Here is a 70,122-nt window from a genome sequence, read left to right as displayed (position 1 = left end):
ATTGATATGTTTAGTCTATTGAATTATAGCAGAGCCAGAGTTTGAGTCTAGGGCAGATCAGCCTAGCTAGGGCAGAACCGCCGAGTCTTTGTTAGAACCGCGTAGACTCTAGACTTACGGTGTATCGATGAGCTTAGATGTAGATCGACGTCTATTGTAGACATTCGATACAGCATACCAAAGTCTAAATTAGATCAGGATCCCTAGGTTAGAAATAAGTTGAGATAAGAGAATAAGTCATTGACTTAAATACAGATTCGTATTGATTCATGTAGTCACATTGGATACATGTTTTAATGATTGTTTATGCTTTTATATATGTTTTATATGATTGCATTGATACATTGTTTATACTGGGATATTAATATCTCACCGCAGTTATCCGGCTGTTGTCTTGTCTGTATGTGTGCATGGCAACAGGTGGGACAGGTTCAGGGTCACAGAGGTGAAGAAAGATCGAGTTAGAGTGGAGACTACGGACTTGGACTAGAGTTAGGGTTTAAACACTTGTTATATAGTTGTTAAACCTTAGTTGAGACTGATTGTATATAGTGCAAGATTTGTACTTTTAATACTGACGTGTATGTTAAGATGTATGCCATTACGTTTCGCATTTTAAAAAAAAATTTAGACCCTGTTTATTATAATTAATTAAATTAGTCCCAATGACGATTAATAAGATGATTAGCGTCCAGGGTCCCCACAATAAAGAATAGACTGTTTATGAAACTGTTATGAATTTCAGAGTTGATTTAGTTGAGATTCTATATCAGAATTGTGTTATTATTCAGATTATGAGTTGTACTGATACTGATTATGAATTCTGGTATTATATCTGTGATGTTGAGATAGACGGGGTTATCGTGACTGTATTGTTATGCCGTCGAAACATCAGTAGATTGATATTGATCAGATTCAGTATTGATTGAGATTGATCAGATTCAGTAATGATTTCGATTGTATCGTGATATCATTGATATGAATTAGATTGTACCTTGTTCAGATATGGATCAGATTATATACCGATTTGAGTATTGATCAGAACGGGTCTTGAACTGAGTTATATACTGATATGGTATTTATATGATTGTCATTATCAGATTGGATATGGACAGAGCTAACTTCAATACTTCGTCTTCATCATATCGTGAAGAGAAAGGTATAAATAAATGTTGATTCGGGATTGCACAACTCGAGTTAGGTTCGACTTGAGTTTCCCAAAATCACATACTTTACTTTATTGCATTGATCTTTGCAGATTATCAGATTGATATGTTTAGTCTATTGAATTATAGCAGAGCCAGAGTTTGAGTCTAGGGCAGATAAGCCTAGCTAGGGCAGAACCGCTGAGTCTTTGTCAGAACCGCGTAGATTCTAGACTTTCGGTGTATCGATGAGCTTAGATGTAGATCGCCGTCTATTGTAGACATTCAATACAGCATACCAAAGTCTAAATTAAACCGGGATCCCTAGATTAGATGAGAGATGAGTCGAGTCTTAGATATCGAGACTAGAACTTGATTTACAGATTTGTATTGATTTATGTTTCGTAGATTACGATTCAGATATTATTTACAGATTGGTATTGATACATGTTGTTTGATTATACTACATGTGATAAGATATAATTCATGCTTTTATGTTAATTCGGTTAACTGCATGTATACATTATTTATACTGGGATTTATTCTCACCGGAGTATCCGGCTGTTGTCTTGTTTGTATGTGTGCATGACAACAGGTGGGACAAGATCGGGGTCAAGAAGATGATGAGAGAAGACGAGTTTAGAGTGGAGACTCCGGACTTATTGTAGACTTGGTTTAATACTTGAAATTAGTAGTTGAACCATAGACTAGTTTGAATGATTATTGTACATTATTGTACTTTTATACTGAGATGTATACTAGTTAAATTCCATTACGTTGACTTGCAATAAACTCCAGTGTAACTCTGGCTCTGTCTGGAACCACCGGAGCTGGAAGAACTACTGCCAGATTTCTTAAATTGCTTTCCTCTGGCTTTCAAAAATTCCTTCTTCCCTCCACTGCTGCTGCCACCCTCAAATCTGGGAGGTGGTTGCTGTGGTCTCGGTGCTGCAGGCACAAATGAAGCCCCTTTCTGTCTCATCGGACCGGCTTCTGTTCCCTTAGCTCTGTTCAGGGCGTCAGTAAAGTTATTCGGTCGCCCTGTGTTCACCAATGTGAAAATATTGGGGTTCAAGCCATTGATGAACTGGTCAGCAGTAGCTTCCTCGCTGTCAGCCACATGTGGAGCAAATTTCAACAAGGTGGAGAACTTTGACACGTACTCTTCTATGTTCATCTGTCTCTGCTTGAGATTGGCAAACTCCGCCCCCTTGTCCTTTCGATACGACACTGGAAAGAATCGTTGGTAAAATTCAGTTCTAAAAACATTCCAGGTAATAGTCGTACCTCTATGCTCCATGGCTCTCTTTCTAGTAATCCACCAGTCCCTTAGCAACATCATTTAACCGGTGTCCAATTAATCAAACTCGCCTCTCATCTGTATACTCCAATGAGTCAAAAAGCATTTCAATATCATCAAGCCAACTCTTGCACTCCAGAGCGTTCTCTGTTCCTTTCATAGTTGGCGGGTGAAATGACTGAAATCGTTTCAGTAACGTTTCCATTGGAGTCGGTGTTACATCCAACGGAGGATTTGATGTACTTCCCTGTTCTGGTACTCGTCTCGGAGGCATATCTGGTTATCAACAGAATTAGTAACTCAAATACAACAACCAACTTCAGTCCTCCTCTGATCATCTTACTGCTGATCTAGAATCGGTGCTGATCCAATCTCAATAAAACATATTACTATATCAAATCAGATAAAGAAGTAACATGTATTAAAGCAGTAAGACATTCTAGCATTCAAAAGCAGGAAAGAAATCCTCAATCTACCCCGCTCACTAGCCTCTTCTATCTCAATCTAAAGGATCTATCGCTCTAATACCACCTGTTGTGGGGACCCGGACGCTAATCATCTTATTAATCGTCATTGGGACTGATTTAATTAATTATAATAAACAGGGTCTAAATTTTTTTTTAAATGCGGAACGTAATGGCATACATCTTAACATACACGTCAGTATTAAAAGTACAAATCTTGCACTATATACAATCAGTCTCAAATAAGGTTTAACAACTATATAACAAGTGTTTAAACCCTAACTCTAGTCCAAGTCCGTAGTCTCCACTCTAACTCGATCTTTCTTCACCTCTGTGACCCTGAACCTGTCCCACCTGTTGCCATGCACACATACAGACAAGACAACAGCCGGATAACTCCGGTGAGATATAAATATCCCAGTATAAACAATGTATCAATGCAATCATATAAAACATATATAAAAGCATAAACAATCATTAAAACATGTATCCAATCTGACTACATGAATCAATACGAATCTGTATTTAAGTCAATGACTTATTATCTTATCTCAACTTATTTCTAACCTAGGGATCCCGATCTAATTTAGAATTTGGTATGCTGTATCGAATGTCTACAATAGTCGTCGATCTACATCTAAGCTCATCGATACACCGTAAGTCTAGAGTCTACGCGGTTCTGACAAAGACTCGGCTGTTCTGCCCTAGCTAGGCTGATCTGCCCTAGACTCAATAAGATGATTAGCGTCCGTTTCTGAAGGATTATAACGTTTGTATACATATATATATATATATATATATACACACACACGTTCATGCAATAAGCCAAGTGGCAATCTTACGTTTTGCATGCCACGCGCATATGCGCGCCCAAAATCCGCGCATATGCGCCGGAAGCACTGTCCGGCTCCTGGACTACTCGCGCATATGCGCGCACTGACATCGCCCATATGCGCGAGACCTACTGTCTCCGCATATATCCTGCACATCGCCTCACGCATATGCGCGACTCATCTCCGCGCATATGCGCGAGACTCTCTGGAGTTACTCATATGCGAATTTAACTAGTATACATCTCAGTATAAAAGTACAATAATGTACAATAATCATTCAAACTAGTCTAAGGTTCAACTACTAATTTCAATTATTAAACCAAGTCTACAATAATTCCGGAGTCTCCACTCTAAACTCGTCTTCTCTCATCATCTTCTTGACCCCGATCTTGTCCCACCTGTTGTCATGCACACATACAAACAAGACAACAGCCGGATACTCCGGTGAGAATAAATCCCAGTATAAATAATGTATACATGCAGTTAACCGAATTAACATAAAAGCATGAATTATATCTTATCACATGTAGTATAATCAAACAACATGTATCAATACCAATCTGTAAATAATATCTGAATCGTAATCTACGAAACATAAATCAATACAAATCTGTAAATCAAGTTCTAGTCTCGATATCTAAGACTCGACTCATCTCTCATTCTAATCTAGGGATCCCGGTTTAATTTAGACTTTGGTATGCTGTATCGAATGTCTACAATAGACGTCGATCTACATCTAAGCTCATCTATACACCGAAAGTCTAGAGTCTACGCGGTTCTGACAAAGACTCAGCGGTTCTGCCCTAGCTAGGCTTATCTGCCCTAGACTCAAACTCTGGCTCTGCTATAATTCAATAGACTAAACATATCAATCTGATAATCTGCAAAGATCAATGCAATAAAGTAAAGTATGTGATTTTGGGAAACTCAAGTCGAACCTAACTCGAGTTGTGCAATCCCGAATCAACATTTATTTATACCTTTCTCTTCACGATCTGATGAAGACGAAGTATTGAAGTTAGCTCTGTCCATATCCAATCTGATAATGACAATCATATAAATACCATATCAGTATATAACTCAGTTCAAGACCCATTCTGATCAATACTCAAATCGGTATATAATCTGATCCATATCTGAACAAGGTACAATCTAATTCATATCAATGATATCACGATACAATCGAAATCATTACTGAATCTGATCAATCTCAATCAATACTGAATCTGATCAATATCAATCTACTGATGTTTCGACGGCATAACAATACAGTCACGATAACCCCGTCTATCTCAACATCACATATATAATACCAGAATTCATAACCAGTATCAGTAGTACTAATAATCTGAATAATAACACAATTCTGATATAGAATCTCAACTAAATCAACTCTGAAATTCATAACAATTTCATAAACAGTCTATTCTTTAATCTGACTTCGATTCTATGATGTCTAACATGTCAAGAACATCATATATGAATTCCATTTAATTCTGACAACATCATAATTTCAAAACATGTCAAAACGTAGGAAAAATTACTTCAAGTTATAGCCTGCGTCGATAGGAACACAGTACTGAAGTCGAATTTAAAATCTAACGGACGGATTTTACACAATCGCGATTCTAAGCTTCCAGGAAAATTTTGATAGCGTTTCTCTCGATTTCCCGTTTCTGAAGGATTATAACGTTTGTATACATATATATATATATATATATATATATATATATATATATATATATACACACGTTCATGCAATAAGCCAAGTGGCAATCTTACGTTTTGCATGCCACGCGCATATGCGCGCCGATGCTATTGTCCTCGCACATCAATTTTCACACGCGATCTCATTTCGTGTCTCGGTTAGCCCTTTCATAATTATCTCGATTAAAAATCAATAATCGTAATTTAACACGGTATAAAATCTCGGGCATTACATTTCTCCCCCCCCCTAAGATACGATTTCGTCCTCGAAATCACAGGCATTCAATTATATCAGTAGGGAGTATATACAAAAACGGTCTAAAAAGTTTACATTATCGAAACAACTCAGGGAATTCTTGTCTCATATCTGATTCAGTTTCCCAGGTTGCTTCTTCAGTGCCATGACGAGTCCATTGAACTTTCACCAGTGGAATGGTCTTCGTTCTGAGCTGTTTTTCCTTACGATCAATAATCCGAATTGGTTTTTCAACATAGCTCAACGTCTCATCCAGTTCGGCCTCGTCTGGCTGAATAGCATGTGAAACATCAGGAAGGTATTTCCTTAATAACGATACATGAAAGACATCATGTATCCCGGATAATGAAGGCGGTAACGCGAGTCGATAGGCACGATCTCCTATCTTCTCGAGAATCTCATAAGGCCCAATATATCGTGGAGACAGTTTCCCTTTCTTGCCAAATCTGACAACTCCTCTGAAAGGTGAAATCTTTAAAAATACTCGGTCTCCTGCCTCAAATACCAACGGTCTACGTCGAAAATTGGCATATTTGGCCTATCTGTCTTGTGTTGCCTTCATTTTCTTTTGAATTAGCTTCACTTTTTCTGTCATATCTCTGATCATGTCAGGTCCAATCTCAGGCACTTCAGAGATATCATCCCAATAGAGAGGGGATCGACACTTCTTTCCGTACAACGCTTCGAATGGTGCCATCTCAATACTCGTCTGATAGCTGTTGTTGTACGAAAACTCACAAAGTGGCAATGCATCTTGCCAATTAGTGCTAAAATCAAGCACCACTGCTCTCAGCATATCTTCCAGTGTCTGGATAGTCCGCTCTGACTGTCCGTCGGTCTGTGGATGATATGCGGTACTCAGATGTAATTTCGTACTGAGAGCCTGCTGCAAACTCTGCCAAAAGTGCGAAGTAAATCAAGGATCACGATCTGATACAATTGACTTCGGCACTCCGTGCAATCTGACCACTTCTCTGACATAAATCTCTGCCATCTGGTCAAATCTGTACGTCATCTTGTACGGAATAAAACATGTGGATTTGGTCAATCTGTCAATCACGACCCAAATCGCATCACAACCTCGGGAGGAACGCGGTAGCTGCGTCACAAAATCCATGGAAATGTGATCACATTAACATTCAGGAATGGACAAACTATGTAATAAACCTCCTGGTTTCTTTCTTTCTGCTTTCACCTGCTGGCAATTCAGACATTTGGACACAAATTCGGCAATGTCAGTCTTCATTTGTTTCCACCAGAACTGTCTTTTCAAATCATTATACATCTTTCTGCCACCAGGATGAATACTGAATCGACTGTTGTGCGCTCCTGACAATATCTGTCGTCTCAAATCTGAAACATTTGGCACAACCTAACGATTATTTATATACAAGACGTTATCACGTACCTGATATTCCGATCGATGTCCTGTTCTGATCATCGATACTGATTTCTGTACATTCTGATCAACTTTCTGAGCTGCCTTAATTCTTAAGATCAGCTCGGGTTCCACTTGCACCGTATAAAGTTTCAACGGTCTATAATCGGTTTCAAATGCTAATCCAGACAAACAGCAGTCTTCTATCAAATTTGAAACACCGATCGTCGATAAGGATAAAGAACATATCTTTCGACTTAGTGCATCAGCTGCTGCATTAGACTTTCCTGGATAGTATTTGATTTCACAATCAAAGTCTTTAAGCAAATCAAGCCATCTTCGTTGCCTCATATTCAATTCAGATTGTGAAAATAGATATTTCAAACTCTTATGATCAGAATATATCTCAAATTTCTCACCATAAAGATAGTGTCGCCATATCTTTAATGCAAAGACAATGGCTGCCAATTCAAGATCATGAATTGGATAACGGGTCTCATGTGGTTTAAGCTGTCTTGAGGCATAAGCAATAACATGCCCTCGCTGCATCAGAACACATCCCAACCCTCTGTGAGAAGCGTCGCAATAAACCACAAAACCACCAGTACCGGATGGGATAGTCAACACCGGAGCACTGGTTAATCTCTTTTTCAACTCCAGAAAACTGGTCTCGCATTCTTCAGACCAAACAAATGGAGCATTCTTCTGAGTCAGCTGAGTAATTGGTTTAGCAATACTTGAGAAATCTTTAATGAAACTACGGTAATATCCCGCTAAACCCATAAAACTGCGAATTTCGGGCACTGACGTCGGTCTTGGCCAAGAAATCACGGCTTCAACCTTGCTGGGATCCACTGATATCCCATCTCCGGATATAATATGCCCCAGAAATACTACCTGTCTCAACCAAAACTCGCATTTCGACAGTTTGGCATATAATTTCTCAGTCCTTAAAATTCACAATACAGTTCTTAAATGCTCAGAATGCTCGCTCATATTCTTTGAATAAATCAAAATATCATCAATGAATATAATCACAAATACATCGAGATATTTCTGGAATACACGATTCATCAATCCCATAAACACCGCTGGAGCATTCGTCAAACCAAATGGCATGACAATAAACTCATAATGTCCATACCTGAATCTGAATGCTGTTTTTGAGATATCAGAATCTCTGACTCTCAGCTGATGATATCCAGATCTCAAATCGATCTTGGAATATACTGAAGAACCCTGCAACTGGTCAAACAAATCATCAATACGAGGCAAAGGATATTTATTCTTTATCGTTGCCTTGTTCAGTTGCCGATAGTCGATGCAGAGTCTCATCGAACCGTCTTTCTTTCTTACAAACAATACTGGAGCACCCCAAGGAGAAACACTCGGTCTGATGTATCCCTTGGCCAGTAAATCTTCCAGCTGATCTTTTAATTCTTTCAATTCAATTGGTGCCATTTTGTACGGGGCTCTAGAAATTGGCATTGTACCTGGCATCAATTCAATGCTGAAGTCTATCTCTCTAACTGGAGGTAATCCCGGGATCTCATCTGGAAAGACGTCAGCAAACTCACGTACCACTGGCAAATCAGCCAAGGATGGACTCGACTTCAATAAATCTACTGAATATACAAGAATCCCTCTGCTCCTTTCGGTAACAATCGAGTCATAGATAATACGGATATTAAAGGAATTCTCGATCTAGAACCCTTACCGTAAAATTTCCACTCTTTAGTCGTATCGGGTCTGAATCTCACTATTTTGTGGAAACAATCAACTGTAGCTCTGTACTTGGTCAGCATATCAATACCGATAATACAATCAAAATCAGACAACCCCAGTACAATACACTCTAACTCAATCTCATGCCCGTCATACTGTAGTATACAATGTTTTACAGAATTTACGGATATCAAACCTGTCCCTAAAGGAGAAGAGACCGACACTACAGTAGCTAAAGACTCTACAGGAAATGCATGACTTAATGCAAATCGTTCAGAAATGAAAGTATGTGAAGCACCAGTATCAATCAATACATAAGCAGGGTAACCACATAAAGAACAGTTACCTGCCACAACGTCATCTGGTGCTTCCTGGGCCTGCTCCTCGGTCAAAGCGAATACTCTGGCATGCTGTCTAGGAGGCTGGCTAACAGTCTGGCTACCTCCTGGCTTCTGCTGTGACTGAGCTGGCGCTGGCTGGAATGTATGAACGGCAGCTGATCGTCTCTCAGTCTGTGCTGCTGATCCCGATGACTTGGCTCCCTGAGATCTTTGGGACCCTATCTGTGGACACACTTTAGCAAAGTATCCCGGATGTTTACAGATGTTGCAACTACCAGTCACTCCCTGACATTGCTCAGTTGCATGTCTTCCTCCGCAAGTCTTGCAATAAACTCCAGTGTAACTCTGGCTCTGTCTGGAACCATCGGAGCTGGAAGAACTACTGCCAGATTTCTTAAATTGCTTTCCTCTGGCTTTCAAAAATTCCTTCTTCCCTCCACTGCTGCTGCCACCCTCAAATCTGGGAGGTGGTTGCTGTTGTCTCGGTGCTGGAGGCACAAATGAAGCCACTTTCTGTCTCATCAGATCGGCTTCTGCTCCCTTAGCTCTGTTCAGGGCGTCATTAAAGTTATTCGGATCGTCATGTGTTCACCAATGTGAAAATATTGGGGTTCAAGCCATTGATGAACTGGTCAGCAGTAGCTTCCTTGCTGTCAGCCACATGTGGAGCAAATTTCAACAAGGTGGAGAACTTTGACACGTACTCTTCTATGTTCATCTGTCCCTGCTTGAGATTGGCAAACTCCGCCCCCTTGTCCTTTCGATACGACACTGGAAAGAATCGTTGGTAAAATTCAGTTCTAAAAACATTCCAGGTAATAGTCGTACCTCTATGCTCCATGGCTCTCTTTCTAGTAATCCACCAGTCCTTAGCAACATCGTGTAACTAGTGTCCAATTAATCGAACTCGCCTCTCATCTGTATACTCCAATGAGTCAAAAAGCATTTCAATATCATCAAGCCAACTCTCGCACTCCACAGCATTCTCTGTTCCTTTCAAAGTTGGCGGGTGAAATGACTGAAATCGTTTCAGTAACGTTTCCATTGGAGTCGGTGTTACATCCATCGGAGGATTTGATGTACTTTCCTGTTCTGGTACTCGTCTCGGAGGCATATCTGGTTATCAACAGAATTAGTAACTCAAATACAACAACCAACTTCAGTCCTCCTCTGATCATCTTACTGCTGATCTAGAATCGGTGCTGATCCAATCTCAATAAAACATATTACTATATCAAATCAGATAAAGAAGTAACATGTATTAAAGCAGTAAGACATTCTAGCATTCAAAAGCAGGAAAGAAATCCTCAATCTACCCCGCTCACTAGCCTCTTCTATCTCAATCTAAAGGATCTATCGCTCTGATACCACCTGTTGTGGGGACCCGGACGCTAATCATCTTATTAATCGTCATTGGGACTAATTTAATTAATTATAATAAACAGGATCTAAATTTTTTTTTAAAGTACGGAACGTAATGGCATACATCTTAACATACACGTCAGTATTAAAAGTACAAATCTTGCACTATATACAATCAGTCTCAACTAAGGTTTAACAACTATATAACAAGTGTTTAAACCCTAACTCTAGTCCAAGTCCGTAGTCTCCACTCTAACTCGATCTTTCTTCACCTCTGTGACCCTGAACATGTCCTACCTGTTGCCATGCACACATACAGACAAGACAACAGCCGGATAACTCCGGTGAGATATAAATATCCCAGTATAAACAATGTATCAATGCAATCATATAAAACATATTTAAAAGCATAAACAATCATTAAAACATGTATCTAATCTGACTACATGAATCAATACGAATCTGTATTTAAGTCAATGACTTATTATCTTATCTCAACTTATTTCTAACCTAGGGATCCCGATCTAATTTAGACTTTGGTATGCTGTATCGAATGTCTACAATAGACGTCGATCTACATCTAAGCTTATCGATACACCGTAAGTCTAGAGTCCCCGCGGTTCTGACAAAGACTCGGCGGTTCTGCCCTAGCTAGGCTGATCTGCCCTAGACTCAAACTCTGGCTCTGCTATAATTCAATAGACTAAACATATCAATCTGATAATCTGCAAATATCAATGCAATAAAATAAAGTATGTGATTTTAGGAAACTCAAGTCAAACCTAACTCGAGTTGTGCAATCCCGAATCCACATTTATTTATACCTTTCTTGTTGTCGCTCTGATACAATCGAAGTCTCGACTCAAAGCCTGTCAATGTTCAATCTGGCAATGACAATATCAATATACTATATCAATATTCTATTCAAATCAAAACATCCCCGTCTTATCAAAATCTGACGGTACAACAGTACAATCTTGCGATACTGATAATACTATATCAGTCTATACCAATTCCAATCATTTACAATCAACCACCGTACAAATCTGACATCAATTCTAGTCAATCTCATTCTGAAAATCATAACACTTCCATATTCTGTCCGTTTCTTAATCTGACTTCGATTCTACACTGTCTAACATGTCAAGAACAACATATATGACATGTATTTAATTCCAACAACATCATAATTTCAAAACATGTCAAAACGTAGTAAAACTTGCGTCCTGTAGTAGCCTGCGTTGATAGGAACACAGTACCGAAGTCGGATTTAAAATCTAACGGACGGATTGATCGCAAATCGAATTCTAAAATTCAAAAGCTATTTTCCCTCGAAGCTTTCGTTTCCTTTCTTTCTTCTGAAGCTTTAAGGATTACTATATATATATATATATATATATATATACACACACACGTAACATGCACAAGGACGAGTGGCTCAATGTTTGTAGCACACGTCTCGCGCATAATGCGCGACCCCAATCGGCGCATATGCGCGAGACACTCGGTCTCCGCGTGTATCATGCACATCGCCTCGCGCATATGCGTGACTCATCTCCACGCATATGCGCGAGACTCTCTGGAGTTCCTCGCATAGGCTTCGCGCATATGCGCGACATCTTCCGCGCATATGCGCGAGGTCTTCTGCCTGTTTGGCGCATGTGCGCCGATGCTACTGTCCTCGCACATCAATTTTCACACGCGATCTCATTACGTCTCTCGGTTAGCCCTTTCATAATTATCTCGATTAAAAATCAATAATCGTAATTTAACACGGTATAAATTCTCGAGCATTACGGTTTTACTTAAAAATTTTGAATCGTACATCAAGTTTCTATTTCAATTTTCTAGCAATTGAACATTTTGTCATCAAAAGTGTTGAAGTGACAATAAAAACGTCCACGTCATGCTAACACCACATGGAAAAAGATAAAAAAATAAATAAATGAAAAAACAAACAAAAAGACTACATACTAAGAATGAAATTTGACAATATAGATGACCAAAGATATATATATATATATATATATATATATAATTTAAAATTTCCATTTAAATAATGTATATTCTATATAAAAATATTGTTTGTGTTTTAATTTTTATGTATTTCATATATTGTATTCCTAACATGTGTAAAAAATAATTAATTATTAAGGATAAAAATTAGCATGCTCTTCACCAACCTGCAACCGACCCTTCAATAATTAATTGGTTCAAGGAATAATGCCATTATTTCTCATGTTTATAGCATTAATTATTTATTTGCTAATTATATAGTTTTGACCGAAATATGGAGGTTTGGAATGTGGCTAATTATTAGATTCTCACATTAAATCTCCATAAATATGTCATCAATTATTGATTATTCAACCATTCTAATTTTGACCTAAACTTGCTACTTAATCTTGGTTCGAAACAATCTTACCCTAGTTTGTAGGAAAATTATTGGATTTGCTGAAAAATTTGTTTGAGTAAATAAAAACTACTGGTTCAGATTAATTAATGTTGGAAAAAGAATAAGATTAATGCAATAAATTGATTTAAATCAAGGACCTGATTTGCACCGGAGCAACGGTCTCGCATGAGGTTGAATTTACCCTATCGGATCAGAACTGGTACTCAGTTCAACTTATATTCAGTCTCGAACAATAACTTTTTTGTGTTTTACTTGATTTAAAATTGTGGGCACTGGACAAGGAAAGTTAGACAATTAATCAAGCAGTAGATATCACAAATAGTGAAAGATCGGTGGTGCATATCATGGTTTGTAGTTCATTTTCGATGCCAAAATCTTAATTAAGTTTAGAAGAAGTTATCGTATATCGGGTTCGATAACCAATGATCTGTCTCACAAATAAAAATTCCTGAGATCGTCACATATTATTTTGATGTCAGATATATTATTTATTATTATAAATATGAGTAGTATTGATCTGTCTCACATATAAATATGTTTGATATCGTCTTACAACAGACCTATTGTATGTCAAATTTGGGGTTTGATTGTCATATATGTATATAAAAACTGAGTTTTTGCTTAAAATAGTAAGTTACTGTCAAAATGACAATTCTAAAAAAACGAAAGAAATATCATGAATTTCGAAATAAGTGTAATGCAATAAATGATTGAAAATATTTAATTTTATGTAATTTTTATTGATATTTTTTTATAAACACTTCACTATTTTAAAAAAAAAAATTAATGTGAATTGAATATATTTGAAAACATAAACTTCAATTATTGTTTGCATTGATTATATCAATTCGTTCAAATTTGAATTTTATTCATTTTTATATTAATTCAAATATAATTTATGAATTATATATTTTTTTATTTTCTTTATTAAATTGAAACTGAATTCTATTGAAAATATAAACTAATTTTAATTTTTGCAATTATGATATCAATTTATTTAATTTGGGATATGTTTTTATGTTACTATGATATATTTAGCTGTTATTATATATTGTATAAATAATTCAGTCTGATTTCTACGTCACGTTCAGACAATTAATTTTCAATTAAAATAAAAAAATGCGATATTCAATATCACATGTGAGGTAAATTATTCAAAAATATATTTGGCACTTAAACTCTGATTAATTCGTTGATACTATCTACCCATACATGAAATAAATACGTAATTAAATGTAAATTTTTTCAATTTATTTTTAAAAATTCAAATTTAAATTTGATGTTTCTTGAAAATATAAACTACATTTAAGTATTTGCATTGATTATATCATTATATTTAATTTCAATTATGTTTTTAAGTTTTGTGTTACTTTTATATATTTTATATTTAATAATCTCTATCATACTAAATAAAATATAAAAAATTTTATATAATATTGTGTTTTACAACTTTTTAAAAACTTTTTAAAATTGTGTCGGTAAATTATTATTATTATTATTATTATTATGTATCTTAATAAAACTTTAAAATAGTATTTTAATATAAATATTTTTAGCATGTCCAAAAAATAATTACATTTTTAATCAACATTTATTCATCTAATAAATGTCAAAAAAAATTTTGAAAAAAAATTATTTATTGTTTAAAATTTTGATAAACAAAATAATATATGATTTCTTTAAATATTTTTTCTATCTTTTTATTAATAGTAGTTTTATTTAACCACAAAATATTGTTATCATCATTTGAGTGTTATATCAAATACATAAATATTTTGATATAATAATATTTAAAATTTAAATATATTCATTATATTAATAAATAATTTTAAATAATTATTCAAACACTAATACTTATTCATTTTAATTATATAAAATAGGAAAAAAAACTTGTGTAAGACGGTCTCACGGGTCGTATTTTGTGAGACAGATATTTTATTTGGGTCATCTATAAAAAATATTACTTTTTATGCTAAGAGTATTACTTTTTATTATGAATATCAATAGGGTTGACTCGTCTCACAGATAAATATTCATGAGACCGTCACACAAGAGACCAACTCTATAAAATAATACTAAATACTGATATTTATAGAAGTCAAAGAGTAATAAAGTGACAACTGTGTCCTATAGATACTCGTTAATTTGTTGGTTTCGAAAGTAGCTCAATCTATAACAAGAATATGCCAAAATCTAATTAATTTGTTATTTTGATGGGAAATCAGTCACAAAAAATTTGACAAAAATTGACACAATTCTTCAATACCAAGTAACTATAAGCTTCCACCACACCGACAACTATATATTATATCAGATTTTCAATTTTGTTATATGAATTTTAACTCAATTCCTAAAAAATATTTTTTTTTATGTCAAAATTATCATTTCCACTTTTTATATGAATCAAATAAGGAGTCTTACTCATTACATATGTCCTAATTTACTAGGAATGTTTTAAAAAAAAATAGTAGGCATCTTGTGAGACGGTCTCACGAATCTTTATCTGTGAGACGGGTCAATCCTACCGATATTCACATTAAAAAGTAATATCAAATAAGAGATCTGTCTCACAAAATACGACCCGTGAGACTTTCTCACACAAGTTTTTGCCAAACAAAATAGCTAATAATTAATCACATAAAAATTGTAACATAATACCTAAAAATTTCCCGGGATCAAAATAACATAATTTGAAAAAATTGTAAATCATCACAGATATTACAAATTATCGAATTAAATGAAATTTTAATCATGATAAATATAAAAAAAATAGTTTGTTTTATACTTGTCACGATTCTTATCTTTATGAGTTCGTCCCTGTCCTATGGATAAGATTATCTTGCTCACAATTTGGCTTGGACCATAAATTAATTACTCAAATTACTAAGATATATGGAGACTACTACGTATATGTATTTATTATTATTATTATTATTATTATTATTATTATTATTATTATTATTATTTTAAAAATAAAAATATAATTTGGTAATTGGTGTGAGTAACAACTAACGTACCATCACCTCACGAATAAAACAAAAACAAAACAAAATTTTCACTCATCATGCTCATTTTTCATGACCCCCCAAATTAAATAACAAATGGCAAAGTAGAATTATTTCTTGAAATTTGACAAATTTAAGCACATTATCATTTTATTACCATAAATTCATAAAAAATGATGAATTTTTAGTACTACTTATCTCATATATCAACCATGTGTAGTCGGAAACAACCTTTCCACTACGAAAAATTTGGGGGTCAGAACTGAGAAATCATGCGGACCGGTATGATCGCCAACAACAATAGTTGCTAATTGCTATCGTTGAGATTTTCTTAAATAGACTTCACACAATTACTATAATCAATTTTAGTCTTCAGTTAAATTAATTTACCAAAATAGTCTTTTTATCATATCAAATTAAATAGATATCCCCTATCATTTAAACTCTATCCACCATCAATTTTTTTATCTCAAACTCTTTCTTTGATTTTCGCAAATTCTCGAATAATCTTATGAATTACATGTATTTGGACATAGAGTGGTGATAATTTGAGATAATTCTTTTGTCGAGTATCATTTTTATGCATTTTATTTTTTGAAAGCTTGTTGTGCATACTCATAAACTGTTAGCATGGAATAAAGTAGAAACTTAATTGAGACCATCAGATTTTTTGTTTATATTTGTGTAAACTCACATTGATGTAATTATTACGTTTCATAGCCATAGTGATTGATTATTTTTTTAATATTATTTTAGATGAGCAACAATCGTAATTAAAATATTATAACCTTGGTTGTTTCGTATGAACTAATTCAAACTAACAATTCATAATTTTATTAAAATATATTTATTGATATAAGTAAGTAGTATTAAAAAAATTAATATATTATAAATTAAATAAAATAGAACAAATGTTAAATCAACTCTTAAAGAGAAATAATAGATAATTAAACAAATGAATCACGAAAATGGAACATGTGTGTTCATAGAAAAGTGTATTTTAGGATTTTTTTAATTAAATAAGACATAATGCAAAATGTGTAATAAAGAAGGTCATTTTTGAAATTATGACTTTGAAATAGACTAGAATAATCAATTTCCCATAGGTATTTTGTGAGATAATATCACGGGTTTATATCCGTGAGACGGGTTTGTCTAATCCATATTTTTTTTTGAGAAATATTATTTTTAGCATAAAAAATAATACATTTTCTTGATCTGGGCTGTATCGAAGATTTGTCTCATAAAATTGACTCGTGAAACGGTCTCACAAGAGTTTTTTGTGTATAATAAAAGGTGGGCGGATAAAACTACATTTTGCCTTTAATGTTTTATTTGGATTAAAGAATTTGACTTGAATAAATATTTAAATGATAGATTTCGAATGACGTTAATGTTGAGTGATTGAAATATATCATAATCACATATGAAAATGCTTAATTTTATATGAAGTGAATCTTGAATTAACTCGAGTTTTTTTTTAATCAAAACGAGTCAAAGAATTTAAAATCGTGATTTTGAATAATATTATCACAAATCTACCAAATGCCCTCAAAACCCAGAAACATATCATTCCTAAAAAATGAAAAAAAAAAAAGAAATAAAAAAATTAAATAGTGTACAAAAATTTGTTGCATGCACTCCATGTGTACAAGTAGTGATTTGTGGATGAAAATGACTAATTTTGAATTAATATTAGTTTGGTGTGTCGACAGGCCCAAGTACCATGGGAAGCCCATAGTACATACCAATTATTAGAGGTGATTTATGCGGCCCATTTGTTGGGCCCAACAGTGCCAGGTGTCTCTGTGGAATATTTAAATCGAATGAGGTCAATTCCAAACTCCAATTCAAGGGGGACCTTCCTAAAATTGTCCATGCACCAATTCCATGGTTGCTTCGATGGATTCAAAATTCACATATTTAAAAAATATTTAATTGTAAACTTCAAATCCACATATTCCATATTTATATAATGTTTCAGGTTTATTACGATGAATTTCGGACTCACCCAATAATGAATGCATCTGAAATTCATTCTCATTGTTAACAATAAAAATATAATCGAAATTCATAGATTTCAAAACAATTCGTCTAAATGCAACCTCATATTAAAGATCACGATAGGATAGGTTTACGTGGTTAATTTCGAGTTTCTTCGCATATTTCTTAAATTAATCTTGAAATGTTCATAGTGTTATTGCATCTTTCAATCAAATATTATCTAAAAATCTAACAAAAAAAAACAAACAAACAAACAAAATAGCGACAATTGCACATCCCTTGATGAAGTTTGAGGGCCTGAGGCTGAAGAAGGTTGGACCAAAGATGTAATAAAGTTAAGAGCAGTGGGGACTTTGAAATTTGGTCCAATTTGGCTATAAATTACGATGATAAATGGTCCAATGAAAATAATGACGATTCATGTGAATTGGTCCATGATTTTAGAATAAAATTATATGATATGGTCTCATTTTTATTAATTGGATGCCAAAGTCAAGATTTGCCAAAAGGGAATTTTCCAGTATATTTGAGAAAATAAATTTATGAAACAAGTTGGGAAACATAGAAGATTTATCGCAAAGCCATTTCTAAAGCTCAACTCATTCTTTTACAAAAAAAAATTCAAGCCCCGTGTATTTATTTTTATTCATTTTTCGACAAGTTTATATTTTCACATAATCATGATACAGATATCAATTCACGCCTTTGCTTGGTACTATAGGAGACACCATTTGAAGATTATTTTTTTTTTGAGATTTTAATGTCAAATGAGCTTTGAAAATACGAGAAAAACTAATGTCTATAAAAACATTTCAGACAAAATGTTTTTAGTGGGTTATAAATGAAAAATATTTAAATAAAATATTTGAACAAAAATTTTGTATTTAAATAAAGAACTTATTAATAGTTTTTTTTTTAAAAAAAAGTATTCTCCATATACATTTTTTTATTTTTTAAAGAATAATTGGCTTTTTTGTAAAAATAAAACATTTATCAAAACTCATATTTATTCTTAAAACAACTTTTAATTTTTTTAATATAAAAATCATTTTAATCATCCAAAATAACCTTACTTGCTACAATAAATTATGAACAAATAAAAAAAAATTGAGACGAAATAATTTCATCACATCATTAAACTCAATTAAAACAAATCACCATATATATATATATATATATATATATTTCAAACACACTTCACTTTCATGGCTTGTGTAATATAATACATGAAAATGTGGGGTGGTATTCTAAACCAAAAAAAAAATTGTATTCTAGCACCTAAGTCCCTATAAAGAATGCTTACCCTTTTCAGCAGAGACAAAAACATTAGGCATTTGCCCTATAAAAGAAATTGTAACAAATTCCAAACCCCCAAATGCTGATAATCTCTGGAAATACAGCACATAATGAATAATTTCACCAAGCTAGATAATAAAATTAATAATAACAATCGAAAAGGATAAAAATGGGTGGATTTACAGTATACGCTGGACGGATCCATGTCGGGCATGAACATGCTGCTTTTTTGTACCCAAACAAAAAGAGAGGTACTATGGTGGTTCTTCCTTGGCCTCAGTCATGTAAAAAATGGAAGGCCGTATTGTGGAGAAGGTCCTCGGCAGGCTTCACGCCTACGAAATCCTTCACTTCGAGTGTATTCAAAAAATCATCGATAGAGAAGGGGATGCTGCATGTAGACATACAAGTAAGTCGACTTTTGTGGATATGAGATCTTTTCTGATACAAGATATAAAAAATCAAAGCTTTCAGTAGATTGCAAATCATTTTCAAAAAAATTCATTTGCAAATGATTCACTCAGGGCTGGGTCTGCCTCTGGTCATCAACTACGTCAAGCAGAGGTCTAAAGCTGTGATAATTTGCATGCACGGTTGCTTCATACGAACAGTTGATTTCTTGAAATTTAGCCCCGAAGTAACAATTTGATCTAAATATAAATATTTCAGCACCTTGAATTATCATCCAACAGAAACGCGTTACTCGCGGCATTATAGGAGTCCTCTGTCATTAGCATCCTCATGCTGGATATCACCTGTCATCATGAATGTAAGATAGATATTCCTTAAAACACATGTTCTTATATAGGTTGGCCATTAACTCATAATTTGGTTGAAGTGTAACTTACTTCAGGGGACACACTTCGAGTGTTGTAGTTATCGTCCCAGTATATAGTACATATTCTGTACAGCTGCTGGACACTGAGAATCTGAGGATACAAACATTCCAGTTTGAGAAACGAATTTGAGTCCATTTTGTACATGGGTTCTTTTTTCTTCCTATTTATTCATGTTCATATCTGGAGGTAACTGACTTACAGGACACAAATCATTGGTGATCTCATCATATGATATTCTGTACTTCTGATGAATGACCTGCGGGGAGAATCAACAAATAAGCTAATATAAATTAGCAGGCATAGTATAAGACATGTGTAGATGCATAAAGGATATGAATTATGAAGGAAAAAAGAAAAGACAGACCAAATCATCGTACAATTGACTTCAAAGTGAGACTCTTAAAATTTAGATAAAAAACAAAAAAAGGCATGCGATATTTTTCATCTTTTTTACACATGATGCACATATCACACCACAGTGACTGTACTGCATAATTCCGAAATCACAGAAAAGTACATGGAATACATTAGCAAAAAAATGGCAAGTCGAAAGATGAACTCACCAGGAACCCAACAGCTTGTCTTATGTGTTTGAGTTCATCCCAAGCAGAACCAGCATACTGGAATCCGGGGAAAAAAATTAATTGACAAGCCACAGAAACATCAGATAAACATAAACAGTTTGTCTAAATTGCATCATGTGGAATACCTCCTCTTTTGCTTGGCAGCACCACAATTCTAGCTCAGCCAATCCAGCTTTGACATACTCCCCATTGCTAAACGTACAACACTCGCGGCGTAGAAGAAGACTGAGAAATAAAATAAGAGGGGGGGGCGGGGTGGGAGGGGAAATTAGTAATCTGATTTTCTGACGACCATGTGGAATGATTCAAAGCACAGAAAAATAAAAATCTTAATCACCTGTTAAACAGTTGTACATTAATGTATGAAAATGTTTGAGTATATATCTTCTGAACAAGAACAGGGGGAACCTGGAAATCCAACAAGTATTAGCACTTTTGAAGATACAAATGAGTATATGTTGTACAGAATGAAGAAGTTGCATACAAAATTTTCTTTCAAGGTGTTGAGAAGGGAGTTCAGGCAATCAATAATGCCCTGCCAGTGATTTGTAGGAGAATCTTTCCCAAAAGACCGGCCAGATCTTAGCGCATTTCCTTTAGACGTTCGTGGTGCCTATAATTAATAAAAGTACATCATGAAACAGATCAAGTGTGTCTTCACATGCGTTATAGAACATTAATTCACCGGCCTTGCAAAAATTTGCACAAAAAATCATAAGCATATACAAAAATGTTTACCCAAAATCAAAATCCCATGAGTGGAACTTAATTACAAGTAGGATCATACAAAGATTCAAATTACCTGAATACATAAACCAAGCAATGATCCCAACTCCTTTTTTACGTTTTCTCGAATAATTCCATAGATTTTTTCAACATAGGCTGTAAGCTGCTGTTTAAAAAGTAAAGCTGGGTACTTGGCCTCAACTTGGCGCACTGCTTCAATTGCTGCCGCAGCTGCCGCTAGGTTGACAGAAGAAGGAGATGAGCGAAAGCCCTGTTCAAAATTTAGTTACATCACCTGTTTCACTCAGGTAAATGCTACTTAGGAGAAGAACCATGAAAGACTCTGAATACCATTGTCATCCTCCCAAATAGGGATGTTGGAGCTTGTTTACGAACTGGTGTAGCACCAGCAGGTCTGAGACTTTTCTGAAGTAAGAACAATAAAGTCGAGGTATTTGACAGCCAATAAGCCATATGATCATTGCTTTCTTGATTCTGCGATTAGGCAATCTCAGTTATTTTTCAGATCTTTTTAAAGCCGGCAAATTTTGACCTGAGTATGGTTAACGTGCAAGTGACATAACATCGCAGTCCCGTCTCATCAAGGAAAATGGAAACAAAAAGATTCAAAATAAGAATGATAAAGAGTCAAATGTTCGGACACAACGCAGCAAACACATTCAAAAATTTGTCATCAATAATTAGTCAAAAGGACGAGGCTTTTCTCCAAATCAAGCAGGATAAATATCAAGTGCCTAAGCAAAGACACCCTTATTGCACATCTGAAAGCTCAACTTAAGTAACATTTCTGTGACACGTGATAATATCACAGTAAGCCGTCTAATACCTCGATAGCCGAGCCAATCATCTGAATGAGACGATCGAATACACTTGTTCGTTCAGCTTCAAAGGATTTCCAATGCAAAAGACATTTGTATATTGTGAAAGCAGCAACAGACTTTCCTTGACTAAAGCCCACATCTTTCATTACACATTCCATGAGAGTATCAACATCCTCCTGCAGCAAAGTCTACATTTAATTTCATCCAGTCAACCAAACCTTTAATCAAGGCAAAATGAAGCAAGTATCAATTTCTAGAAGTACAGACATGTTGACGATCTGTTGGGGGTCTCCTCGGTTTGTTATCAGGAGTCTCGTAAACTTTTGATGGAGTATGCAACAAATCCTGTAGACATTAATCTTCACGTTAACAGAGAAACTATGACAACCTAAGATAGATAAAAAAAGAAGAAGAAGAAGAAGAAGAGAAGTCCATTAGCATGATATATGAAACTCATTTTATTGTTTCAGAAAGAAAATAGTACATTGCTTCTAATTGATTCATCGACATCGTGACCATTTTCCAGCATCTGCACTTAAGTTGCAAAGAATTAACCAGAGATAAATAAAGAAAACATGTGATAAAATAAAAAACACTGGACTTTATTGACAAGAACCGCACCTTGGCCACATAAGTTGATGGAAGCGTTGATGGCCCTTTAGAAGTGGTAAGCAAAGTCTGCTGCCGAAGAATTTTATTCTCGGATTCCATGTCAGTAATTTTTTCTTCAAGACTGTATACAAGGAAGAAACATATTACAATAAAAATTTACGAAAACAAGAATATAAAACATCACCAGTGGAAAAAATTCTTGATTCAACTTAAATCTTTTTCACAAATAAAAATTTCAACTATACAGTAATAAAACCAACCCAAGCATCGTGGTCTTCAACTTAACAATTAGAGACTCAGCCTCCATGGCTTGCTTCAACCTCTGCTCACTAAGCTTATTCGTCTCTTCAAACTTCTTCTCTGTTTCATCTATTTTCATCTCTAAAGAGCTGACTAGAGCCTGTCATATAGCACAAGAAGATGCCATGATATTAAAACAAGTTAACAAAACATTAAATCTGTTCAATGATATTTACTTAGTAACACAAGTCCCAGAGATCCAAGCCATCTTACCTTTAGATTAATGTTTTCATCATTGAGCTTCTTCGTCAGTTCATGGTCAATAACTGGAATCTCCTGTATTACAGGAATTTTCTCAGCTGCAATTTTTGCAGTTTCCCTTTCCTTCAATAGCATATCTTTGGTTTCTCTGAACTGACCCTGAAGCTCTTGCAAAGCTGTTTGCAGTTTCGTGTTTTCATGTGCTTTTGCTTCTTCGAGATCAGCCTATATAAAAACAACACATGTTCATGGATCAGGGGAACAAGAAGGTAAAAAAGATTATGAACGATTAAAAATGTGTATAATTTGTAACAAGAGGGAAAAAAAATCCTGGTCTCATTGTAATACATCCTTTCTGCAATGTAAGGTAAGGATTCTTCAAAATTTTCTGTTCCCATGAAAGCTGTAAATGTACCGAGACATTTTATTTCATAATCAATCCTAAGGCAGTATTACACCTCTTCTCACATTGCAAGAATTGTTTTCCATTTAGCGTCTGGCAAAATCCAATGACATTAAACAGACAAACAATTTACTTTCCCATAAAGCATTGCAAACTGAAACTCCAGTTAACAAGAGAAACCATCAGAAAGCAGATCCATCAATACAGTCATAGAAACTTGAATTTTCTTTTTATTTAAGATTCATCATACTTCATTGTTGGAGATCTATTCTCAATTCTATCAGGGATGGGTCTGCCATTTTCAGTCATGTGCTAAACCAAGTTGGTATTTTTGCAAGATAATTTAAAATAACAAAAAGAAGGGATAGAAAGGTAAACTTACTCTCATTCGTTTCTCCAGCTGTAATCTCCAGGTCAATTCTTCAACTTGCTTCTCTAATTTATTCTTGGCAGCTTGCAGAGCACCAGTTTCTCTCGCAGCCTATAGGAATAATTCCCAGTTTATATGAAAATTCATGTTAGTGTAAAGAGATAAATATTTTTACACAAATTCTATGATAAAATTAGTAAATGAGAGAGGATATATGTGCGTGTGTGTCCGTGTGTATCTGTATATATAGAGAGAGAAATATGACCATCTTCAGTTTACGCAATTCTTTCCGTGCAACTCTTGCCCTCCATGCACATTGCGTGGTGAGTACAGCTTTCTTTAGATTCTTATATTCTGATTGAGCCAAGAATTTACGGCAGTGACTCTGCAGTCATTTCAGGCACCAAAATTTCAGTTTCGAAAAGAAAATAGTCGAGTTTTCTCATTGGGTCAAAAATAATAAAGAAAAGGTAAGTCTTATTTGAAAAGTATGCCAAGAGCTAATGTACCTGGATCACGATTGCTGCTCTTGTCTGCCGTCTAAAGCGAAGCTCATTACGTGCATCCATCCCACGCATTCCTGACTGAATTGAAACAACAGATAAACACAGTTGCTTGTATGCTTTCCTGGCAAGATGCATCCGCAAACCTTTCTGAATCCTAATAGAAGAAGCTTCTCTCCGCATGTTCTCATAAACATTGCGAGTAAGTTCACCTGCAAACAGAAAAATAAAATTTCTCAACTGACATCCTGATAAGCATAATCTCCAGCAACTCTATACAGAGAACCACCGATTCAGTCAAATTAAGTACCTCTGCATACAGATTGCATAAGTATAGCTGACCGACGCAACAATGTGAAACTTTTTCGACCCATATATGAACGAATTTTCCTCTGGATAATGCTCGCTGATCTTCCTAACACCTCAGTCCTGCGAGCATCAAGCTCAGCCAATTGGCCAGCCCTCAAAAACACTTTCGTTTTACCGATCTGCAAAAGCAAAATGCATCAGTTGGTGTTGGTAGCCCGTTCATATTTCCCAATTGTATTGACTGATGGAGAAATTCAGAAATACACCAGGACGTGAGGTATCTCTTGCGGTTACACTTGTTGGGTACAATTTAAACAATATGATGAAAAGTAGAAAGGAAAAAGTTTCAGACGACTATTACACCTTCCAGAGACTCCAGGGCATCAGAATGTGAAAAAATCCCTTTGTTCATTGGCGTGTATATCTACTATAATACACAGCTCAACTTCAATGGGATCTTTCTGGATATGAAGGCCTTGTTTCTTTTGATTTTCTGAAGATATTCACACATATTTAAAACAAAAATGGGATTATGGTCTCATTTTTTTTTCTTTTCTAAAAACTCATTCTCACATCTCCAACCTCTAACAATAACTTTTAATTCAATTTTTTTCACATATTTTCAATTCTTATACTCCCTCCTCCGTTTCAAATATATAGGTTGTATTTCCTTTTTTACTTATCCAAAACATATAATCAAGTGTTTATATTTAAGTAATATTTCTTCTATTTTTGCTATATACACCTATTTAATTTGCATTCTTGTAATTATCTCGACCCAAGATTAAAACCATTAAATATGTTGGCTACTTCCAACAAGTTTTTATATATATCACAAAAACACTCATTAAATAAGATAAAATAAGAAATTTATTTGTATAATTGATTTTTCCTATGATATTATTAATCTGTGTGGTAAAACAATAAATCTATATATTTAAGACAGAGTATCATTATTATTTTTTAAACTGGGGAAGAGTTCGTTACAATTAGATCTCAATTCAAAACATCATCCCATGTTTACGAACTTGTTGCCAGATGGGCAGCATAAGCATCAGTGATGGAATGAATATTGTATTTTACCATTAACTAATTCAAAATCAATCACTAGACTAAAATTACACAATTAATTGTTATAGTAATCCTTGTCTTCTTCCAAAAGCAAAATCAAAATTACATTTCACTCCCCAATACACTTTCAAACTAAAATTTTTGTCAAAACGAACCTCCGAAATGCTGGAGACAAAAACAAACATCCCTGAACTTTTACAGTGCAACTTACAAGCATATATCAAAAAAATAAAATAGCACTCACAGAACTTATCTTGGGCAGCACTAGCAAAAGAATACAATGAAATCCTAACTAAAATATGACAACAATGTTACTATCTTGCATCCCTACGTCACAGTTACATTTCTGGACTAAAATTGGACAATAAACAGAGAGCTAAGCCAGAAACTAGTCACGTACCAACCAGTGGATATCAAAAGTGTATTATAAACTCCATAAGGATGGCACAATAACAGGTTTCATCATGAACTAATTAAATGATAAAAGTAATTTGAGGTAATTAATATGATAAATACAGCATAAAAAATTATACTACTGTACTCCATCGAACAAAGCTCCTACCTGATAACCGTCAAGTACCACTCTTTCCAGAAGCCTCTTGCAGACAGCAACCTCATCCATACTATCATAAATCTATAGTAAGTGGAAAGAGAGACGGCACAATCATATGTGGAATAGTATTGGGGCAACAATGATCATACCTTCCATCTAAAACTTCAGGAGCAAGAATGCCAAATCGATCGACAAACTCATAGAAGGGTCTTTTGGTAGGATAACCAGCACAACTTATCCTAATTGCTTCCATGACTCCCTGGATAGATGACAATAACACATATGAATAACAAAAAATTGCAATACACCAAACTTCTAAACAAATGTAGAATTAACCAATATAAAGAAGATATCATTACCCCACATCGCAACTGTTGCAAGACATTATGATTTTCAAAGATAGCTGGTTTGAGGAGATTATTAGGTTTCACACAGCGAATATAATGAGGTTCCGTGGCACTAAGAGTTTCGAGCAGTGCTTGTAATTGTTGCTGCAAAAGTGACACATGACGGTTTGTATATGTATGTGACAACGAATAAAGGTAATGGCACATGCAAATGACACACTTGAGCAGTTTCCTACCTTAAACCTTGAGCCAATAGAAGAAAATTTTGATTGTTTAGAGGACTCCTCATTAGATACTGGAAATAGACCCGAAGCAAAAGAACATTTGGAAGCGCTCAAGAGAGCCTGATGTTCAGCAATCACATAATCCTTGTTTTTGTCCAGAAACAACTCAGTTTGATAAGTTACCTGACACATACAACTCATTATGTAATCCAGCTACAAAATGATTGTTGCTATGTGGTTTGGTGCAAAAATGATCTTCTAAATTAAAAATTAACATAAAAACGCACAGTAAAGACTTACATCACCAGCATAGTGGGAAATGGTAAAGTCAGAACGGGCTAATTTGGGTTTGCTGAAGCGCTTGTGGTTCTTAAAAGTCTGATACAGCTTCTGGGCAAATGTTTCATGAGTAGACCGTGGAAACATACTACAAGACAAATTCATACCAATGAGATCGCCAAAACCATCAAATGCCATAGCCATTATCATAAAACAAGCCAAACAATTGTTAACAGATTCCCCTCAGCTTACCAAGCTTCGTCAAGAAGTGCTATGATTCCACCTGGCTTCTGAGGAATTTCATAAACAAATGAATGTTAGATATGTGACACATGAACGATAACCACATTCATAACAATTCTATAAACTCCAACTTTTAATCAAGAAAACACAAGTTCAGTAGCTAGAGCAAAAGAATGAAGGTTTCCAATCCATGCATGCACAACTTGGAAGATGTTGCCAAGAAAAAAAAATGCATCTTAATTGAAAAACACTTCAAATTATGACAAACATCAAAGAAAACGAGTGAATCTAATAAAAAGTAACTCCATATTCTTTATTTTCGTTAGATAAAACCTCATTACTGAATGAGGGGTCTTAATTTTTAGGCATAACATCATTGCTGAACGAGAAGTGTTAATTTTTTAGATATAACCCGATTACTGAATGAAGGATGTTATATAATGCTGCTACACATTAAAACCTTACCAGTTTCAACTATGCAGCGTCAAAATTTTTTTACATGGAAAACAAGAACAACAAATATTAATGATTACTTATAGTCACAAAATGACGGAAAATAACTACTGCAAACATGTAGCACAACCTTTTCAATTAGATCTAAAATATCTTGATTGTCAATGAACTCTATGTAGCTCCAATTGATCTCTTCTTTTGTATACTCTTCTTGCTCCATTTTAAACACATGCTGCCAAACAAAGACTTCAGTATCGTACAACCGCAATAACAGAATACAAAAGAACGCAAAAAGAACAAAAATAGGAAGGCCACCTGATTAAAGTGCTGCTGAAGCTTCTCATTGGTCAAGTTGATACAAAATTGTTCAAAACTGTCAAGATATACGCATTGAATTGGTTTGTATTTCATCTCAATGGTCATGAAACAAATTGGGTAACGCAATAGCATGGATTGCTCAAAAATAAAAAAATAAGTAACTTTAATTAAATTATGCTTTATAACTATTTTGTCTCCATTAAACCCATAAGTATAGATAATCTATTTCTTCATATTCCAACGAAGATTATAGACAAAACTTTGAAGTAAATTCAACAGAATACACAAGCAGTCCACAAGACCTTAAGAAATTTTTTCACGCAAACAACTCATAAATTATTGGCCTAAACAAACTAGTCAGAAGACTGAAGAATAATGAAACAAGCCCATATCCAATCACCAATTTCAACAGAGGATTATGGTCCTAATACTATGCATATCAAAACTAGAGAAAATGATTTTGATAATCACTTTTTGGTTATATTTATAAAAGTACATTCAGAGACATGCACTGATAGGCTATGTATGTTTGGACAAAGAAGCCTGAAGGTTAGCAAAGGCAGGAGAAACTTGCTCTGCTCGGTTTGTAAAAAACTCGGCATAACTGACCATAACAGAACAGATCACGTCAACAATCAAGACACAGCATACCCGTTAAGCACCTGTTAGTCTTGAAACTCTCGAATCCATAGATATCCAGCACTCCGATTAAACACTTTGAGTTAGGATCTTGACCAATTGAACTATTGATTTTATCCACAAGCCTGGAACATGACAATGAATCAAACATGTGATTTTCAATACATGCTAGATATTAATGAAGCAACTAGAAAATGCTAAATAAGCTATCATAAAATAAATTCCAGTGAAGCACCTCTGTTTAAACCATAAAGAAAAGGTTTACCAGTCAAACAATCTGGAGTAAACAATTTTGGCCAAAGCGTCTCTACTGCCCGTAGCAGACTCTGGGTCCAACTCTTTGGTGATGGTTTCGTCGCGTGTCACAATTACACGTCTGCAGAGGGAATCCTCCAAAGCCCTTGCATCACACCTACAAAATGCTTAAACTTTAAAAGCAGAATATCAATGAATCCCAGTAAAGATTAGAGAGAGACAATGACATGGTACAACAGTTTCCATCGGTTAGTAATAGCTCAAATATAATCAAATTACATAAACAACTCCGCTGCCGTTTTTAAGTGAAACCGAGATTTTTCATCTTTAGGCATGGATGAATCAATTTCCTTTCCCTTCACGAATTCAATGTTCCCAAGGTGAAGGATTGCAGCAATAACTCGAAATATTCCCTCCTGAGTAACCAAATATTAAAAATGAGCAAGCAAACGTATATGACGACTTTAGATGATTTCGGATACTGAAATACTGCAGTTGATACCTGTTCCTTGGAACTGATTCCAACAGTATCCATAGCCTTCCTGGTCAATAAATATTCTTTGGAATCATCAACCCCCTCTAGTTCATAACAATTTGACTGGTTCAAATAATGAAATGTTCTTGGATTCCCCAATTTGTATTTTTTTATCTCCTGAGAAAAAGAAAGATTAAAATTCATGTACAAGAAAATCGAATCGGCTAATTCACATAATGATATTTTGTTTATAAGCTTATGTTTGTATTACCAATGACCAATCTAAGTTAATCATATGATGATTAATCAGGAAAGTATTGTTCCCAAAAGCTCGTGCTAACAGGAGGTGACAATTAGATTTTTTATACTTTAATATGACCTCTCATAAAGCCATGATCAGGAAATATACATCAGAAGATGTATACATGCATTTGGTTGCGTATTGGACAACAATAGCCCAAGACCACCTGATTGAAATACAAGGGGGATTTCAATTGTAGGATTTGAACTAGTGTTTTTTCCCCGCACAAAATTTCTTTAATTATTTTGCCGAACCACATGATCATTGAGCATACCAAACAAAAATTTTGATCACCCTACTCTTAACGAAAAATACAGGTAATATATCAATAAACACATTTCAAGATGACTAATCATCATAATAAAAAAATTGAAATATTAAACTTCAAAATATGAAAATGATGTTTGATATTGTTTCACATACACATAGAATGCAAGACTTATAGTTCACACAATGAGGTAACTGAATTTGAGCAAAAACAAGGAGCTCAAACAACTTTATCAGCTTCACTTGCCAAAAGAAAAGAAAAGAAAAGAAAAGGAATGGAATGCAATCCGGTTAACCTCTTGCACAAAAAAACCTTATATTTAAATTCTCAACCTCACAAGGGGGTGAATATTTCATTGCCCCTCTTTTGTTTTCTGCTTTCTAGGACATGGTAAATCGGGGACAAGACATCGTAGATTACTTCCAAAATATCATCCGGCTAAAATTTCAGTAGTCATCACATGATCAAATAAAAAATTCTATTTCAACAATAACAAAAAAATAGGCACAAAATATCATTACCTCGGGGGGTGCAGCACAAAGCATGTAGAAACAATGGTAGTTTCTCTCAGGATCAGACACTTGACAAACACGAGATCTTTCCAGCAAGTATGTTCTGATGGCAGCTCCAGATATCCTACCACCTTGATCAAACTGAATTTCTACAAACTTACCAAAACGACTGCACATAACATAGGATGGGAATTAGTTGAATGGATATGTAACATAAATTTCAGAAAAAAATAAGGATGAAAACCATATGAATTCAAATTTGCCTAGAATCTTCAATACCTTGAATTATTATTTCGAACTGTTTTAGCATTACCAAATGCCTCCAGAACAGGATTTGACTGCAAGAAAAAAACATAACATGTACAATGCAATCAATAGGTTGTGATGCAAAACACTTAATGTCCACACCCAAATCACAACCACCAACTCATATTAGTATTATCAACTCAATGAAACAGTAATTACCTCAAGAACCTGCTGTTCAACTGTCCTTCCCTCACCTGCTGATCGTCCCCCCATGTAAGCAAGATACTGCATGAGCAACTTTGTGCTTTCTGTTTTACCTGCTCCACTCTCACCGCTGACCAAGATTGCCTGACTTACTCCTTCATTCATCATGAGCCTGTGTCACAGAATGCTGGTATGCTTACTAGACACATAAATACAACAACTGATGCCATCAGCAAAAAGTAATGCATGCCTGTATGCGGAATCTGCAATAGCAAATGGGTGCGGACTTAGCTCACCAAAGGCTGCTCCTTTATACTGTGCCATCATATGACTATCATATAGATGTGGCAATCTTTGAAAAGGATTCACAGCAATTAATATATTTCCGGTGTAGGTCTGAAAACAAAAGGTGGAAAGCTTCAATAACATTAGGCAAGATATACAGGTAGAAAAAAAGTTACTAATGTGATGAACCACTATTAGGAACCCACATATATTTCATTGATGTCATATCTAGATCTTAAATTATCTAGAACTCCAGGTTCATGCAAGTATGCCAACTTTGTCATATCATCCACCCCGCAAGGCGGGGCTTCAGAATCTTTGGGGTAGACATTACTTGACTTGACCACAACCTGTAGAAAACATGTAACAGACTGCATTACTTTTGAAAATCCTTAAATCACCCATTCAAGGAGTGGAACAAAAAACAGCCAATAAAATAGACATCAGAAGTAAATAAAAAAACTTCATCTTCAACATTGAATAAAACGAGCTGGAAGGTTCCAAGTCACTAAAATAGAACATTGAATGACGAGCAAGGTAAAATAATTTTCATAAAATATATGTTTGGGAAGGTACATGGTAAACAGTGTTTTATGATATGACAAAGGCACTCACCGTCTTCCCGGATGTACAAAGAACCTTGACGTCTTCGCCGTTGACTGCCACTACCTCTCCATCTATCCAGGCTACATCGGGATCCTCCACCCAAATAAGTGATCCAGCACCTAAACTGGCTGAAGCAACCTATAAAAATCAACAATACTTAGCTACCGATGACCAAGTGAAGACTATCGAAAGATGGAAAAAGAACCAAGGAAATTCTCGATTTTTATGTAAGCCATATTCCTATCGTGGAATCCAGACCACAAAGGATTACAAGATAAAACACTACATGAGCATTTCATATCAAATGTAATGAAAGCATGTTCCCAAATGGCAGTTGCGAGTTCAACAAAAAATCAAAAGAGTAAACGGCACTAGACAAAAATGTGACATCAAATGGAACGTATACACCCGCAGCCGTCCACCAGATTCGGCAATTAAGATCTAAAATGATGAGTAGCAACTATCAAAGGACATATATAATTTTCAAAAACTATATTGAAAATGAAGGACTCTGAACAACTAAATGGTCGAATTTGGTCCACATACAAATTAACAGCTGGATAAATAGACGGCATTTCAACAATTCATCAATTAATCAAGACAAATAAGATTAGCAATGTCACGCACATGCACTTGAAGAAAAAGAAAATATCATACGACCAAAATCAATAGAATTCAGTACCATTTCACAATAACTTCAAGCAGATCGAGAAACTCTAGCGCAGACTCGGTCAGCTTCCAGTCCTCAAGAAAACGAAAAATCTACAACACTTGAAAGCAGATCAAAGAACCACTGCTTCCACAACTTAAATTAAACAAAAGAAAAATCCAACACAAAGAATCACTGAATCAATCCAATCCCAAAAAAATCACCAAATCTGACACACAACTCCCTGAATCCCTTCAAGTATTCTTCACAAACCAGAGATCTGCATGGGGGAAAAAAGATTTGTCTCCGTATTTTCACCAGCACAAATTTCCCTCGAACAAAAAGAGAAATCGGAAGAAAATAATAGCAAGAGAGGAAGGGTTAATTAATATAGATTAAAACTTAAATAAACCCTTCGTTTCATCGCTAAGTTGAGCTAACGTGATTTCTTCTATCCTTTTTCCCTTTTTTTTCTTTTGCTATTCTTAACTTATTCTATCCCACGTTGTTCGAAGATTTGGTCTCTCTGTCTGAGCGAAGTAATCGCCAGTTGATTAAGAGCTAAAACGTTTCTTTAATGAATTGAATTCCATAAATGCCCTTCCTAGATCCGCGTTATTGCAAACCCAAGCCCCCCGACAGATACGTTACGCGTACAAATGTGGGCCCCGCTTTTTTTAAATGCCCAAGCGGTTAGATAAATTAATAATATTTTTTTGGAAAAACCCAAATAAATACGATAGACGGGGCCGAAAGAATTTTTTTTTTTTTTCCAGAATAAATAACCTTTCAAGGATCTTTCATTACCTTAATTTATTTTACATTCACTGTTAGGACTAGGTTTCTTATGAGAGGGTTTTACGAATCTTTATCTGTGAGACGGGTCAATCTTACCGATATTCACAATAAAAAGTAATACTCTTAGCATAAAAAATAATAATTTTTAATGAATGACCCAAATAAGACATATGCCTCATAAAATACGAACCGTGAGTACGTATCACACAAGTTTTTATATAGACAATATTTGCAAAAACTTATTTTAAGTATTTTTAGACATTTCATGGTTCGGTCGACCCTACCCCTGCGGGTACTGCCTGCAGGGGTCGATCCAACGGCTCGGATTTTTTCGAGCCAATTTTATTTATTTTTTTTACATGGAGGTGGATCCGGATCACTCATATGAAGTGATTTGGGCCGTTTGAAACAAACCACATTTCATTGGATAGTAAACTTACGTGAGTTAATTCTGTAGCGAGAGTGCCCTTGGCCTATTTAACTATTCATATTTATTTTACATGTAGGGTAGGGTACATACGAAAATGAATCACTATTGAATAAAAACGGAGGGTAATTTAAATGGCTTGCATTTCAGACACAGTATGCAAATCTCTCCAACTACTTTATTCACAGAACTCGTTATCGAGAATTGAGACCCTCGTCACTTTTTTTAAAAAAAAAAAATTATTAACAAAATATTTTGTTAAATTAATCACCGCCGCAACCGGCGGATGAAAAGTGCACGATATTGCTCTGCTGAATGCTGAGTGAGCCTCCTTGCATATAAAACCTCTGGGCCTATTCCAAGAAATTATAAATCACAAAACAGACCAGATGATAGGCATTTCTTGCGCAACATTTTCCCATCTTTGACCATCAAATACAATTCAAATCAAGAGAAGGAAGCTCGACTATTGAAATTAAATTAATTATGCATATGCAAATACCGAAACTCCAAATTACACCCTCCGAGTCACTACGTTAATGAATCCCAAGATCGACAAAATGAGTAGCCCATTGGCCACCGTATATCTCCGGTCGCTCTCCTCTCCTCAAGGAAATTGCCACAATTTCAGATACCTAAAACTACATCGAAAAACCAGTTATCTTTAAACACCCTCAGTGGCGTCCCAGTTATGTACATCTTACAACACACTAAAACGAAGCTTCGTATCCGATGCTAGTACCACCGTTCCAACCACGTTTCGGGAGCAACCCGTGTTCACTCATACTTCCTTGTAACCTGTAGAATGCTCGTTTACTCCTTATAGTCCTAAGAGGACCTGATCTGTTCCCGTGCTTTATCGGCAAGGCAACCCCACCCTCTAAACCTGATATGGAAAACGGTCTGTTTTCCATATCTTCCAGAGGGCCGGAACTGTATTCCATTGTGATGAAAGACGAAGCTTGGCCATATGTCAGACGAGGGGTTATGCCACCAGCATTCCACCAGCTGCTATCCGAGGGGGCAAAGTCACCTCTGAAGTCTGAATCACGAGCAGAGGATTCTTTCTGGCTACAAGCATCTCCACACGTCTCATCCATGTCATTATAGATAAGTTTGAGTGCCTGGACTACTTCTCCCATAAATGGCCGATTAGTTACCTCTGGGTGAACACACATGGAAGCAATGGCTGCTACTTTTGCCATGTCGTCAAAGTCGTAGCTCCCAGCCAAGGAAGGATCCACCAGTTGCTCTAAGCCTTCTCGATTGGTTAGCATAGGTCGTGCCCATGTCACAAGATTTTCTTGTCCAGGAGGTTGAGACATGTCAACAGGTTTCCTACCAGAGAGTAACTCTAAAAGCACAACCCCATAACTGTAAACATCACTTTTGACCAGCAAATGTCCCGTCATTGCATATTCAGGAGCAACGTACCTGCCAATAAAATTTCAAGACCAAAGGAGAGGCAGCAAATAAATAAATCTGGACAGCTATTTTCTTGTAGTAAAAATCTGGTTTCTATTCTGGCATTGTATGTTTGATGTTAATCTTCTGAAACCCTTCAATCTATGAGCCATATGTTGCTTATCATTAAATATCAATCAAAAATTGGTTTGAAATTTGATGGTTCTAAACCTTGTTTTGGACAACATAAAGAGAACTCGAATTAGACACTTTGGCAAAGGAACATACCCAAAAGTTCCCATGACCCGAGTTGAAATGTGATGACTTCCCTCTGTTGCTTCCCGCGCCAAACCAAAATCTGACACCTTGGGGGTAAAGTCATCCTCTAGTAGAACATTACTAGCTTTAAAGTCTCGATGAATGACACGAGGATTTGAGTCTTCGTGAAGGTAGGCCAGCCCTCTTGCTGCACCAAGAGCAATCTTCAACCGTGCATCCCAATCTAGAGGTCCCTTGTTAGTGTCAGCAGCTGAAACAACAGGCATATGATTGAGTCTAAAAAGGTTGCCAGATGCTGCTATGCTTCTCTACCAGGTATCAATAAGACAGAAAAGAATAGCTTACTCATTTTTTCACCTCTTCTCCTAATCACAATGAATAAGAGAATATGTTGAATCAGAGGAAGAAAGAAAAAAGTATACCATGTAAGTGAGACTCGACACTGCCATTTGGAATTAACTCATAGACTAAACAGCGTGTGCGTTCTTCAATGCAGATGCCAATTAATTTCACAAGGTTGCGGTGATGCAACCTGCTTAGCATTTCGATTTCAGCAATGAATTCACGGTCTCCATTTTGATTGTCCCTTGTCAATAATTTCACGGCAACTTGAGTTCCATCTTCCATGATCCCATGATACACACGCCCAAATCCTCCTTCACCCAACACCTTTTTTGGGCTGAATTTTTCTGTGGCTTTCTCAAGCTCCGCTAGAGAAAATGTTTTGACGGAAAGCACAGCTGTGGGCATGGCAGAAGCCAGAGAAGCTGAAGTCGAACTGGCCGGGCTACTTGATAGCATGGATCCTATTCCTGCAACATAGAAAATGAATATAACTGATGGTATTAAAAACCTCTAAACAGCCTGACAATCGTCATATTCCAACATCGCATAACCATCAACCATCAAATAAATACATCCAAGTCCTGTGGGAAATCAAAATTGGTCGCAAACCCCGATATTGGTCATACATTATCAAAATTGGTTGCTTGGCTTTGTTTTGAGAGTTTTTGGAGGAGAGGCTTGGAGAATTTTTTTTGAGAATAGATTTCGGGGAAATAAATTGTATGTTTGGTTTTATTTGGGGAAATAGAATTGTTACTAAAGATAAAAATCATGCCAGAAATTGATTGACAACATAATTTTAAAGTGTTAAATATTATATTTTTGTTTGGTATATAGAATAATGCAATGATAGGGTATTTTTGGGAAGAGATGGAGTTCAAATTAAAAACAATAATATGGTGGAGTTATAAAAAGATGTAAAATATATATTTTTCAAAAATAAAAATGGATGGGATTGTTTCTGTTTTTGGGGAAGGATTTAATGAGATCGTTTTAGTTATGGGGGAAGGAAAATCCTTTCCCCAGAACAAAAACAAACAAGGCGTAGCTTGTCCCCCGTATAACTAGTCAACCTCCAATTATTACTCCAAAAACTGTCCCCCACATAGGAATGTTTTTCTAGACAAGTCAAACCACATACATAGCCTGGATGCTTACCAGATCGTTTGTTTATAGATGGTGCGAATCCTGGACCAACAGCATTGGATGGTCTTCTGGCCTTTTTGCACTTTAAAAGAACAACCACCACAGCACAACAAACAACCAGAAGTACAAATGCGGACAAACCAATAACAAAGATTATTGGAGGACTCATTTTCTGATTTTTACTGGCAAAATCAGCGGAAATAGGGTATTGCTGATTTCCAACACTTCCAGTGGGACCTTCACCAGATAAAATGCCAGATGAAGAAGAAGAAGGGAGACCTGCACAAAGTATCTTTAGCATTAATTGAAGAAATCAATTTAGTGCTCAGCAGAAATAGAATAAGTTCCAAATTACCTGGATAAGCAACGTACAGTACATCGTAATCACCAAAAAGAGTCCTATTCAGAGGTACTTTCTTGTGCAAGAATCTCTGATAGGTCAGGATGGCAGTTGTATTATCAAACTTCTCTCCTAGCGGAACTAAATTAATATCAACCACCGTTCTTTCTTGATTTTGACTATCAGCACTGGCACCAATTATGGTGACTTGACTTTGTTTAAGGTAAGTACCTGCTGCAACCTCTATCTCTAGCTCCGTGACCTCCGGAAAAATAGCATAGAGGGATACACTAAGCAGAAGTCTGACTTTCATTGGAAATACACAAGCACATGGTGAACCAAATGGAGCTGAAGCAAGTGGCTCTGCGCAAGTTTGACCACAACCTGCTAGATAAATTATCAAATGCATCTTGTCATGACAAACACCAGAGAAAAGATCATGAGAGTAAAAAACGGAAAACAATAGTAGCAGAATTGCACATTGAGTGTGCCAATAATCTCTATAGAAAGAGACCATGGCATATAATGGCGCAACACCGTGAAGCATCAACTTAAGCAAGTTGAGGTGAATACTGACCAGAAAAAAAAAAACATTTTTCCGCAAATTATCCATTAATGAACTTGTTCAGAGATTATGAACAAGAGATTATGAACAAGAAGCGGGTGACCAGAAGATCAAAGAGAAGAAATTCGACATTTAGCATTCGCTAAGCCCTTGGGTATATAATCAAAAGTACAAACATGACATTCATTGAGGTTTCACCCTCTGACAAACCAACTATTTCACAAGTTGCGTTTTAGCTCTTTTATATTGATCAAACTCTTATATGTATAAAGCTTCTGTGATAAATGAAATTCTAAGGATACTGAGCCTGGCTCAGCCATTTGTAACACATGGATTCACTAGATTTCTACTGAGTTGCTATTTTTTTCAACATTTTCAAGCTTGTGCAATCTAGTAGAAACGTTAGAACATCCTTTTAACACTTCTACATATTAGGTAAGTTGGTCAGCATTTAGTTCGTATTAAAAGGTTTACTAATAGGATGAAAAGTATAACATCGTACATGATGAGTGAAGCTAGAATCATCAATAGAGATCTGCGAGTAGGACAGTTGGTTGCCTACAGTGCGCAGAACTACTATTTCAACCAGTAAATCATAAAAAGAAAATAAGTGTTCATTATTTGAGTTGTGAGAGTATTCAACGACTAAACGTATCAAGCTCTTACACAACTAGAGCCATATTTTTCCTTTCCCTCTTGAACATAGGTTAAAGAAACCTCAAAAGCCAAGTCTTCATGTAATAAGTAGATAACAGATAGAGGAAAAGATTACCTGGGGAAGTTGAAGGAGAGGGAGAAATGGCACGACTTTTAGCTCCATGATGATGGTTGTGATGTCTCGGCGAACTACCAGCGGGACTTGCGCGGGGGCCTAAAACAGAATTTTACATCAAATATCTCAAAAAAATTATACAAGAATCAAGATGTTAAGAATCATCATTACGGTGAGAGAGAGGAGATAAGACTGGTGCAGCTGCCGGATGCCTAAAATGGCGCCTTCGGACAGCAATAAATGGAGCAAATGAAGCACTTAATGACGCTGCAGTCGCTACAAATAAAGAATGGCTAAAACTCGTCATAAAAAAGAAACTATCCCAAAAAGGAACAAAATTAGAAGTGGCATTTACCTTTACATTCTAACAAAAAGAGTTCATTAACTTACCATGTTCTTGAAAATTCTCCCCCACAAATGATGGTAAGGCTGGCAGTATCGAAGGAGACAAGTAAATGGGCTGCGAAGGAACCCCTAAACAACAGAAAAAGTTTCAATCCAAAATTCTTACGAGAAAAATGAAAAAAAATTAAAACCGAAGATGAGTTGGGCACATTGCAAAATTCTCATCTTGAAGTTTAGTTAACATTTTATGTTATATAGTTACCATTTAGGGCAAACAATATACAGTGACAACTTGCACGGTATCTTTTATAAGCAAGCCTTGGCTCTTAAGAAGAATCCAAATTAGCAGTAAAAACCTTCGAAAGCAGAAAAATGAAATGATCTACAGACAAGAAAAAAATTCACCATGAGCTACATGCGAACTATCCAACCCAGCACGAAGCAACAAACAAACTTACGTTTTAGCATAACCCACGTGAGAATACTATACTCCCCTCCACGATTCTAAATATTATAGTCGGAGTATATTCGCATCAATTTACCGGTAGAAATAAAATGGTTAGAGTACTTAAGAGGATACACAGACAGGTAACTTTGCTCGAGAGCCTCTCACATACACCGCCTCGCACGTATAAACAAACACATATGCTTTACGAGACAATTAACTCCAACTGCATAAAATTAACAGAAGCAGGCAGAAATTACCGAAACTAGTATGAAGCAGAGCAAGCAAGGGCAACAGAAAGAGGAGCATCTTCTCTTTCCAAAATGCAACTGACGAGCATTGTTCTCAAACAAAAACGACACCACCTAGCACATGCTCGAGCTTTCCCGCGACACAGTAAACCCCTCCCCACCGACAAACACTTGCATTCACTTCTCCCCGGAAATTCAAACCCCGCATATCTATTTGCACACACTAACCCAACTCACTGCTCGATTAAACTGAAGTATGGTCCAAAACCCTAGCTCAAAACAGCAATGCAGGTAGTTTCAGCGGATAACTCGCAGATCCACGAGCTCCAGCGAAGATCTAAACAAACTTTCGAACATTAGAAGCGGAGGGAACTTGAGAATGCGAGGTGTATCACGCGAGAAGTGGATCTTGGAAAAAGCAAGGGTACAAAAAAGCGAAGATCTTGAGGTGAAGCTTTTGAGAAAGACTGTAGAGAGAGAAATACATGCGGAGTTTTGGGTGAAAGGGAGGGAAGAGAGAGACGGAACAGGGTGGGGGGGAGCTTTTAATGCCGGTGGAGCCACCAGCAAGTCTGTCTTACGGGTGAAATCTGAGTGTCTATTGCACGCCCCAACGCTGCGCGTGATAGTTACGGACCAATTGCGATAAACAAAGCCACTTTATAATCTAATGTAGTATATTGACTCTTGTTTGATTTAATTAATATTAGAATTTTCTTAGCTTGAAGGGTGTGTGTGTAAGAATGTATTTGGCATTTTTTTTGTTAATTAATTCATATTTAGTTTTGGATTATTATATCATAAAAATTAATGACGTTGAACATTTACAAATAATTTGTAGTTAGGAATTTCGATGAGATAATTATGTGGAGTGACAATATGAAACATGAAAAAACTACTTGGATTATAATTAATCAAGTCTGACTAAAATAGTCGTCTGATTAACAAGAATTTTGAAAAGAATATCAATGAATTTTTTTAAAAAAAATTATTGTTATTAATAATTTGAATTGAATTTATATTATGCTATTAGTAATTTGATTTGAACTTTGTTTTAGAACTTTTTATGTACCATTTTACTAAATCTATTATTATTTATTAAATTTCTATAATAAAATCAAAAGAATTGTTGTCTTGGTCTGTTTTTTTAATTATATATTAAAAAGGTGTCAATTTTTTTATTACAAAAAACATATAACACAGTGGATAAAATAGAAGTTCTCATTTCATTTTTTTTAAAATTCATTATTTCAAAATTAAGTTTATTTCCTCGTTATTTTCCACAACTACGGAATGACTCTAATTTAAATAAAAACCAAATTAATTATAGAAAAAAATTTACTAGAGGCCCTTAAGACGGTGTATGAGTTAGTGGAATATGTGGATGTTTGAAAAGTATTCAGGAGTTCGATTTCTTCTGTTAAAACCTTCTCGGACGAGCTTGTCGCACATAGCTTGCTCGGTGAGGTTTACCTAGTTAGTGTGATTTTCAGACTATTACGTTTATCTGGAAGTTTACCCAATATACACAGAAGGATAACAGTTGTGGATTCTCACGTCATAAAAAATAATTTTACAAAATATGGAATAAATAATGACCATTTTAGTTTGCAATTCTCATCATTAGATCGAAGATAATAGTTAGGAGAGGATGAATTAACTGTTATGCAAGCTATGTCAAATAATGCTAAGCTTAATTTGTATTAATATATGAGAGCTTACTCGAAGATGCTACATCTGTTTGATATGTCGTATGGATCTTTTTAAGATATAAGACACTTGTTTGCTATGTCGGGGATGCGTCGTCAGATTAGAATCAACTATTGCTACTTATTGTCGTGGTATAGTCATTGTGATCAGTGCATCAGTCTCTGGAGCAGATGTTGAATTTATTTCACAAGTAATTGTGTTGTCTTGAGTCTGCAGCATCTCTGTTGTTGTAAGCAATGAAATTTCAGGAAGAGCTTCCGAACAGTGCTTTGTCACTGAGTCTTTCTTAAGTTGTTCACCTTGTTGCGGGTGCACCACCTCTTTGAGAATCTGATCAATGGAGGGATCAGATGTTGGTTTTTGGTCAGCTTGACTTATCGTTTTGTGGGGCCCCGGGTCCGATATCTAATACTAATAATTTTAAATGTATCAAACCAAACGATTTAATAAAATATATAATTTCTTGTTCACAAACTGACATAAACATCGTCAGAATAATTTAAATGTCTCAAATGTTTGAAATATAATTTTCAACATGTCAAAATAACTAGTGAACAAAAGTAATCCAAACATCATCAAATGCCTCTTAAGACCCGAGAATCTCACTCTAACTCGTATCTCCTCGCCTGGAACTGGACTCTGGCATCCCAAGCCTCGCCTCACCTACCGTCAAGCACATGAAAACAAGAGGTAGCCGTCGTGCCGGTGAGTATAAACCCAGTATGATACAATCAATAACATATGAGAATTTAATTTTCAAAATAGTTCATATAAATCCATAAAGATGCAATATAATGCAATGCATGATCAGAAGCTGTGGGCTATCAATAAATTTCAAGATCAAGTGAATCATCTGGTCATAGGGTACCCAAGGAAAGAGAATCCCCCAGCAACATCCACCGACTCATCCGCTCGAGGTGGGGTGCTGTGTTCTACAATCCCAGGACTATGGTGCGCCTATAGAGAGTGTTCAGGCCATAGCAGCGACCTCCGCATACACTATGCCAACTCAACTATAGCCCCATACGTCCAACAAATCAATATATCAAGGCGATCTCCGTCATATCAAATCTGAATCGAAAAGTGGCTCAATATGCAATGCAATGATGCATTTCAATCTCATCAAGTCAATATCATAATAAGCTCATCTCAAAAGATCAATCATCAAAAATCACAAGTATTTCATCAAGCCATAGAATTTTCAATTTAAAATAAAAATGATACTTTTACCTCGTATGTTACCGACCGTAACATACCTTTCAAATATTACCAAAAGAAAATCGAAATGTGTAGGTGAGAAGTCTTGAACCTCTGAATTCTACTATAACTCAAGAATTCGGATCATTTATCAAAACAGAGCAATTTCTGTACAAAATTCATAATTAATTCAATAATGCTTCGAATCAAGATCCGCAATTTGGATATTCAAGAAAACTCAAATCCCAACAATTGTGTAAAGAAGGAATCCATATCATTTCTTAACCATAATATGACATAAAAACATTCATTGAATCATTTTGTCAAACACGTGACGTGCGTGCTAAAGAGTTAGATCCTCTACAATTCCATTTCTTTTCCAAAATATCAATACATACAATACCATCAGTCATTATATTAACAACTTTACCTCAACACTCAAACCAAACAACCCATTGTTTTCCCTTCAATCACTAACTCAAGGAAATAAGCTTTCTTACCTTGCTTCTAAACTCTTGAGGAGAAGAGCTTCTAATCTCCAAGCAAAGATTAAGGCTTCAATCAAAGATTAATGTCTTGGAATAAATTGGATTGAAGGAGAAATGAGGAACCCTAGCTCTAAACCGATGGAGAGAAATGGGAATGAGAAGAAATGATACAAAAATCATTCCCCGATCTAATATATACCATCGAAACCTCAAAACACGTTTTTTGTACAAGTGCTGGGCGCCATGGCGCGTGTTTTGGCGTAGGGGCGCGCACCATACTGCCCAAACACCAAAATTTTAGCAATGGGCGTGCCATCGCGCGGGATCTGGCGCAGGGACGCGCCATATTCTGTCCAAAACGCATTTTTAACTTAGAAATTTGCGAAAGTGGTAAACTAGAAAGTTGTAGCCCTATGTCTTGGCTTGCATCTCCAATTGGCCTCATATCATTTGGAGGTCTGAGTAAAAAGTTATGTTCAATCTCCCAACATGTGTCATTGTAGGAACGACGATACGCACGACACACTTCGGGGCGCTTTTGGCTCGTCTTCCCTAATGATTTGACCAAAACTCAAAATAAGAAAGTTATAGCCTTATGTCTTATCTTTCTAATGAAAGTGGCCTCACATCAATTGGATCAATATACAAAACATTATGCTAAAAACCACAACTACTGCCACATTTTTCATAATGTTTCTGCATTTCCATTACCTATTTAGCTCAAATTCAACCTTTGATTCTACCCATCCATTATCTATTCAATTCTATAATATTCATTACCATTCATATCATAACGTGAAGCCATAAACCATCACAACTACTGCCACAATTTTATTTTTTTCAAAATTCGGGCATTACAATTTCTCCCCTCTAAAAATAGATTTCGTCCTCGAAATCAATCATCTCTTTCAAGTCTAAGATGTAATGATCAATACTGAAAATAAAACCGAGAATAGAAGCGTACTTCATTTGAATAACTTTAGATATTTATGTCTCATTTTATCTTCTAATTCTCAAGTTGCCTCTTCGACACCATGTCTGTTCCACTGTATTTTAATCAACGGTATCAATTTATTTCTGAGTTGCTTATTTATTCTATCTAGAATTTTAATCGGTCTCTCAATGTAGCTCAAATTCTGATCTAACTCAACTTCATCGGGTGGAAGTACATGAGAAGGATCTGGATGATATTTCCTCAACATGGACACATGAAAAACATCATGAACACCTGATAACGCAGGAGGAAAAGCTAATCTATAAGCCAAATCACCAACACGTTCCAAAATCTCATACGGACCTATGAATCTTGTGATAATTTACCATTCTTTCCAAATCTAACTGTACCACGAAAAGGAGATATTTTTCAGAAAAACTCTGTCACCTTTCTCAAAAATCAACGGCCGTCTCCTGATGTTCGCATACTTAGCCTGTCTATCCTGAGCAGCTCTCATACGACTCTGAATCAATTTCACCTTCTCTGTCATATCTCTTATCATATCAGGTCCTACAATTGGTGCTTCAGATAAATCGTCCCAATACAAAGGAGATCGACACTTCCTGCCATATAGTGCTTCAAATGGTGACATTCCAATGCTCACTTGATAACTATTGTTATAAGAAAACTCGACAAGTGGTAACGAATCCTGCCAACCAATACCAAAATCCATCACTACAGCTCTCAGCATATCCTCTAATGTCTGAATAGTACGTTCTGACTGTCCGTCTGTCTGAGGATGACATGTTGTACTCAAATGCAAACGAGTACCAAGGGCCTCTTGTAAACTCTGCCAAAAATGAGAAGAAAATCTGGGATCACGATCTGATACAATTGATTTAGGAACACCATGCAATCTCAAAACTTCTCTGATGTACAATATGGCCATCTGATCATGCCTATATGTCATCTGATAAGGAATAAAACATGAAGACTTGGTTAATCTATCAACGGTAACCCAAATTGAATCGCAACACCTTGACGACCTCGGCAATTTCGTGACAAAGTCCATGGTGATATGGTCCCACTTCCATTCTGGAACCTTAAGGCTATGCAAAAGACCTCCTGGTCGCTTTCTTTCTGCTTTCACTTGTTGACAATTCAAACAACGAGATACAAATTTTGCTATGTCAGATTTCATTCTTTTCCACCAAAATTGTTTCTTCAAATCATTGTACATCTTTTTACTTCCAGGGTGTAACTGAACTTACTGCAATGAGCATCACGCAAAATCTGTATACTCAACTCTGAAATATTATAAACTACAATACGATCATTCACAAACAAAATACCCTCATTATTGACCTGAAATTCTGATTGATGTCCTGATTTGACAAGTTCGACTGATTTCTGAATGCTTTGATCTAACTTTTGGGCCTCTCTAATTTTGACAAACAACTCGGGTTCTGCCTGAATCATAAATACTCTTACAGGTTGAGTATCTACCACAAAATCCAAACCAGAAAGACAACATTCTTCTACTAAATCAGATACACTGCTAGTGATCAAGGACATATTACATACTTTTCTGCTCAAAGCATCGGCTGCTGCATTAGACTTTCCTGGATAATATTTTATTTCGCAATCATAGTCTTTCAACAAATCTAACCAACGCCTCTGTCTCATGTTCAACTCTGCTTGTGAAAAGAGATATTTCAAACTCTTATGATCAGTGAATATCTCAAATGCCTCCCCATACAAGTAGTGACGCCAAATCTTTAAGGCAAAAATCACTGCTGCTAGTTCCAAGTCATGAACGGGGTATCTAGACTCATGTGGCTTCAACTGTCTTGAAGCATAGGCAACCACACAGCCGTGCTGCATTAATACACAACCCAATCCTTGATGTGAAGCATCAGTGTGCACTGTAAATCCTCCTACACCTGATGGAATAGTCAGAACTGGAGCACTAGTCAATCTATGCTTAAGTTCAACAAAACTAGCCTCACATTCCGGTGACCAAATAAATGGTGCATTCTTTTGTGTCAGCTGCGTAATTGGCCTCGAAATCTGTGAGAATCCTTCAATAAATCTGCGATAATAGCCTGCCAAACCCATAAAACTACGTACCTCAGAAACTGATGTCGGTCTAGACCAATTGATGACTGCCTCAACTTTAATCGGATCAACTGATATACCAGCACTCGAAATCACATGTCCAAGGAATACCACTCTATCCAACCAAAACTTGCATTTGGATAATTTAGCATACAACTTTTCAGTTCTCAAAATTTGCAAAACAGCTCTCAAGTGCTCGGCATGCTCAATTTCAGATTTTGAATAAATAAGAATATCATCAATGAAGATCACAACAAATTGATCTATATACCGTTGAAACACACGGTTCATCAAATCTATAAATACCGCAGGTGCATTGGTCAACCCAAAAGGCATAACCAAAAATTCAAAATGCCCATACCTGGTACGAAAAGCAGTCTTAGGCACATCTGTCTCTCTAACTCTTAACTGATGATATCCGGATCTTAAATCAATCTTAGAATATACTGAAGAACCCTGCAACTGGTCAAAGAGATCATCAATCCTTTGCAAAGGATACTTATTCTTTACTGTAGCTTTATTCAACTGTCTATAATCGACACAAAGCCTCATAGACCCATCTTTCTTCTTCATGAATAAAACCGGAGCACCCCAAGATGAAACACTTGGTCTTATATATCCTTTAGCCAATAGATCCTCAAGTTATTCCTTTAGTTCCTTCAGTTCAATTGGCGCCATCCTATAAGGAGTTCTAGAAATAGGCTGTGTTCCTGGCATCAACTCAATGTTGAATTCAACCTCTCGGACTGGAGGAAATCCTAGAATTTCATCTGGAAATACATCTGAAAATTCACTAACAATTGGAATATCTGCCAATTTAGGTACTGACCTTGAAATATCAATCACATAAACCAAGAAACATTCGGCTCCTTTCTGCAACAAACGAGTCATGGACAAAACAGCTATCAAAGGAATCTTAGCTCGAGAACCTTTACCATAGAATGTCCAGTGATCTGTCATATCAGGCCTAAACTTAACAATTTTCTGAAAACAATCTACAGTAGCCATGTATCTTGTCAACATGTCAATACCAACTATGCAGTCAAAGTCAGACATCTCCAATATAATACAATCAAGCTCAATGACATTATCCTCATAACGAAATTCACAACCACTTATCATTTCAGCTGACCTCATCACTTTGCCCAGTGGAGTAGAAATAGATAAGGTAGATGATAATGGTATAGAATGCAACGAATGCAATGTGACAAAGTGCTCAGATATGAAAGTATGTGATGCACCTGTATCCATCAAAACATAAGCAGGATAACCTGAGAGAAAACAATTACCTGCAATGACATTATCTGGAGCATGATGTGCCTCATCCTCAGTGAGTGCAAAAACTCGAGCCTGCTGTCTAGGTGAATGTCCTGCCCTGTGGCCACCACTTTGTTTGTTCTGATCTGACTGGTTTGATTGCTGATAAGAATGAACTGTAGGGGTCTGACGATTTTGGTGAGGTGTCTGTCTCGATGATCCCCCACTCTGAGATATTTCACTGCCACGATTAGGACATACTCGAGCATAGTGTCCCACCTGGTTACACAAGTGGCAAGCTCCTGAGATTCCTCTACACTGATCGGTATAATGTTTACCACCACACTGACCACAAGTTGTGCCTGAATAACCAGTACTCTGAACTGAACCAGACTGTCTCGATCCACTAGAATTCGAAAAATTACTGCAATGCCTCTTAAATTGCTTCCCTCTAGCCCTAAACTGCTCTCTTATGTTGCCACTATTACCTTGTCTGAACTGCTGTCGGAACTGTGGCTGTTGGGGTCGTTGCGAATACTGAGAACCTCTCTGCCTATTGATTCCGATTTTAGCTCCCTTTGCTCTATCAAGAGCCTCAGCAAAAGTGTTAGGCCTTCCAGTATTAACCAGGGTAAAGATATCAGGATTAAGACCATTTATGAAATGATCGGCCTTAGCTTCTTCATCGGATGCTACATGAGGAGCAAATCTCAGTAAATTCGAGAACTTTGCAACATAGTCCTCAATATTCAGATTTCCCTGCTTTAAATTTGCAAACTCGGCTCCCCTATCTTTCCTGTAAGAGGTAGGAAAGAAACACTGAAAAAATTCAGATTTAAAAATATCCCAGGTAACAATCGTACCTCGACCCTCTAAAGCTTTCTTTGTCATGATCCACCAACTCTTAGCAACATCCAATAACTGATGAACAACTAATTTGATTCTACGATCATCTGGATACTCAAGAGATTCAAATACTTGATCCATATTCTCCAACCAGTTCTCACACTCTAATGCATTCTCGGTACCCTTCAACATCGGTGGGTGCAAAGACTGAAATCTGGCTAACAGTATCTCCATCGGAGTCGGAGTTAAATCCATCTGAGTATGAGTAGCACTACCCTGATCTTGTGCCACTGGTATGTTCTGTCTAGGTCTACCACGACCTCTACCACGAGTAGCCATGTCTGATATACAATAGATCAAACATAGATAAATCACAATATCATAATCATCTCAATCTTGTATCAATCATCTCTGGCTCTCGAGACTCAATAATCTCAAAAATCTCGAATATAGCTCAACAATAGAGTATCTCAATTACGATCTTGTATTTCACATTACGGCACAGTGAAAATGCTAGAAAATATATCACATGATCAAGCAATTCGAGCTGACTCGATCTACCCTGTTCCCAAATATCTTTCGTTCTGATACCACCTAATGTGGGGCCCCGGGTCCGATATCTAATACTAATAATTTTAAATGTATCAAACCAAATGATTTAATAAAATATATAATTTCTTGTTCACAAACTGACATAAACATCGTCAGAATAATTTAAATGTCTCAAATGTTTGAAATATAATTTTCAACATGTCAAAATAACTAGTGAACAAAAGTAATCCAAACATCATCAAATGCCTCTTAAGACCCGAGAATCCCACTCTAACTCGTATCTCCTCGCCTAGAACTGGACTCTGGCATCCCAAGCCTCGCCTCACCTACCGTCAAGCACATGAAAACAAGAGGTAGCCGTCGTGCCGGTGAGTATAAACCCAGTATGATACAATCAATAACATATGAGAATTTAATTTTCAAAATAGTTCATATAAATCCATAAAGATGCAATATAATGCAATGCATGATCAGAAGCTGTGGGCTATCAATACATTTCAAGATCAAGTGAATCATCTGGTCATAGGGTACCCAAGGAAAGAGAATCCCCCAGCAACATCCACCGACTCATCCGCTCGAGGTGGGGTGCTGTGTTCTACAATCCCAGGACTATGGTGCGCCTATATAGAGTGTTCAGGCCATAGCAGCGACCTCCGCATACACTATGCCAACTCAACTATAGCCCCATACGTCCAACAAATCAATATATCAAGGCGACCTCCGCCATATCAAATCTGAATCGAAAAGTGGCTCAATATGCAATGCAATGATGCATTTCAATCTCATCAAGTCAATATCATAATAAGCTCATCTCAAAAGATCAATCATCAAAAATCACAAGTATTTCATCAAGCCATAGAATTTTCAATTTAAAATAAAAATGATACTTTTACCTCGTATGTTACCGACCGTAACATACCTTTCAAATATTACCAAAAGAAGATCGAAATGTGTAGGTGAGAAGTCTTGAACCTCTGAATTCTACTATAACTCAAGAATTCGGATCATTTATCAAAACAGAGCAATTTCTGTACAAAATTCATAATTAATTCAATAATGCTTCGAATCAAGATCCGCAATTTGGATATTCAAGAAAACTCAAATCCCAACAATTATTTAAAGAAGGAATCCATATCATTTCTTAACCATAATATGACATAAAAACATTCATTGAATCATTTTGTCAAACACGTGACATGCGTGCTAAAGAGTTAGATCTTCTACAATTCCATTTCTTTTCCAAAATATCAATACATACAATAACATCAGTCATTATATTAACAACTTTACCTCAACACTGAAACCAAACAACCCATTGTTTTCCCTTCAATCACTAACCCAAGGAAATAAGCTTTCTTACCTTACTTCTAAACTCTTGAGGAGAAGAGCGTCTAATCTCCAAGCAAAGATTAAGGCTTCAATCAAAGATTAATGGTTTGGAAGAAATTGGATTGAAGGAGAAATGAGGAACCCTAGCTCTAAACCGATGGAGAGAAATGAGGATGAGAAGAAATGATAAAAAATCATTCCCCGATCTAATATATACCATCGAAACCTCAAAACACGTTTTTTGTACAAGTGCTGGGCGCCATGGCGCGTGTTTTGGTGCAGGGGCGCACACCATACTGCCCAAACACCAAAATTTCAGCAATAGGCACGCCATCGCGCTGGATCTGGCGCGGGAGCGCGCCGTATTCTGTCCAAAACGCATTTTTAACTTCAGAATTCGCAAAAGTGCTAAACTAGAAAGTTGTAGCCCTATGTCTTGGCTTGCATCTCCAATTGGCCTCATTTCATTTGGAGGTCTGAGTAAAAAGTTATGCTCAATCTCCCAACATGTGTCATTGTAGGAACGACGATACACACGACACACTTCAGGGCGCTTTTGGCTCGTCTTCCCTAATGATTTGACCAAAACTCAAAATAAGAAAGTTATAGCCTTATGTCTTATCTTTCTAATGAAAGTGGCCTCACATCAATTGGATCAATATACAAAAAAGTATGCTAAAAACCACAACTACTTGCCACATTTTTCATACCGTTTCTGCACTTCCATTACCTATTTAGCTCAAATTCAACCTTTGATTCTACCCATCCATTATCTATTCAATTCTATAACATTCATTACCATTCATATCATAACGTAAAGCCATAAACAATCACAACTACTGCCACAATTTTATTTTTTTCAAAATTCGGGCATTACACGTTTCTTTTGCTCTATCAAAATGTTTGATTTGTTCCTCTAGATCCATGTGATCTGAAGGATTTTCTTCATGAAGTGTGTCAATAGGTAGAGGCAGTTGAAGATCTGTTCTCATCAAATTGAGTCTCATGGATAGCCCATGTGCATTCATTTCTAAATGGCTGATTACTACAGAGTCATCATGTGATATTGGGTCTTGAGGATTAAAATTTTGTCTTTTCTTGTTTATTAGGAGCCGTAAACCTCTCTCCCGTATCATCATGGCCAAAAAATTCTTCTTTTCAGAGCTTCAGGAATGACATGAGTCTCAGTCCATTCTAGAATTTGATTTTCTTGAGTTGTCATTTGTTCGAGTTTATTTAGATTCTTGATCTCTTAATAATGTCTAAACATTATGTTGTTTGCCCATTTATCAAACTTCTTAAGCCGAATTTGAACTTTGTTTTCTACTTCTTGCATGACCAGATTAATATCTGTTTGAACAGCTGACAACATCTTGGGTGGTTCAATAATAATACCATTTTTTTTTTTGCTTTGGGGTCAATACGAGGTAAGCTTGATTCATGATAGGCAAAGTTTTTTTCAACTATCTTGATGCCTGATAGAACCTTATTGATTGGAACAGCTAGGATGGAACCAAGTCTGATAGATTCATTGAAGTGCTTCACAAGTTTGATTTTCTTGGTCCTTTATTCTTCTGAGGAGCTAGTGAGAATACTTGAGTGAGAAGTAGCTTTTCTTGATCAGAATCAGTGTCTTCTGAGTCAGACACCTCAACTTTAAGTTTTCTTTTGACGGGTGCCTTCTTGGGTGATTTCTTCTTCTTTTAGTCATCAACTCATATCTTGACCTTAAACAGGTCATCTGTGGTGATGGTGTTCTTTGATTTGTAAACATCAATTGACTTTTTGTTGAGCACCTTATGAATGTGAAGATTGGTTGACGGCCCAAGCTGTGCTTGAATCTTTTCCATCTGTCGGCATATTTGAACAACAAAACCTTGGTGCTGTTTGTCTGGATAAGAGACCATTGTCACTAATATGTTATACATGACAACAAACTAGTTGATTTTATAATTGCAGTGATAGCACTCACCATTTCCAATCTTTCCACTAGGAATGCATCGAAGAAACCTATCTTTGCTGTCAGAGGTTTGGCCACTATGTCATTCAACAGTCTGAATTCAATCTTCATTTCTTTCTTTTCTCGAATGATTTGAGATGTGCAACCAATAGAGAAAACTTGACTTTCATTGCTTCAATGGTTGCAGATGGCAATTTTTTGAACTCAGTTATTCCTTCTATTGGCAGATCGAAGGTGTCAATGAATTTTTGTTGGTTAAATGAGAATGTTTGATAAGCGTTAGTATAGACAATAGCTTCATATTCAATTCTTGCAGATGCAAAGAACTGAGATGGTCCTTCTTGATACATATGGCTAGAGCAGCCAAGAAATCCCTTCAGTTCAGTGGCTTCCAGAGTTTTGAACATGGCAACCATGTCAACATCAATCAATAGATAAACTGCATCGAAGTAGATTTGAAGAGCGTTGCTAACAAATGAAGACATTTTGATTGTCAATGAGAAGTTTTGAGAGAAATACAAGTGTTTGTAAGCTTAATTAGCAAGGAAGACGATAATTAGTAACTGTAAAAGAAAATGAATGAAAAACTTATGGATACATATATGGTTGTGTCCGTCCACATTTCAACATGTTTGTGGAGAATTTTAAAATTTGAAAGATAAAACTGAAACATCGGAGTCATACATTTTAAGGCAGTAAATAAATTTTTCATGCATAATTAAATGAGATACATGTCATAATAATGAGGATAGTTGATCGTTTTGTTAATTTTCTATTTGGTAACTTGATGTCCAAGAAGAGCTATAAGATAAAGTCAAGCCCATCACCCAACAACTTGAGTTGGCAGATCATTTGAGCTTATGACCTCGACTGCTATTTCATCAGCTCAATCCGAAAGTTCTCCCCTAAGATCATGCATAATCAATTTAAATCTACAAGTCCTAAATATTTCTAAAGTGCGAAGACTTGGTCTAGGGTAATGATTTGGTGAAAATATCTCCAACTTATTGATATGTTGAGACATGTTTTTGTCTGATGTCCTTCTTCATGATATGATCTAGTATGAAGTGGTGTCTTATGTCAATGTACTTCGTTCTTGAATGTAGCACTGAATTATATGTAAATGTTATAGTGCTTGTGCTGTCACAGAAGATAGGAGACTCATCAGCTTGAACATCGTAGTCTCTGAGCAGTTGTTGCATCCATAACAGTTGAGCACGATAGCTTCTAACAGCTAGGTGTTCTGCTTCAGCTGTTGAAGTAGCAATCGAGGTTTGCTTTTGGTTGAATCAATAAATTAGTATGTCACCCAGGAATTGACAAGTTCCACTTGTTCTTTTCCTTCTATTTTACAACCTGCATAATTTGCATCAGAATAACTAATTAAATTGAAACTTGAATCTTATGGATACTAGAGTCCAACATTTTATGTACCCTTAAGATATTTCAATATATGTTTAGCAGCAATATAATGTGATTATTTAGGATTTGTCTGGAATCTAGCACATATGCATACAACAAACATGATGTCTGGTCTGTTGGCAGTTAAGTATAGTAAGGAACCAATCAATCCTCTGAATAGTGACACATCAACAGATGGTCCAATCTCATATTTATCCAGCTTGATTGAGGAGTTCATAGGTATTGAAGCGGCTAAGCAATTATCCATATCAAACTTCTTCAGGAGTTATTTCGTGTATTTAGCTTGATATGAAGATTCCAGTATCAAGATGTCTGACTTGTAAGCCAAGAAAGAATGTCAGCTCACCCATAATGTTCATTTCAAATTTGTTCTACGTCATCTTAGAGAAATTCCGACAGAGTTTCGGATTAGTTGACCCAAATATAATGTCATCTACATATATTTGAACTAACAAAGTATGATCTCCTTTTCTGAATTTGAACAGTGTTTTATAAACTGTACCAATGGTAAAGTCATGTTCATTCGGAAAGTTGGAAAATGTATCATACCAGGCTCAGGAAGCTTGCTTCAAACCAAATAATGTTTTGTCTAATTTAAACACATGATTATGTATTACATGATTTACAAATCCAAGAGGTTGTTCAACAAACACATCTTCTTGTAATAAACCAATTAAGAATGCACTTTTAACATCCACTTGATATATTTAAAGTTCTTAAACATAATATAAGCAAGAAATATTCCGATAGTTTTAAATCTGTCTACCGGTGCAAAATATTCATCGAAATTTATTCCTTATTCTTACTTATATACTTGTGCCACAATTCTTGCTTTGTTTCTGGTCACATTGTCATTTTCATCAATTTTATTTCTAAAAACCCATCATGTTCCTCTAACAGATTGATCTGATGGTCTGGAAACTAAATGCCAAACTTTATTTTTATCCACTTGTCCTAATTCTTCTTGCATGACATTTATCCAATTTGAGTCAATTAGAGCCTCGTCAATTTTCTTAGGTTAATTTTTATAAATAAATGCAGTATGCAAAAATTCATCAGCTCGTCTTGAATATGAATTCACCATGGTAGGACACAAATCTTGGTCAAGAAGATTTGAATTTGGCCTTCATAAGTTCATCACCTGCAATCTTGGTCCAAGAGGATTTGAATTTACCGTAGTAGGACTTAAATCTTGAATATGATCAGTTTGTCTTCTAACAATTCAGTTTGATTTAGAACTTGATCTTGTATTGGTTCATTTTGATCTGGATCAACTTGATCTGTTGTATTATTATTTCATTGCTCATCAACTTGATCTTCCGAATTTTGATTTGTGTTTTCATTGGCTTGATTTGTTGGAATATTAGGCTCACGGCGTGTACATTTGGAATGACGGACAATTCATCAAACACTATATGAACTGATTCTTCAACAGATAGAGTTCTAGCGTTAAAAACACGATATCCTTTGCTATTAGATGAGTATCCTAAAAATATTCCAGTATCTGATTTTGAATCGAATGTAGTTAAGTGATTTTTATTATTTTTATGAACGAAGCACTTATACCCAAATACTTTGAAGTATGAGATTTGTGGTTTACTTTTATTCCATATCTAGTAGGGTGTCTTTCCATGCCTTTTGTTGATCATCGATTTATTCTTAGTATAATAGGCAGTGTTAACAGCATTATCCCAAAAGCATTGAGAAATTTTAGAGTCTTCTAGTGTAACGTCCCGAAAATTTGAAGGTCCACGTAAATCACATGCATGCAAGTTATTAAATTTCTTATGTGTGTTATTAAATTGTTTTAATGTATTAAATGCATGTTTATTTCATGAATTTGTGTTTTAACTCATTTTTTATTTAAAGTTTCATGTATTATGATTTTAAGTTGCATTTCGCGCTCGATCGAGGAACAGAGACCGGGGATATTCTGGAAAAATCTTTTTATTCAATAATTATTTTTAATATTTAATGTGGTATTTTTACGTATGATTTTTGAAAATGGTCCTTGGTTGGGTATTTTACCCGTCAGGTTATATTTTTAGCCAGTACGCAAATTTTATCGATTCGGGGGACTTTTTGAGGGCTCAGACAATATTTTCAAAAATGTACCAAAACTAAATATTTTTCGGGAATGTTTTTGGGCTGATGGGTTTATATTTGTGCTTAATGGGACCCAAAACCCTTTTAATCCATTTAATTCTAATTAGAGGCCCATTAGTGTACTATATTTTGACTTAAACATAATTAATTAAACCGTAAACCTAAACCTCCTCTTGTGGCCGCCCTCCCACTTTCTCCAGCACCCTCCCCACGTTTTTACAGCAGCTTTCCTTCCTCTTTTCAGCTGCAAGTAACGGGCCCCATAGATTTTCAAGAAAAGTCCTCCCCGCCTCTCCGGTTCACGTCTCGCGCGTAGTTTTTTCGACTTTTCAAGCGTATAAACGTTAAGGCACGCCATGTATCTCCTTTCTCATCATTTACACCATATTTATATGCTGATGTTCATATATAAAGATTTCGTAGGCATTGCATGATTAAAACATTTTGCTTCAATTGCTCATGTAAACGCATGTTCTTGCGCATAACTCACATTTTTCTTGCATTGATGTGTAAGGGGCTGTTGATCTCCGCTGCTATGGGGCTGGACACGTCAGTGATGGAGGAATCTAGGTGCTGGATTTGAAGCTTGGGCGGTTTAGGTGAGAATGCATGAGGGCCGATCGGGGCTAGTGTTTGTTTGGGTTCGGTATGGCTAAGATCTTGGGTTTGTGGTGCATCGACTATGCAATGCATAATCAATTAGCACACACATATTATGATTCGTATGATATTTTAAAAAAGTTTAGGAACGTGCATTTGCGTTTATAACGCTCGAATATACGATCTTTGGCGAGGGTGCGACGTTGGACGATCGGACGACGAAGAACACAAGCTTTTCTTTCCCGACCTTATTTTCAAATTTTGTAGGTGTGTGCTGTGTGTTTCACGGCTGATGGTGATGAATTGTGAGGGTTTGAAGACCTATGACATTTATTTATAATTTAATTAACATATTAATGGGCTTTGGTTTTGGGCTTGCAAGCTTAAGGGTAATTGAGCATGCTTAAATTAATTAAAATGAGCTCAATAACACTTAATTAATTAAATAATAAAATTTAATAAAATTAGTTTCCATAAAATAATATTTTTGATCTTTTAAAACTCCTTGTTTGCCCAAAACCGACTTCCTGAAAAAATCGAGTTCGACTCGTAAAATAATTCGAACTCCAACATTTTTAAGAAAAATAAATCATTTTTAATCATAATATGAAGTCTTGCCATTATTTAAATAAAAATACATATTCTTGTCTTGGTTGTCCCCGGTTTCTTTTTCCCTGCCTATTATCGAATATTCCGGTAAAATCCTTAATTTCATGAAATCATGTCTTTTTATCATGTAATTATGCAATCGTACATTTAATCATATAATAAATATCATGCTAGCATTTAAAAACAATTAAATAAAACAATTAAGCAATTCAAATAATTTTGCATGCATGCGGTTTACGTGGACTTATTTTTCGGACGTTACAGATATGATACCTTGACTAAATTCTTGCTTGAGCATGACTTTGTAATTGGGACCATAGATGAAACACTATTTAGATTCACTAAGGGTGATCATTCATTATCTGTGTAAATTTATGTTGATGACATAATATTTGTTTCTATTAACCATAAACTATGTGACAGATTTTCTAAGATTATGTATAAACAGTTTGAGATGAGCATGATGTGTGACTTAACCTTCTTCCTTTGATTGAAAGTAATGCAGCTTGAAGCAGAGATTTTCATCAACTAAGCCAAATATACCAAGGATTGCATGGAAAACTGTAATGTGGTTGACACTCCAATGAGTTCATCAATCAAGCTAAACAAAGATAATGGGGGGAATAACAATATATATAAGAATGAACAAAGAGTTATTTGAATATTTCCTATATCTGTCTACTTGCCGGCTAGACATAATGTTTATGGTTTGTTTATGTGCTCGCTTTCTAGCTAATACTAAGCAATCTCACTATAACGCAGCTAAAGAAAAACTTAAATATAAATATCATAAAGGAACTCCATGTGTGGGTCTTTGGTATCCCAAATGCTCAAGTTTTAACTTTATTGGATATTGAGATGTTGATTATGCAGGTTACAAGATCGATCAGAAAATCATCTGTGGATCATATCAGTTCTTATGAGACAGACTGATCTCTTGGTTCAGCAAGATGCAAACATCTATTGTGACATCAACGGCTGAACCTGAGTATGTAGACATTGGAGTTGCTGTACACAACTACTTTGGATTCAACAACAATTAAGAAATTATGGGATTTAAGCTGCTGAGTCCTCAATATTATGTGATAATACAAGTTTCATAAAAATCACCTACAATTATGTCTTTCATTATGACATCAGACATAATTTCATCTGAGATCATGTAATCATAAAAAATATCATACATGAATAAATTTAGATAGACAATCAAGCTACCGACATATTCATTAAACCACTTCCAGATGCTAAGTTTTCTTATTTATAAAATATACTTGGTTTAGTTGATTTAAATTAATACATAAATTTAAGAGGAACACAAGTCGAGCTGATAAAACATTGTATTAAGCCAGTACACTCCTCTGACCACTCATGCTAGAGTTTGTGGAAACTTGGACTTATCAATCATGATCGATTAAAAACTTAGATAAATTGTCATACCAAGCCCTATGAGCTTGTTTCGGACCGTACAAGGCCTTATTTAATTTAAATACACATAAGGAAATAAATGATTCACAAATCCAGGAGGTTGTTCAACTTAGAATTTTTCTTGTAACAAACCATTCAAGAAAGCACTCTTAAAATTCATCTGGTAAACTTTGAAATCCTGAAAGGCAACATAAGCAAAAATATACTAAAAGCTTCTAATCTAGCTACAAGTTTATTTTTCATCTAGTTTGTTTTTATAAACCTATTTGGTACTTATAAAAGATTGATTGTAAGGTTTAGATACTAGGTGCAATACTTTGTTTCTTTCAAATTTGTCTAATTCCTCTTACATAATGAAACGTCCCTTACTTTTAATTTTAAAATCCTACTAATTTTTTTTATATTATAAAATTCGAATCATTCCCAACTCAACCTTTAAAAATCTTAAATACATAAAATATATAAATCGTCAACCACCAAAATCATACGTCAACTTTTAAAATAATCCAAATCTAGATTTCAAAATAAAACATAAAATCTCTAAATAAATAATCCACAAAATCTTTACGTAAAAACTTTAAATAATAAGTGCGGAAAATAAAGTCCATCGGGAGTGTACCGTCAAACTCGATCCACTCAAGCAGTCGGCACCTCTCTCAAAATCATTCTTACCTGCAACCATCCAAATCTAGCGAGTCTAATGACTCAAAATGTTCTAACCATACGTAGAAAATAATACATATATAGGCTCATGCATTAAAAACATACTTTTATTTAAAATAAGATAACATAAATTTGTAAGCGTGAATAAATAATAAATCATTAAATCGTAAAGCTTTCCATCATCATATATCATTTTGGGTAAAGTTTGATCTTTGAAGGTGATTAGCTATGATCGTATCATCATGTGATCGACTGATCAGTCTTAGCTCACCATTATACATGGGGGCGGCGCGTTAGAAACTCTTGTCACTGGGCTGTGGCAAAAAAACTGGAAATACGATCGTATGGCTCTTTCTGATGCCTTTTCTCGTAAACGGGCTCTCTTTGGGGCCTTTTCCCTCACGACATCCCCAATCATATCATATCATATTTGTCACAGTCAATTCACATCATTCAAAATATTTTTCTTTCCTTTTATTTCTAAAATATTGTATCCTTCAAAACTCGTGAAATAAATTTTTCAGGAAAAATCGTACATCCTTTGCATATATCATAAAATATCATATTTTCATCATAAAAATTTTAAAATATCATTTAGCATGCATTATGATTCTTCGGGACACTGCCAGACATTTCGTACTACTCGAGACGTAAAATGACTATTTTATCCATGGACTCCAAAATTCTCGATTGTGACTTTTCCTTACTTTTATTGACTTGTGCTTATCCCATAATATCATATAAGCTTAAATTTGACTTCTAATATTTTTTTTAAACATAAACCCGAGCCTTTCGATTTATTGACTTCATTGCTAAACCGTGAAGCATTTTAAACCCTAATAATTTCAAAACTTAATATTTTCTTCCCAAACTTTAAACATAAAACTTCTTCCGTGAGTCATGAACCATTTCCTGTAAACCACGGTTCGAGTCCATGCCTTTTCCCTAGCCATGTTCGAACCCTAAACCCGAGATCAAGCAATCCCACAAAACCCAAGCCACCCTCGAGCCACCATGGACCAAGCCCTGACCAGACCCTCCTAGACCCTAACTGAACCACTCCTGACCAGCACCGAACCAGCCCAAGCCCTAAGCCAAACTGCGCGGTCCCCCTCATCTTTCATCATGCGCGTCGTCGGCCCTCACTCCCAACCAATCGTGCCCAGGCCTGCATCAGCCCATCGGTTTACCACCTACGACCATCCTGAACCCTTCTGGACCCAGCCTAACCACCGAGCCTTCTCCTCCCTTACCTACAGGCCCGTGCGCAAAAAATATCCCTAAAACCATGCTAAGGAAGCGACTCCTTCCTCCTTCCTGCGTCCATTAGTCCAGCCATGCTAGGACTCTCCCTAGACCTAGGACGCAGCCTCCACCATGCCATGACCCCGCCTGATTGAGCCTCTGTCCAGCCGCTGCCCTAGCCGAGCCAAGGTACCCATGGAATATCCTAGAAACCCTAGGTTCGTCTTCCCTTCCCTTTGCACGTTTCCAGCCTATGTTCCTCCATTAAACGACTCTTTTTACAACCCTTAAACATCACTTATTGGCAGCGTGTCCTTAATAATCATAAAGCGTTTCAAACAAGCATAAAAACGTCACAACTTTGAAAAATATACTTCTAAGCGTAAAATAATTTGAACTTAAATGTTTTTCATGCTAAAAACAAAAATCATTCATTATATGATTTGAATGGTGCAAAAGAAAGGTTTAGAAGAGAATATGTGATCGTTAGCGTGGGTTGCGAAGGAAGAAGAACGGACGACGAACAACCTTGAATTATGCTCTCAAATTCTCGAAAATTTGTGTATGTGTGATGTATGGAGTGGGCGGCTCCTATGAGGCTTCAAAACCCTAGTGTTTCTTTTATAAATTTTGAATTTTGTGTTTAAAATATTTAGGGTTTTATGCTTTTGGGTTTTGGTGAAATTAGGCCCATCAATATTTGGTAATTTAGATCCATTAAGACCTATTTAATTGTAAAATAAAAGTTTACAAAAATTTGTTTTCAAAAATAATAATTTTTGGGCCTTAAAAGTCTTTCGTTTGAACTAAAATCGGCTTCCTGGATAACTTAGGGCTCGACTTGTAAAAAAATTTGAACTCCACCATTTTTTAAAAATTTTAATCATATTTGATCATTTTATCGAGCCTTAAAAACATTTATCGAAAAAATTTCATCTTGGTAGTCCCCAATTTCCTTTCCCCAGCCTATTATCGAATGTCCGGATAAAATCTTTAATTTTCATGAAATCATGCAATTAAACCTTCAATCATGTACTATATATCATAAAAGCATTTAAAATCAATTAAGAAAATTAAATAATTTGCATGCATGTGGTTTATGTGGATTGATTTTCGGGCGTTACATATAACCTCTATCCAATTTGAGTCGGCTAGAGCTTCATTAATTATCTTATGTTTCGATCGAGAAATTAAATCAACATGTTGAAAATCATCAATCATTTGTTTTCTGGTCCTTAATGGAGCTGAAGGATTACCTATGGCCAGCTTAGATGGTTGATTCGTACTCCACCGATAGCATGGTCCAAGTGGATTTGGATCAACAATAAGAACTGGATCAACTTGATCTCAGATTGGATCAGATTAATCTCTATTAATGTCATTTTGAAGAGCATCGGCTTAATATTCCAAGTTCAGATCAATGCCTTGATCAACTAGAGTAATAAGAATATTCGATTCACATGGCATATCATATGTTATTTTAATTTGTATACGGAGTAATAGGAATATTCGATTCACATGGCATATCATATGTTATTTTAATTTGTATCCCATCATCACTCTCAAATTCAAGATTAACATTTTACTTTTTTATTCAGGTCATTTAACTGTTCATTGTGTACATTGGGAATAACAGAAATTAATCAAAACCAGCATGAACTGATTCTTCAACAGTTAGGGTCTTGGTATTAAAGAGACGTTGATATTTACTCACAAACGAATATACTTCATTAGATTTGACATCAAAAGTAGTTAAATGATTTTTACCATTATTATGAATGAAACATTTACAACCAGATATTCGGAAGTATGAGATTTTGGGTTGATTGTTGTTCCAGATCTCGTAAGGAATTTCCCATGATTCTTGTTGATCATTGATATGCTATGAGAGTATTACATGCAACTTTTACAGATTATGCCAAAAACCATTGAGAAACACCATGGTAAACTAACTTGGTTCGAGCTGCTTATTTTATGGTTCTCTTACTTCTTTCAGCTACATCATTTTGCTGAAGAGATTTTGTAGTTAAGAACTCGTGTTTGATTCCATTGTGAAGGATCGTGTGTTGGGCACCTTGAGGTGCTTTGAACACAATAAATCAATGAGCTGCAATAGCTCGTGTTCTAAGAATGTATACATCGATGAATTAAATCAAGTTTGGTTACAAACCAAGCGGAAAATACTCGAAGTAATCATTCGTTAAGAAACACTGATATATTTTGTATCGTGTGTAACTGAATAAATAAAAATATGGGGAATCAGTTGTGACATATATCAGTTCAGTTATGGTGAAAACTAAACCGACAGATGCTCTTACTGATCAAATCAGTTTAAAAACTAGTAGTTAAACAATTAAATACACAAGATATGTTTATGGATGTTCGGAGACTGAACTGCTCCTACGTCACCCTTCTACCACCTCGGGTAGGTATCACTAGAAGACTTTGATTAATTACAATAAGTGTAATAACCCACCCAACTTAGAACTTACCCAACTGCCTAATGAACTCCTAGTCTAGACTGAAGGCAGCACCTTCCAGTCAACACTTGTTTAACATCTATGTGTTAAAGACTACATACACAATTTTATTGTCTTTGTCCAAGACTATGTTTGAGTGGTGGTGTGTGTGTATGTGAGAACTGATCTCTGAGTTCAACACAAAAGTGTTCTCACACACTGAGGGAATTGTGCTTCTAGTCTAAGCTGATAACACAATGAAGTAGTTCCCTCTGGACTGATTGTTTCTTGTAAGCTGATATGCAATATGTGCTTTTTCTTCTTCGTATCTTTACACACTCTTGTTTTTCTACCATAATTTATTGTTTTTCATTGATCATCTATTTATAGGCGAGAGATTGATCGTACAGTGAGACTCATTAATTGCATCTGTTGCAGCTTGAATGTGTTCCTTGATATTTGTGTCTCGAATTTTCCGACATCTATGCTGGAACATTTTGTCTTTAAGTTTTGCTGCAACATCCATTATTGTACAGTTGATCGTACAATAACTTTTTCCTTAGTGTGCACAGCTGGATTCCATTGAACAAGCTTGTCGTGTTCTGCAAACTAATTGATTCCTAACTGATGTTCTTGGACTGGTCAGTTGAACTGGTCTAGAACTGGTTGGATGAAATCAGTTGGCTCGTCAGCTGAACTGATTTCGCTGCTTCAGCTGAACTCTTCATCAGCTGGCGGGACTTTTGAAGGTCTTCTGCTGAACTGCCTATCAGCTGGACAATTAGTTGAACTAGTTTTTGATATATAAGTTGAAATGATTCGGTTTGGGCGATCAGTTGGCGCTTTCAGTTTGCGTCTCGATAGATTCAGTTTTGACTCGATAACTTATCAGTTCGAATCCTGATCAGTTCTAGCTTCCTGCGCAATTAAGTAGAATCATTAGTAACAAAATAACTAGTTTTGTTAACATCAAAATCAAGATTACGAACATGAAATGTTCCAACAATCTCCCCCTTTTTGATGGTCACAAAACTTGATCAGTTAAAGCAATTTTTAAAATTTTAAAATTAAATTAAAACCGATTCTCCCCCTTTAAGAGAATCAAAAACATTTAAAAACAATAAAGCGAATAAAAGAGCTTTCAGTTCGAGGGATAACAGAAAGAAAAACTCCCCTCAACAATTGAATAAAACGATTTGAAAACAACTTTATTTCGTTCGAGTAAAATAAAGCTACCCCTCACTAACTGAATAGAAAAATCCCCCTCAAAAATATAATTATTTATGCGATTAATGAAGTTTTAGCATAATTTGACATTTAAGAAGTTTTGGGCAACAAACATGAAAAACTAACTGGATAACCAAGATGTTTATTTAATCAAATACACATCCCTTTTATACATTTAAGCGCACCAACATGTGTAAGGGAAATTGTTACTACAATAACAAATATTAAATAACATCAAATATCAGTCAGTTTATACATAATAGAACTGGATATACTAACAACTGGTCATCTTGAATGCTTTGAATGCTGCATCGATCTTAAGTCTCTTTTGCCGGAAGAGCAGCTAATTTGCCTTGGACTTGATCTCTGTGCTGGCTAACTAGTCGAGTTGACTCAACCTGGACTCAACTGATGCCGAACCGCATTGATCATCTATATTGGTCTGATATGGCTAATGAAGCGGTGGCACTTCTGATGATTAAGCTCCACTTAACTCATCAGTTTCAGCTGGTAGTTGGAGTTTCGTCTGTTGATCAGTTGAACTGGTAGACTTGCAACTGAAATCTTGCCCACAGAACAATTTAGTTGTTCTGCTGTCAATTGAACTCAAGACCCTGCAAGCTGCTAAAACATCAAAGTTAATGAGTCGAGAGAAGTGACTACAATGTTAGTTACAGAGCCAAGAACATTCTCTCTTCTCATGGCAAACACATAAAATTTTTAAGAGGATTTTGAAATACATTTTAAATAACATTTTGAAACATATTTTAAAATATCAGTTTTCAAATGTCATTCTTAGAACAGTTAGCTCTGATACCAATTGAAGGATTGTGTATTGGACACCTTGCGGTGCTTTGAACATAATAAATCGATGAACTACAATAGCTCGTGTTCTAAAAATGTATACACGACGAATTAAATCGAGTTTGGTTACAAACCAAACAGAAAACACTCGAAGTAATCCTTCATTAAGAAACACTGATATATTTTGTATCATGTGTAACTGAATAACTAAAAATATGGGGAATCATTTGTGACATATATCAGTTCAGTTATGGTGAAAACTGAACCGACATATGCTCTTACTGATCAAATCAATTTAAAAACAGTAGTTAAACAATTAAATACACAAGATATGTTTATGGATGTTCTTAGACTGAATTGCTCCTATGTCACCTCTTCTACCATCTCGGGTAGGTATCACTAGGAGACTTTGATTAACTACAACAAGTGTAGTAACCCACCCAGCTTAGGACTTACCCAACTGCCTAACTGAACTCCTAGTCTAGACTGAAGGCAGCACTTTCTAGCCAACACTTGTTTAACGTCTATGTGTCAAAGGCAAGACTATGTTTGAGTGGTGGTGTGTTTGTATGTGAGAACTAATCTCTGAGCTCAACACAAAAGTGTTCTCACACACGGAGGGAATTGTGCTTCTAATCTAAGCTGATAACACGATGAAGTGTTCCCTCTGGGCTGATTACTTCTTGTAAGCTGATATGCAATATGCGTGCCCTTCTTCTTTGTATCTTTACGCACTCTTGTTTTTCTACCATACTTTATTGGTTTTCACTGATATTCTATTTATAAACGCGAGAGACTAATCGTATGGTGAGATTCGATAATTGTATCCGTTGCAGCTTGAATGTGTTCCTTGAGATTTGTGTCTTGAATTTTCCGATATCTATGCTGGAACATTTTGTCTTTAAGTTTTGCTGCAACGTCCATTATTGTACGGTTGATCGTACAATAACTTTTCTCAGTGTGCACAGCTGGATTCCATTGAACAAGCTTGTCGTGTTCTAAAAACTGATTGATTCCTAACTGATGTTCTTGAACTGGTCAGTTGAACTTATCTAGAACTGGTTTGGTGAAATCAGTTGGCTCATCGGCTGAACTGATTTCGCTGCTTTAATTGAACTGGTCAGCTGAACTCTTCATCAGTCGAACTCTCATCAGCTGGCTAGGCTTCTAAAGGTCTTCTGCTAAACTGTCTATCAGCTGGACAATCAATTGAACTGGTTTTTGATATATCAGTTGAACTGATTCAGTTTGGGCGATCAGTTGGCGCTTTCAGTTTACATCTCGATAGCTTCAATTTTGGCTCGATAACTGATCAGTTCGAATTCTGATTAGTTCCAGCTTCCTGTGCACTTAGATAGAATCATTAGTAACAAAATAACAAGTTTTTTAACATCAAAATCAAGATTACGAACATGAATTGTACCAACACATTATCATCCAGATAAATTGTAAAGAGTTTATTTGTAAACTCAATTCTTCTATCACTACTGAGATTTTCTCATTGTGAATACGATTTTCTCATTTTGAATACGATTTATAATTTTGATAAGTTGATCATCATTCTGATCTTTTGAGTGCATGAAGATGACCCACATGTATCTGAAAAAATCATCAATAATCACCAGGGTGTACTTCATTCCCTTAACCTCATTACTGGTATTGGACTGAACAAGTCCATATTTAGAAGTTCCAAGCATCGAGTTGAAGTATTGCATCATTTGTTATTGAAGATTGATCTGGCTTTCTTTTCCAACTGACATACATTGCATATTTTGTATTTTGAGAACTCAATATCTGGTAGACAATTTACCTAGTTTTGCTTACTCAAACTAGCAATGGTTTTGAAATTCAGATGATTCAACCTTTTATGCCATAACTAATTTTTTTAGAATTAACAAAAATAAAACATGTAGGATCAGATGATTGTTTAACAGCCAATCAAATTTATAAATATTACCAGTTTATGTCCTAACAACATGAAATTATCATTTGAGTTCTTTTTTGAGTATGTGTGTTTGTGAAATTCTATGATGTATCCACTTTTGCACAGTTGACTTATATTAATTAGATTGTATCATAAATTTTAAAATAATGACACATCTTTAATAATGATGTTACCATAGATAATATTATCATTACCCATATTTTTACCTTTAGAATCATCTTCGAAATTGATTATGGGACCTTGGTGCTTAATGATTTCAGACAACAGTTTGATATTGTCTGTCATGTATTTCGAGCATCCACTATCTAGGTGCCGTGTGGATTTTTGTAACAGCTTTATCTAACTTTCCTGAAATAACATATTAAAATAACTTTGATAGCCACATCTGTTTGGTTCCAGAATGGATTAGTCTTTACGGGTCCCAAACTTGAATTATTCGAACAGATTTTCCATTGTGTGTGTGTCCAAAAATTTGTGTGGCTATGCTGAAATCTTATTAATGTTGTGTGGTGTGTGCTTCACAAAGCTTTGGCTAAGGATTTTTGGATTAAAAAGCTTATAACTTTTCTGAACTAGTTTGCAATTGTAGTAATAGTTATGTTTGACCCTCATACAGTTTTGTCTAGGTTGACCCTTATCAAACCATCTCAATCTAGAATGAGAATCATATCCATTCTTGTTGAGTTTGTTTTTGAGCTAGCTTGACTTAGAACTCTCAGGTTTTACATATCCAAGACCACAATACATTATCTTGTTCTTCTAATACATAAGCTGACTAGTCTGATTTTCAGTCTCTATGTGTTCATATACTGTGTTGGATATTACAAAATCTATGAATTTAGATTTTCCTTTATCCAGACACAACTGAGTACTTGCTTTATAAGAATTGCAATAATTATTATTAAAGACTAAGCCAATATTATCACTAGCTTACTTTTGTACATCATACATTTTTCCAAGTGAAACAGAAGACTTTGTCCAAGTGTTGACCATATTATTCAATATTTGATTTTCTATCATTTTTTATAGGAATTCAGATACCATGTTTTCATTTTTAGTCATAAGCATATTCGCTTTTGGTCTTTAGACTACCCAGCTCTTCAGGCTGTATAAAACTTGTTAATTGTGTTACTAATGATCTACCTTAGTGTGCAGCATCTATGATCACTCACGAGATGTTTACTTCGCAAAACTAAAGACTCAACTGATTGCACGAAATTAATCAGTCTAACTGATTACGTCAATTGAGCAGTCCAGCTGATTGTCCAGTTGATAGGTGATTCAGCAGGAAAAACCTCAGAAGCTTGGCCAGCCGAAGGAGTGTTCAACAGATGAAGAAACCAACTGATCAGTCCAACTGAACAAGTGTGAAATCAGTTCAACTGACGAGTAAACTGATTTCACCAGCCCAACTGAAAGATCAGTTCAACTGACCAGTTCGAAAACATCAGTTAGAATCCCTTAGTTATGAATGAAGACAAACTTTTTCAAGTGGAATCCAGCTGTATGTGAAGGTACAAAGCCATTATCCAGTCAAAGGATAATAATAGACATTGCATCAGTGCTTTAAAGACAAAACATTTCAGAAGGACAGTCGAAAAGTCGAGACACAAAATCCAAGAAACGAATTCAAGATGCGACAGATACAATGAATGAGTCTCACTTTATGATCAGTTTTCCCGCCTATATAAAGAGAAGATCGGTGAAGACTCAATCAAGAGACACAACACAAGAGAGAAAAGAAAGGGCACGCTTAAAAGTCATATCAGCTTAAGAGAAGCATTCAGCCCAGTCGAGGGAACTCTTTACAGATTTATCAGCTTAGATTAGAAGCGCATTTACCTCAGTGTGTGAGAACATCCTTGTTCAGCTCTCACACACAAACACTCTCATCCATTCAAATACAGTCTTGCACAAAGACGTTAAATATGTGTATGTAGTCTTTCTCACATAGACATTAAAGAAGTGTTGACTAGAAGGTGCTGCCTTCAGTCTAAGTCTAGGAGTTCAGTTTAGGCAGTGGGTAAGTCCTAGCTGAGTGAGTTTGTACAAAGAGTTGTATAAATCAAAGTCTTCTAGTGAATCCTACACGAGGCGGATAGAAGGGGTGACGTAGGAGCAGTTGAAGTCTCCGAACATCCATAAAAATATCTTGTGTATTTAACTGTTTAACTATTGTGTTTAAACTGTTTGGATCAGTCAGAGTATCCATTAGTTCAGTTGTCACTATAACTGAACTGATGAATGCAAAAACTAATATGTCCCTTTTCGGTTATTCAGTTTACATAAGATAAAATGCATTCTAATATAACAGTCTTCTTCACGAAGGATTACTTCGAGTTTCTTCCGCTTGGTTTTTAACCAAACTCGATTTAATTCATCGGTGTTAATATTCTTAGAACACGAGCTATTGCAGCTCATTGGAGAATACTTTGTTTGAATCATCCGAAAGATTGCTCAGCAAACGGTCCTTCAATTGGTATCAGAGCAGGTTGTTCTAATAAGAACATTTGAAGAAAACTGTGTTTTAAAAGCTTACTTTAAAATAGTGTTAAAAGCTATTTAAAAGTATCTCATACGATTTTCAAAACTATTTGAAAATATTTATATGTCGCTCTTTGGTAAAGAGTTGAGAGGATTGGCTCTGCGACTAATATTGCAGCCACTTCTTTAGACTCTTTACTTAGGGGTTTTAATTAGTCTGCAGGGGACTGAGAATCATCTGCAAAGATGTACAACTAAATTGCTCCTTGAACAAGCCTTCAGTTGCAAGTCTACTAGGTCAGCTGTTCTTCAGACAAAACTCATCCATGCTGGGATGTTGGATGATTAAAATCACCAGCTGCATTCCAGTTGAGCTTAGTCAGAGTCTGCTCGACCAGTTAGTCTATAAGAAGTCAAGTTCAAGCAGTTTAACTCATTTCTCTAGCAAGATAAATTCACAACCGATGCAGCAGTTCAAGCAGTCAAGCAACTAGTTGATGGTAAATCCAGTTCTATCACACAAACCAACTGATATTGATGTTGTTTAAAATATAATACCGTTGTAGTAATCTTTCTTGTTCAACTGATGTATGTACTCAAATGTAATTACAAGAAAATTTATTTAAATAAAACATCGTATTTGTTCAGCTGTGTTTTATTGTAACTGAATGGATACTTTCAAAGCTCTTGTCTACATTGCTTGAATGATTATAATATCTGAATGAATGACTATATAAATATCTTTCAAATGCGAGTTTTTATTCAGTTTCTGAGGG

The 70,122-nt window shown here is 35.7% G+C and overlaps 2 protein-coding genes across 4 annotated transcripts; both read right to left on the bottom strand.

Annotated features, from left to right (window-relative positions):
- Positions 1 to 19,128: 19,128 nt before the first annotated feature.
- Positions 19,129 to 33,394, bottom strand: LOC142545215 (myosin-6-like). Its single transcript, XM_075652255.1, has 39 exons — positions 32,883 to 33,394; positions 32,210 to 32,338; positions 31,801 to 31,944; positions 31,560 to 31,705; positions 31,325 to 31,481; positions 31,139 to 31,197; positions 30,869 to 31,028; positions 29,806 to 29,955; positions 29,583 to 29,719; positions 29,314 to 29,460; positions 29,072 to 29,173; positions 28,407 to 28,464; positions 28,222 to 28,323; positions 27,648 to 27,685; positions 27,417 to 27,543; positions 27,129 to 27,299; positions 26,905 to 27,036; positions 26,695 to 26,804; positions 26,555 to 26,615; positions 24,923 to 25,100; positions 24,619 to 24,824; positions 24,375 to 24,494; positions 24,122 to 24,220; positions 23,349 to 23,561; positions 23,096 to 23,235; positions 22,845 to 22,956; positions 22,708 to 22,752; positions 22,491 to 22,568; positions 22,229 to 22,399; positions 21,733 to 21,876; positions 21,458 to 21,652; positions 21,140 to 21,268; positions 20,993 to 21,063; positions 20,781 to 20,880; positions 20,635 to 20,691; positions 20,271 to 20,327; positions 20,081 to 20,161; positions 19,905 to 19,987; positions 19,129 to 19,623 (listed from the first exon to the last, which is right to left on the bottom strand). The coding sequence occupies exons 1-39, from the start codon at positions 32,883 to 32,885 to the stop codon at positions 19,509 to 19,511; spliced, it is 4,527 nt and encodes a 1,508-aa protein (XP_075508370.1). The 5' UTR covers positions 32,886 to 33,394; the 3' UTR covers positions 19,129 to 19,508.
- Positions 33,395 to 34,523: 1,129 nt separating this feature from the next.
- LOC142545222 (receptor-like serine/threonine-protein kinase ALE2) lies at positions 34,524 to 40,501 on the bottom strand. 3 transcript variants are annotated; one of them, XM_075652268.1, is made up of 9 exons: positions 39,976 to 40,501; positions 39,316 to 39,399; positions 39,097 to 39,201; positions 38,926 to 39,024; positions 37,604 to 37,975; positions 37,261 to 37,527; positions 36,180 to 36,569; positions 35,767 to 36,007; positions 34,524 to 35,508 (listed from the first exon to the last, which is right to left on the bottom strand). In XM_075652268.1, the coding sequence occupies exons 1-9, from the start codon at positions 40,022 to 40,024 to the stop codon at positions 34,785 to 34,787; spliced, it is 2,331 nt and encodes a 776-aa protein (XP_075508383.1). In that variant the 5' UTR covers positions 40,025 to 40,501; the 3' UTR covers positions 34,524 to 34,784. The 3 variants fall into 3 exon arrangements, with proteins under 3 accessions (XP_075508383.1, XP_075508391.1, XP_075508399.1); XM_075652276.1 differs by having other exon boundaries at positions 37,604 to 37,972; XM_075652284.1 differs by having other exon boundaries at positions 39,097 to 39,192.
- Positions 40,502 to 70,122: the final 29,621 nt, after the last annotated feature.

The sequence above is a fragment of the Primulina tabacum genome, chromosome 1, assembly GCF_025594145.1.
Source record: "Primulina tabacum isolate GXHZ01 chromosome 1, ASM2559414v2, whole genome shotgun sequence".
NCBI classification, from domain to species: Eukaryota; Viridiplantae; Streptophyta; class Magnoliopsida; order Lamiales; family Gesneriaceae; genus Primulina; species Primulina tabacum.
This window is presented reverse-complemented; position numbering and strand designations above follow the sequence as displayed.

Bases quoted from the DNA above. Each gene is read 5' to 3' on its own strand.
- LOC142545215 (XM_075652255.1), bottom strand. The intron at 31,198-31,324 runs GTAATTACTGTT...TTTTTCTTGCAG, and splicing joins TTGAACAGCAGGTTCTTGAG to TCAAATCCTGTTCTGGAGGC. The intron at 25,101-26,554 runs GTAGGAGCTTTG...TTGCTTTTGCAG, and splicing joins TGGTACTTGACGGTTATCAG to ATCGGTAAAACGAAAGTGTT.
- LOC142545222 (XM_075652268.1), bottom strand. From the start codon at position 40,024: ATGCTCCTCTTTCTGTTGCCCTTGCTTGCTCTGCTTCATACTAGTTTC. The intron at 39,202-39,315 runs GTAAGTTAATGA...CTTTATTTGTAG, and splicing joins GGAGAATTTTCAAGAACATG to CGACTGCAGCGTCATTAAGT. The intron at 36,570-37,260 runs GTAAGCATCCAG...TCTATGTTGCAG, and splicing joins ATCTATAAACAAACGATCTG to GAATAGGATCCATGCTATCA.